This window comes from Nymphaea colorata, chromosome 1 (assembly GCF_008831285.2).
Source record: "Nymphaea colorata isolate Beijing-Zhang1983 chromosome 1, ASM883128v2, whole genome shotgun sequence".
Lineage (NCBI taxonomy): Eukaryota > Viridiplantae > Streptophyta > Magnoliopsida > Nymphaeales > Nymphaeaceae > Nymphaea > Nymphaea colorata.
In genome coordinates, this window is record NC_045138.2 from 32,270,977 (window position 1) to 32,343,065 (window position 72,089).

The 72,089-nt window shown below is 38.5% G+C and overlaps 2 protein-coding genes across 6 annotated transcripts; both read right to left on the reverse strand.

Moving 5' to 3' along the window:
* Positions 1 to 7,260: 7,260 nt before the first annotated feature.
* Positions 7,261 to 49,041, reverse strand: LOC116246362 (protein GIGANTEA-like). 4 transcript variants are annotated; one of them, XM_031618215.2, is made up of 15 exons: positions 48,514 to 49,041; positions 47,311 to 47,707; positions 44,875 to 44,946; positions 44,694 to 44,788; positions 44,420 to 44,562; positions 43,997 to 44,265; positions 41,309 to 41,367; positions 28,560 to 28,800; positions 28,332 to 28,482; positions 19,579 to 19,788; positions 17,890 to 19,425; positions 8,592 to 8,660; positions 8,238 to 8,456; positions 7,900 to 7,992; positions 7,261 to 7,695 (listed from the first exon to the last, which is right to left on the reverse strand). In XM_031618215.2, exons 2-15 carry the CDS (start codon positions 47,367 to 47,369, stop codon positions 7,516 to 7,518), a joined length of 3,396 nt encoding a protein of 1,131 aa, XP_031474075.1. In that variant the 5' UTR covers positions 47,370 to 47,707; positions 48,514 to 49,041; the 3' UTR covers positions 7,261 to 7,515. The 4 variants fall into 4 exon arrangements, with proteins under 4 accessions (XP_031474075.1, XP_031474073.1, XP_031474074.1 ...); XM_031618213.2 differs by having other exon boundaries at positions 7,261 to 7,815; positions 48,514 to 49,037; XM_031618214.2 differs by having other exon boundaries at positions 7,261 to 7,815; positions 44,694 to 44,748; positions 48,514 to 49,033.
* A 14,808-nt stretch (positions 49,042 to 63,849) lies between these two features.
* LOC116250465 (probable WRKY transcription factor 56) lies at positions 63,850 to 68,701 on the reverse strand. 2 transcript variants are annotated; one of them, XM_031624094.2, is made up of 3 exons: positions 67,984 to 68,693; positions 67,395 to 67,655; positions 63,850 to 64,208 (listed from the first exon to the last, which is right to left on the reverse strand). In XM_031624094.2, the coding sequence occupies exons 1-3, from the start codon at positions 68,340 to 68,342 to the stop codon at positions 64,040 to 64,042; spliced, it is 789 nt and encodes a 262-aa protein (XP_031479954.1). In that variant the 5' UTR covers positions 68,343 to 68,693; the 3' UTR covers positions 63,850 to 64,039. The 2 variants fall into 2 exon arrangements, with proteins under 2 accessions (XP_031479954.1, XP_031479962.1); XM_031624102.2 differs by having other exon boundaries at positions 64,058 to 64,186; positions 67,984 to 68,701.
* Positions 68,702 to 72,089: the final 3,388 nt, after the last annotated feature.

Below are 72,089 nucleotides of genomic sequence, written 5' to 3' on the forward strand. Positions count from 1 at the left end.
TGATCGTCATTAGATCATCATCCAAACACTCTTTAAACACTATTTTAGAGAAAAAAAAACCTCTAAAATGGTGTTTAAGGGTGTGATTCAAACACGACCCAAGTCTTTTTACAAAGTGAAACTCATTCACTTATCTAGGAAGTTGGACTTAAAAGATTCAAACTAAAAGAGAACTGTCTCTATTGGAAGAAAATTAACCTAAGCTCAGTTCGCATATCTAAAGAAATAGAAAAAAATGTTGTGAATATCAATATCGGGGGTTGATCATATTGACTGACATGCAATATTGGCCAGCATCAGCCAGTCTTGTGATTTGAATAATATTGTATCAATTATGAAAGGAAAGGAAAGGAAAGGAAGGGAAGGGGACCCGCTGGTGCTGCTCCATACTGCCCCATACTGTAGGCATCGTAATTCTATTTAAAGCATGTCTTGTTGAAGAACAGTTTGATGATGAAAAAGTAAAAAGTGAAAATATTTTTCCTCCAACAACAATAGTAAAGGACCGAATTCTTTTGAATGAAGAATGTAAAACGCGAGAAATTTTGTTCATGAAATATTCATTTCCGAAGTCCTTAATTTGAATTGCGGCCATAATATCAACAAGTATCAGATCTGCACCACATTCAGGTTGAACAAATCAAGGAAAATTACATACTTATTGAACTTGGGCAGCTTAAGCAATTTGCAGGAATGAAAAGTGCTTACATTTTTATATATTTACGTGCAATTATTTTTTGAATCCTTTTTATCTATCTTTGCAACCAAAAAAAAAAAAAAACTCTTTAATCAAATTCATATTCAATATTTACAGGTTTCTTTTTTTCTTTTTTCGGGCATTGATCTCTTCACTCTTCTCAACGTAATTTCTCTTAGAACTTTTTTAATGAAGTTTTTATGCTCATATACCAATCATATACCAATCCGTGAAGTTAGAAAATTTTCATGACCTGGACCGAATTATAGTTTTAAAATTTTAACACCGACCAAAATACTAACTTTTCAAAATTTTTCTATAAAATAAATGGAATTTTCTAAAATATATATGTGAATTTTAAAACTTTTTTTCCTGGAGTTGGGGTTGGGGGCAGGGCCCTTGGCTCTCTCTCTCTCTCTCTCTCTCTCTCTCTCTCTCTATATATATATATATATATATATATATATATATATATATATATATATATATATATATATTGCAAATAAACATAAAGTAGTCTCTCATATCTTGACTATAATAGTTGCAATATGAAACGGACCAAGGATTTGGAAAAGAAAGAGAAAAGTTCAAGTGGGTGGTAATGGAATCCAGTTAGGTGCTCTTTAATTTTACAATTATAAGTTGACTGATATAAAAATGCCCTTCGCTATGCATGTGGAAGCCAAGTTTCTACGTTATTCCCGTCTTCACTTTTTGGTTGAAGTGTCACAAACAATTGGTTAATGATGTCACATAAAGGCAAATGACAAAAAACTAAGCACATCCTAAGACATGCCCCAACTCAAGGAGAAGTCCCTTATTATATGCATACTTTTAATGCTAAGCTTATGATAGAAGCAAAACCACTTTGATTTTTAGGAAAATGTCACTGTCTAGGGTGACCCAGATTTGGAAAGCAGCATATATTATATCTACATATGCATATGTTTTGGTAGGTGTATATAAATAATATGATATGATTCTCAACTTGGCGAACTTCATTACTATGTCATATTATATGGCAGCTGCATGTTTTCATGCTACACGTAAAGGCACGACTGAACAATTCCCGGAATTTCCCAAAGCGACTTCTCTGAATAGATTAATATTATTGGAAACAACTTGATAGTGCCCACCAATGCAAGAAACCTTCTGATCCTTATAATAAATAATGGAGTATAAGCTTATAAGAGTAAGAATCTTTTTTTTTTCTCTCTCTCTCTCTATCTCTTTTGCTTGTTGGTGAGGTTCCCTGTACACCCACATTTGACCAAGTCAGCTGCTTTTCTCTCACTAAATGGGCCCAAAAGATGTGTTTGATTAGGAATCACACACGCGGCATATTTTTTCTCCCTTCCAAGAAGATTTATACTTTTCTTAGTTAATAAGTTTGGGTTCTTGTTGGTTGTTGGGGTTTTAAATCGCTCGAAAATCTCCCCCGTGTCACACCAATGGAACAACTCGTGACGTGTGCTCCACTTGTAAAAGTTTAATAATTCATCATCTTTGAAGGCACGAAGCTCTTTAAAAAGAGGAACTTGATCAATAAAAATGACTTCTCTAGGTGTTTAATATAACTATTTTTCGTGGAATGCGGAAGTATATATATATATATATATATATATATAAACAAACTGATATCAAGAAATGAGGCTATTAGTTTTATGTGCAAGTGTTCGCCTTGGCGTGTCCGTTCCGTTCCCACGGACACAAGGATCAATAATGCGAGGGCTGAACGTGGCTTGCGTCCGAAAATGCAGTCCGTTTTACCCTTTTTTTTAACTTGAATGCGAGTTCGAATATCAAGATTAAATAACTTCTGACTTTTACCTATGAGAGTAGAAAATATTTGTCAGAGGAAAATGTGATATATATATATATATATATAGTTAAGATCATCAATTTTCACTGTTACTATGTGGTGCACATCATGTATAATTTTTTATTTTTCTTATTAGACCAGGTAAGAGTCCAATTGAAAGATTGATTTTTGTGAACATTACTGTGTGACATTCTAATGGATGGATAGATATATCACTCTTTCACCCAAGTCTAGAAGTTGTCCTGTGGCTAAACAAATCATAAGTTGTTGCTATAAAGTGAAATTTTCCAGCCACTCAAACCTTTGTCATGTGATTGGCTACCAATTGGAAGATTTCTCTCTCTCTCTCTCTCTCTTTCTCTCTCTCTCTCTATATATATATATATATATATAAACGGAAGAATAACACTAGTTATTTAGAGTCATTTAACCAGTTAATTAAAAGTGTTCAATCTATGATGGTTAAGAAAAACCAAGATGACTATATATATATATATATATACGCGGACGAACCAATTTATCGTACATTATATATATCAAAATGATTAATTTTTTAGAAAACAAAGGCTAAAGGGGAGAAAGATACTTAGTTTTGAGGAAACTGGCAGTATGAAATGATGTTACCTTTTCTCTCTCTCTACCCCTTTTCTCCGACGGGTGAGGTTAAAGTTGAAAAGGTTAAAACCCACTGTTTTTTAACTTTAGCCATAAAGGGCACAAGCTGACAGGGTACTGCCCCAAGTACTGGTTTTAGAGAGAGAGAGAGAGGATCTAATGAAAGGTCACGGGTGGGGTCCACGTGAAATGAGCGGCATGGTTTCTCCACCCATTTTACAACTTTACCCTTCACCCTCATCCATAAATGCATGGGACCCACAGAACCCGGCGTCCTTCCGAGGCACGAAATGGCTTCGGAGATTTTTTTTTTTTTTTTTTTGTAAACAGAAAAAAAATAAAAAAGGTGCGCAGAAAAAAAAAAATCTAGTGAGGGAAAGGGAAGGCACTGAAAGCTGGAGAGAGGAGAGGGGCGGGACCCACGGCTGAGCCCAACACGTGTTCCCGTCCTTGGTGGTGACGTGGCGCGTTCCTGGACGTTGATGTGGGTGATCGGTACATTCATAAATTTTGACCAATCAGGACCGTCAAGGTTCTGAGCTGTCGCTTTAACAGTGATCTTCTGCCTCCACGCTCGAGTTTACGATTCTACCCTTACGAAACCCCGTAATGACGCCCATGTCCCTCCAGTTAATTAATTTTCATCGTCCTTGATTATTAGCAGCTTAATTATCCACGCATGCCGTTAATATGAGACGGAAAATATCGGCGATATATTTCCCTCCTATATAAAATGTAGCTAATGTCTTCATCCTGAAATTTCACCTTCAAATTTATATTTGCCAAATTCCAACCGTTAATAATGTGTTGCCAATGAGTAGTAGTTTGGAGCCTGAAATGTGAACGGTGAGGGAAGAAATACATAGCAAAGAAAACATATGCTATTGTTGATAAGTTGAGGAACAACATACATTCAACGATATTTGTTATAAACATAGAATGCAACTTATGCGATGTTTTCCAATAACAAACATATAAATTTAGTTACATTATACTTTTGTGACAACACAATTATGAAAGGGCAACAATATATAACTAATTTTCATCAACACAACTAATGCCCCACGCACCAACATTAAGTAATTTTCCATCAAAATCATTTACTACAATTAGCATATGTTTTAAATATTACAATTTGATACTAGGGATCCACTTTGAATTCCTTCAGATCCCCTCCATTATCACAAGGCGTGAACCGTATTGGGTTTAATAAAGCTTGACTGATCCGTTAAAACTTGGATCTGCTAATGCTCTTAGTGCATCCGGCAATTCTCTGTTTTCTGGTCACTTTGAATATAGTGGATCAACTTCAAGGGTCGTAATATAGCTGGTTGGGCAAACAGACACATATAAAAGGTGCATTGCCTGTTCAATTCTCATTTGTGCGACTTTCCTGAACTATTAAAGGTGAAATTGCAACGCTCAAAAATTGAATGGTGCACCATAACATAACCCGAGGCTCCCCGAAGGCAAGGGAAATGAAAAGGTTTCCAAATTTTCTTGGACCCGTGGGTTGTGCAAGCCTCCTGAAATATTGTCCGTCGGATAATTGGGTCAGCCTAACTAGTATTCGGGTCTGGATTGGGTTCAGATACTGTCCAAATCAACCGGTCCGGAATCATGAAAGTCTAGGTCCACAGGCGGGTAAGTGGGCCACAACTCAAAATTATTTGGATCCGGATCCACCGATTTGAACCCGTGATCCGATATGACGTCGTTACAGTAAAAGAGCAAGGGTATAACGGTACACTGATGCAGCCGACAAGAAAGACAAGGGCACGTGCGGCTGCTCCACTTAACAGTGAGTTGCGCACGTGAGTACAATCTATGGCACTCAAGGGGGCCCACCTTTTCAATGCTGTGGGACCCACGCATTTTGGCAGTAGGAGGACAGCTCTTTCGTTTCAATTTTTTCAAAAATCTTCTATTTAATGTAATAATTTTTTCTTTTTGTTTTACCTGTTCAAGGGGCCCCACGATCTTTATGAGAACTGGGCTCCACATTCATTCATGAAAGGCTTGGGGCAGCTGTGACTGCAATATACATTATTATTATGTATATATATACAACCTCTCTCTCTTAACATTTTACTCATGTATTATATCAGGTCGTTAAAAGAAATCCAAATGTTCAACAATTTCACTTCATATATACATATATATATAAAAGGTGAAATATTTTGACCATCGAAGGATGTGCTTTGAAGGGGTGGAGAACCTGAATCCAAGGATCCCATCCGCCTTCCATCCAAAGGCTGGTGAATCTGAACTGAGAAATCCAAGGTGCCTATACAAACACGCACTACATAGAGAATGAGACACAGAGAGGGTCCTCTGATGATGATGTAAGAGTGAAGTTAATTAAAACATTGAATAGGAGGGCCTATTTAATCCATAATATTGACTAAATTCTAGCCATACCCACGCTCTCTCTCTCTCTCGCTCTCTCTCTACACACACACACCTTTATAGTATTTTTTTTTTTTTTTACTATGGTTGCATTTGTACTTATAGTCCCCTAAATAAACATGAATATACGGTAAAAAACGAACACATATAAATCAACCCTTCACTTAGAAGTTAAATGAACAGGTAACAAAATGGGACGGATTTTTCCGGCCTTTTCCCCCTTCCTCTCGCACTTTATCTATGCTTCTTTTTGGTTTTTCATTTTTGCGACGACTGTCAACACCTAAAGATTTCTGAATTCTGGAAGAGAAAGGTTTGAAAATTTAGTCCCGTTTTCAAACTAGTTTTACTCGAAAACTATAAAGATGCGTTTTCACAGAGGCTGGAATCTTGGAAGATAGGAACGTTTGAAACTCTTTTGGAAGACTGTTGCACGAGAGAGAGAGAGAGAGAGAGAGATCCCTCTTCATCAACCTTCATACATACGAATTTTTTCGTGGTCGGCTTCCAATAAATAGACCAAAAACTTGTAATCATAAAAATTGCTGCGGCCTTTTTTATATTTATGTGAAATCAGACATCCAGTTGCCCAGTTACTCATCTTGCTTAAAATAATAAGATGAATGCATCTGTATGGTTTCATAATGAATATGAAAATATAATAATTGTGAACGGTAAGAAGGGAATACTCTTAAAGTGTCCATCGAGGAAGACGCTAAAAGGGGGTCGCAAAAAAAGTAGGCGACTATCAGATGGGCACAGTTATCACAAGTATCCTTCTCAGTAGTGTCATTTCCGGCCCCAAATAATAGGTGGGCCGATATGGTTTTGCAATCAGCTATCATTTTACAGATGCGTTCAATTGTAAAAATTCTTTCAAGGTCCTATGATGTCTATGCCTTTTCTTCACTTGCAAAACTTTCGGAAAATTTGGTTTTTGTTTTTTCGATTGTTGATTTTATTTTTGATGATATAACAGTATTTCCAAGTTTCGTTCAAGATTTGAGGCGCCAGTCGATGTTCTCCATTTGAACTTATGTTACATATATGAAGCAACTCATTATTCTCAAAAACCCCTAGAAATTTATCATAGGAGCAGCAATTCATTATTTCAGAACCCCTATAGCAGCTGCGATTCCATTTGGTCAATGAGAGGAGAAAAACAAATGTGCTTTTGCAGATGGTGGTTCGTTGTGGTTTTTATGTCTAGAATGCGTGGACAATACCAAGATGAATAAATTAAAAAACCACCATTCAAGAGGAAATGGAAACAACAAACGTTCCGAACCATATATTTAGAGAAACTTGAGATTGTAGTTTCTGAATGAACAACCATAAATTGGAGCTCCCCTGCATAATGTAAAGAAGCATAGGCAAGATAGCCGAAGACAGACAATACTACCTATGTAAAGCTTTTTATTGCCATTAGCAAATTAATGGACCATTTTTTAGTTAAGATCAACACAATCCAACATAAACACAAGCCAGAAGAGGCAAGGTATCGCCGAGACCCAATTGCTGGTATTTAACCAATCTGAGATTTCCTTCCCAACTGCCGCATAACTAATCTTTTCCTCCTCCAGCTAAAAATTTCCTACTGCCATTTCATATTTACAAGCAAACAGAACACAAAGCAATTCAGGAGGCCATGCGTATCTGCAATTGCAGCTTCGTATACAGTAGCTGGAATATGAACACAACACACAAATATTACATATACTCGAATGCCTGTCCGTAAATTAATAATGGAGTAAAGTATTTTACTGAAAAGAAATGCTAGCGCTTATTCCTAGGTCATGTAGTCTGTCATCAATATTACATATAACCACCTAATGCAGTCCAACAAGATCAGTACCAACTACCAATAAATGGGCTCCAAAGGCCAAGAAAATAACTTATGTGAAACTTCACACATCTTGATCATGCAAGGTAGATGTAAGCAATAGCAGCTGAGAAAGCGTTTGAGAAGAAGTCAATCTGGGAGAGCACAACCCAGCTCCTTTGCAGCAGCAGAAAGCAAAGCAAGGGTCAATCCAGCTGCACGCCTACTTTGTACCTCCCATGCTATGCATTTCTCTAGATCAGCGTGCCAATTGATGGTACCAATAGCTAATTTACGATATGGAGGAACAGGAATTCCCCTTACATCCTCCTGCGCTGGAAAGGACTTGAGGGAATCAATATGTAAGATGTCCCGGAGAAGTGAAGTGCTCAGTGCACGCACATGTGCACTAGGATGAGACAAGCAGCAAACAGTTGCAGGAAGGCGACACTGCAATATTGTGGTCTCGGCATATAATCCACAAATTTGATTACCACAGCATTACAAGCAGGAAATTAACTATAAATCAATTACCTTTAGCAAATTTGACAGGCCAACACCAATGGCAAATCCTGAATCTCCCAAATCGAAAGCTAGTTCAACTGTTCTAGCTGTTGCTTCCAAAAGCTGCTTTGTGTAGAAAATGGGTCTCAGAAATAAAAACCCAAAAAAAATAGTAAGATATCAAAAGTACTTAATCTATGGAACATAGATGCTTGAACAAACATCATTTCAGTATACGAAAGAAACAGAAGAAACATGTTAAATTCTGAATGACAATACTTTCTAAGAATGACCAGAATCCAGATTATGCAGTTTACTTGCAAGTCACTGTCAGATCAGATACAATTAGAGCTGTAATTGAAGCCCACCTCCAACTGTGGTAATGTACAAGCTTCACCATCAACAAACATTCCATCAGTGGCATGAAGCAGAAGATCTGAGGCACTGGCAACAATCATCAATGCTTCCGGTATATCATGGTTTCTTAAAAGTTCAGCAAGTAAACTAACAATTCTTTGGTTGATTCTCAACATTTTCTGGCTTTGTTGATCATCTTTTGCAATCCAAGGTTGTAAATCCCTGTCCGCCTACAAAAGACAAGGTAACACTAGTCATCCAACTCAATACAAGACAAACAAAACTGCATGACAAATGGAAGCAGCAGTTAGTACATAGTGAAAATAACAAAATAAAGACAAAAAAGGCTTGAAAAAGTTTAGAACCTGAAGAACAATGACTGTTGATGCTTTTACAGGAGAAGCCAACACCACATTGCACAACGCATCAACTACCTAAAGCATGATCAAGTGGTTGGTTCATCCCCCCACCCAATACATAGAGGAAAAAGGCAAAAAAAGGGTAAAGCTGCATTAGTTTATAGCAATGCACATCACAGGAAAATGTAAGTTCATTATTTCTATCAATAACTGTCATGGAAAAAAGTTGTAGGACCGATAGTAAATCAAGTAACGATACTCACGTCCAACCATATGCTAGCCCACAAAATTTGACTTCTAGGTGATTCTTCACCATAGGAACCTTCTTACTTTTGCACCAGACATTATGATATCAATGCATAACTAATGGCCTTCTAAAATCAAAGAATATTCATCATGGATAAGTGTCTTATCAGATCAAGTACTAGCACATACATATGTTGATCAGGAAAACAAGCTGAATGAATGAGAATGTTTATTTGTATCAAATATCTTGAACTAAACTGGTGTCTGTACTGAGGCCAGGTAGACTTACTCAAGCTAGGGTTGCACAATGGGCAAGCCAACCCAGGGGTGATCCAGAACCCAGCCAATGTGATTGAGGCTTGGGTCAGCAATTAGACCTGACCGGGCCTACAACAGGTTTAAATGCATGACCAGACAAATTTTCGGGCATTGGGATGCCTAGCATATCAAATGGTCAGTAAGTGTATATAATATATATATATATAACTCAACAATATGTTGAGAAAACGTGCTGGTTTGAGATTTTCTGTATTTTGGAACTTTATTACTACGTAGTTATTTGAATTTTTAATTATTTACTAGACTCTTTATGTAAGGGGTTAGACATAACCCTAATTAGATCTTTTAATCTAGTCGAGGAGGAGGAGCCGATAGAGATGGCTCCCTTTTCTCTCTTTCTCTCCTCTCTAGCTTCTCTCGCTTATCCCTTCTTCTTTGTTCTTGCTCGTTTAACATTAAGATCAACATGGTATCAGAGCCAACAGTCTTGGATCCTACTGACGCTGTTTTAAGTTGCTGAGCCTTCTTCGTTCTCTTATCCTTCATTAACGCCTGGGTGCTGATAATCTTTCTTTTGGCTGAAAAAGGTTCTTCTCAGCCTGTCGAGGGTTAGGGTACTGATCACAAATAAGTCAACATGATCAGAAACCCTAACACATGTTAACTAAGGTCGTTAGTGGAACTTCAAACATATTTGGATAGTTACTGATCGCTTAATCTCTGCCTGAAACTGTGCCTGTCGTGGAGTTGCTGAGATAAAAAGCTGCAGGTCAGAACATTGTTTGTAATTGGTGTCGTGTTGCTGTAATACAGGCATGATTGCAGTCTGACGTGGGTTAAGTTAATTTATGAGTTGGATTCACTGGGAGTTACTGGATACCTATTGTCTTTCATTCAAGGGTATTTCATAATTACATAAGGATTTGTTCATAGACATCCAGATCTTTCTTTCTTCGAAATTTTATCATGGTTGCTGTTGAAGTATGTATTGATGGGTCTTGGAACCGGGTCAGAACCTGGACCCGGTCCAAGCTGTAGCCCTAATTGGGCTTTACTTAAGTCTTTGTTGCCCTTTTTTGGGCCAGTGAATAAAAATTAAATGAGAGAGAGAGAAACCAGCTGCGAGTGAGCGCTGGATCCTCCTCTAATCATGGTTTTTCCCTCGATTGAGGTTTTCCACATTACGATTTGTGAGTTCATCATTATTCAACATGGTATCAGAGCCAAATCTCTAAAGAAAAAAAAATCGGTCGGTGTGATGTTTCGGTGGAGCTGGTGAAGCTCCCGTGGGCACCTGTGTGAAATTCCGGCGCCTCGCCCGCCATTGCAGTTGTTCGTTTTCATATTGAGGTCGTCCACTGTCGCCTGACTCCACCACGGAGGTTTGGTGCGTTCCCTGTAAAACTCTGCCGTGTCGACCGTGAAGCAATGTTTGATAAGCGATACGTGTCCGTATCGTACGCGTATCGTCCGTATTGTCCGATACGGGGCCGTATCGCACGATACGTGCGGTACACCCCCGTATCGTACGATACGGGTTAAAACACATTTTTTTTTTATTTTTGAAAGTTTAAACACTCCTCCCTCTCTCTCTTCTTATATTGAAAGACTCCAAGAGACATAGGAAGGGGCGATTTTGCTCATTTTCATAAAAAATAACCGAGGATTCATTGATTTGAGAGATATTATCATTGAATCATGAAAGATGGTAACTATATGTTTTAAACTGTGATGTAATCTAAGTCTTAAAACCCCAAGTCTTAAGGCTCTAAGTCCTAAGATTCTATAAAATTTTCAAGTTTAAAATTGTGATTGATGCTTATTATGTTATTTTGTATATCTAATTTCTTATTTTTGAATGTGTTGTTGATATACATGAATGTTTCTTATGTATGATGATTTTTTTTTATATTTGAATACCTTTTTCTTGATTTCTATTTGTTTGTTCATTTTTTCAGATTTTTAATGATTTTTTTCTATTTTTTATTTCTAAATATTTTTTAAAATTATAAAATTAATTTTACGATACGCTACGCTATGTTTGCGATACGTTACGATATGGTGTATAGGTCGGCCCGACCGATACACGATACGCTACGCCTTTTATAACATTGCCGTGAAGCCTTGCGAAGTTCTGCTGTTTTTTTTTTCTCGTCTCTGCCAGATGCCAGACACCGTTGTTCGTTGTCTGCCGTCTCTCCCTGCTAGAGCAACTCTGTGCCACCGCTGCTCACTGGTGTGACTCTGCATATCGTCGTGGACGAGCCTGCGCCACTACACCGTTGCTGCTGCCCTCTGCATCACTGCCTGTGCTTCACAGTGTCAACTGGTTGGTTTCCTTTCTCACGTCCACTGCTCAGGTACACAGGTCCTCCAGTGTTCCTTTTCTCCTCGACGCCATCGCCTGAACTGCCGGATCTGTCTGTTACTGTTGTATGCCATTGTCTGTTTTATCCCTCTGCTGTTGTTTGGAGTTGTTGCTCGAGCCATCTCACCTGCTGTTTGAGAGATGCCTCATGAGCTCCATGGTGAGTCCAAAAACCTGTGTGAAGCTTCTGCCCTGCGTGTGAGGCTTCTGCCGTGCATGTGAAACTTCCGCCCTTGTTACCTGTTTCTACTGTTATCTGTGTACAGTCGGCATCCCCAGTAGCCTACGCAGCTGTCGTCGCTATCTCCAGCCTTGTCTCCGTTGGGCAACAACTGTTGCTGCTGCCTGTTGGCGCTCCGTGTGTCTTCTTCTAGTGGTTTCTTATTTCTCATCTCTTGGTTGTTAAAGTTGTTGTGTTGTGATGGCTGAATCAGATGCATTGGCTGTGAGTACTGACTAGGCAGATGTCGGAGTCTACAAAACTGAAAATGTTCCCGTCCAAGTTACTACTTTACGTCTCACTAAGGATAATTATCTTCGTTGGTTCACTGCTATCACTATGGGGATAGCTGGTCAGGGCCAGATTGCCTATGTCAATGGGAAGAAGGGTGAACCACCTGAGAGTAGCCCAGCATGGGATACATGGTTTCTTGAGGACAACCAAGTAAAAACTTGGATTGTCAATTTTGTATCCTTCGATATTCAGCCTCTCATCCTTCGTAAGAGGACTGCGAGAGATATGTGAGTTATTTTAGAACAAATGTATGGCCAGAAGAAGAAGACAGTTCGAGTGTATCAACTGATGAAGGATGTCTATGCTCTACGGCAAAGGGATCTCTCCGTCGCAGACTTTTATGCAGCTTTAAAATCCAAATGGGAGGAACTCGACTACTATTCTGATGATACTTGGAAGACTAGATACGCTATGTAGCCAAAGAATGAGAGAATAGAATATTCTTATTCTTAGCCGGACTGAACGATGACTTTGAAGGTATAAGGAGTCAAATTCTTAATTCAGAAGAATTGTTTAGTGTTGAAGATGTCTACTCCCGTGTTGAAGCTGAAGAACAAAGGCGTCTCGTTATAACGGGAAGAAAGGGAGATCATACCTCATATAATGAAAGGTCTGCTCTGGTTAGCCGTGCCCCTATGGGAGCCACCCGACCTCCTCGAAAATGTACGCATTGCAAGAAAAACGATCATACCATGGAGTTTTGTTGGGACCTGCCTGAAAAGAAGAATAGTAGAGGGAGGTCTTCTGGTGGGAAGAAGCCTGTTTCTGATGCTACTAACCCTAATGGTGGGAAAACTCCTATCTCAGCTGAACAAATTCATGAGCTTCATGCATACTTAAGTCAGTTGATATCAGTCAGCTCGAGGCATCAGATGATGTGAACATTAACTGTGCCCTTGCTATTTCAAATGAAAAAGGTAATTCTTGTATGAGAGAATGGATTATTGACAGCGGAGCTACCCACCACATGACTGACAATCCTAAGTTTTTTCACGAATATAAGTTTTGTTCAAGAAAGGAACGTGTTTCTCTTGCCGATGGTTCTTCTATTTCTGTAGCTGGGAAAGGGAGTCTCATTTTTAAACAAATTCCTTGTTCACAATGCTCTACATGTTCTGCATCTTCCCTTGAATCTATTATCTGTCAGCAAGATTACGAAAGAATTAAACTGCGAACTTATTTTTTGTACTGATCATTGTGTTTTGCTGCTATAGGACTTGGTGACAGGGAAGAAGATTGAGATTGGTTTGACTTCTGAAGGACTATATTGTTTACCTGTGCGTGTTGCCACAGCTCTCATGACGGCGGTTAAAAAAACTAAGAAGAATAGAGAAGATTTCCTTCAGCTGTTTTTGTTTTGGCATGGACGCCTTGGGCATCTTTCGTTTGGAATTTTGAGACAATTAATTCCTAATTTGTGTTTTAATTTAGACATTAATATGATATCTTGTGATGTATGCCAGTTTGCCAAACATGTAAGGGCTTCATACCCTATATCACTCATTCTAATAAAGTTTTTCCCTTGATTCATTCTGATGTGTGGGGGTCCTCGGGCATTCCTTCTCGTCTTGGCTTTCAACACTTCGTGACCTTTATAGATGATTGTTCTCGCAATATTTTTGTTTACTTACTGAAAGACCATAGTGAAAGTTCTCCTTTTATAGAGACCTGCATTACTCTTGTGGAGACCCAATTTGAAAGTTCTGTTAAGATTTTTTGGTCTGACAATGCCCAAGAGTATATGTGTCAGTCTGTTGCTATGTCACATGGATAGGGGTACGGGTATCTTATGGGTACGGGTACACGGATACGGCAATTTTCAAAATTTTAGGATACGCGAATACAGTGTTTTATATTCTAAAAAAATAAAAAGGATAATAAAATAAAAAATCACTCTTACAATCTCATAAGTCATAAGAAAGAAAGTCTCAGATTATCAAACAAAACATTGTTCATGACCAATCTCATAAGTCATAAGAAAGAAAGTCTCAAACAAAACAAAGAATGTCGGGTTAGTAAAGTGGTTTGGATTGGGTCTGACCCAGACCCAATCCAAAACGCATCCTGCCGTGTCCAAGTGTCTGTATCCAGGTGTCGGAGTGTCGACACCGGTACGTGGCCCATTTTGCCGTGTCCGTGTGACATAGGTCTGTTGTTAATTTCTTTCGAAAGAGGGGAATTGTTCATGAGACAACTTATAGTTATACTCCCCCCCAAAATGTGAAGAGAGTCAAGTCACTGTTACAGATGTTCCGGAACATGAGAATGATGAAGACTGTGGTCTAGGATTGTGGAGGAACGTAACCATTTATTTGGGCAGGTTTACTCTCGCCAAAGATTACCTATAGGTGGAAAGAATTCTACTCTCAGTCCCAATGTTACATCTTCCCTAGATGACCCAAGTCATTACCTAGAGGAGTCAGTTGAAAAGGAGTTTCAGATAGAAGTTGCTATTGAAGAGCTACCTATTGCCCCAAGGAAGGGTGTCAGGTCATACTCAACACCCTATTGGTAACTTCATCTCATATTCTAAACTGAGCAAGGATTACAAAGGCTTTATATCATCTCTTTCTTTGGCTGACTGAGAGTGATTCTAAGTGGACCCATGCAATGTGAGAAGAAATGGAAGCTTTGAATAGGAACGAAACATGGGAAGTGGTAAAGATCCCCAAAGCAGCTCTTCTGGTCAGATCCAAATGGGTTTACACCATTAAGTATAAGCTAGACGGGAGTGTGGATAGGTACAAAGCTCGCCTCGTTGCCAAAGGATTCAGTAAAACATATATAATCGACTATTTGGAGACTTTTGCTCCTGTTGCTAAGATGAAGACCGTCAGAGTTATTATCTCTTTAGTTGTGATAAGAGAATGGAAGATGTATCAACTTGATGTCAAGAATGCTTTTCTGAATGGCGACCTTGAAGAAGAGGTGTATATGTGTATGCCCTCAGGATATGAGGAACCAAAGAAGATGCTGCAAACTGAGGAAGGCTTTGTATGGACTTAAACAATCTCATCGAGCATTGTTTGAACGCCTTAGGCAAGTTATGAGACGACATGGGTATAATGAAGGAAATGAAGATCATATCATCATACGCTCTTTGTGAAGAGAAAAGAACATAGAGTTACTCTATAGTTAGTCAATGTTGATGATATAATTGTTACAGGTGACAATGAAGACAAAAAAGCAAGACTAAAGAAGCTATTGGCCGTTGAGTTTGATCTCAAGGACCTTGGCAAACTGAGATATTTTTTTGGTATTGAGATTGCTAGATCAGGTACGAGCCTTGTGTTAAATCAACGAAAGTACACTTTAGACTTACTGAAGGAGACTAGAAAACTGGGATGTAGACCGGCTTCTACTCCTCTAGATACTGGGCACAAGCTTAGTATTAAAGTTGGAGAACCTCTTAGTGAAGTGGCCAAGGGGAGGTATCAACGTCTGGTAGGAAAGTTGATCTATCTCACTCTTACTAGACATGATATCACCTCTGTTGTGAACGTTATAAGTTAGTTCATGGCTCCTACCGATGCTCACCTGAAGGCAGTTGACAGGATCTTATGTTACTTGAAGAGGAGCCCTGGCAAGGGACTCCTATATGTGAAACAAGGGCCTCTCGAGATTGAAGGGTACTCTGATGCTGACTGGGCAGGCTGTGTTGAGACTAGGAGATCAACCTCAGGGTGTATTTACTTGGGAGGGAATCTCATAGTATGGCGAAGTAAGAGACAAGATGTTTGTTCTCGTTCTAGTGCAGAGGCTGAATACAGAACTATGGCTATGGGAGTGTCTGAACTATTGTGGCTGAAAGTGTTGTTGACTAATATTGGTATAGAGATTGAAGGGTCAATGAAGATGTATTGTGATAACAAGTCAGCGATCAACTTGGCCAACAACCTTGTGTTACATGACCGAACAAAGCATGTTGAAATTGACCGTCATTTCATCTGAGAGAGAATTGATGTTAAAAAGTTTTGTCATACATGAAGTCTGAAGACCAAACTGTTGATGTTTTAACTAAAGCTTTACCTTCGACTCTGTTTGAGAAAAATGTATCCAAGTTGGGCATGTTTGATATGTATGCCCAACTTGAGGGGGAGTGTTGAAGTATGTATTGACGGGTCTTGGAATCGGGTATGGACTGGGACCCGGTCCAAGTTGTAGCCCTAATTGGGCTTTACTTAAGTCTTTGTTACCCTTTTTTGGGTCAGTGAATAAAAATTAAAAGAGAGAGAGAGAGAAACCAGCTGCGAGTGAGCGTTGGATCCTCCTCTAATCGTGGTTTTTCCCTCGATTGAGGGTTTCCACGTTACGATTTGTGAGTTCATCATTATTCAACAGTTGCCAATAAATCTCTACAACAAGATATGACTGAATCTGGAAATAAGCAGACTAATGCTAGTGCAGAGTACAAAGCTTTCTCAAATCCATTTTCCTTTGGATCTACTATCAAACTCGATGGATCCAAGTTTCCAACTATGATGTATAGGCTAGAACCTTCATGTTGTCAGTTGTTGGACAAATAAAGAAATATATTCTGGAAGAAGATGAGCCAATAGAGAAAATCAGCAAGTATGCATGGTGGGAGGAAGAAAACAACATAATTACTGCTTGGCTTATGAATAGCACTCAGCCTCAAATTGTTGTTGGCTCTGCTACTATAGTACAACTAAAGCTATGTAGAATGCTCTCCGGCAGCCGTACTCCCAAGACAAGAACATCAGCAAAATTCTACAAGCTCAGCAAGAATTGTTGCAAATACAGCAAGATGACATGAATTTAACTGAATATTTACGAAACTGAAGTTTGCTTATGAAGAGACGAATTTCGTAAAACAGAATTTAACTGAATATTTTACGAAATTGAAGTTTGCTTATGAAAAGATGAATTTCTTAAAACCTCCCTAAAGCATTGTCTCAAATCTCACATGGAGCAAATGATTGTTGTTAAATTTCTAGCAAGATTGTCATCAGATTACTCTGCAGCCAAGGCTCAAATGCTTATAGGATCAGAATTTCCCAATCTAGATGAGGCCTTCAAGGCTTCAACATTCTAAATAGATGGCTCTATGCAACTCTCTCACTATGCCAAGAGCTATGCTGGCAATGCTAATGCATATCTTGTCCCCATGGTATAGCAGGAGGAAGAACTATGTTGCAAGTGGCCAATAGAGATGGAGATAGATTTCAACAGGTTTGAACAGGTACATCAACCTCATATCCCAGACTGATCGAGCTTTGCTGCTGCACCCAAGGGCCGAATCTGACACAAATTCTGGCCAAGGTTTCCCTTCAACTCACCCCAGGTTCTTAACTGTTTATCACATGCATAAAAGAATTTTCTATCTTCATCTGCAGAAGTTTTTTATCGTCCTTTGTAGGCTCCTTCTCGATCTTATTCAATTTTCTTCACTTTCCAGAACAACCTTCTTAATGATTGAAAGGGAATCACCCCAGAAGATGCAGTTTTCAATTGTTTTTGTGCTCATTACTTTCGCACAAGTGTAAATAACATTTTGCAACTGAATAGAAGCATAAAAAACTGAAATTAACACTTAAATAGTCTACCATCCAACGTGAAAAAAAAAGGAACTATAAATCTTACAAATAGCATACTCGATTTTAGCCAGGCAAGATCAAGAAGACTGATGCCTGTGATAAAATGTAGCATGAACGGAGAGGGATATAAGTGAAAATAAATGAACCACGTTACAGAAAAATAATGACAAACTCAGTACTAAAGTACAATAGAATGCAGAGAAAGCAAAAACAGAGTCAGAAGGAAATAGTAGAAAGTGGACCTACATAGGGATCAAGGATATGCAATATAGATGAAAAAGCAGTCACAAGTACAAAATCCATGATGTGAAAGGCATGCAGCGCAAAAAAGGGAGCTACCTGCCTCCACCCTTGCTGGCCAGATGTACCTTCTACTTTCATTGGCATTTCAGGAGCACCAATCAACTTGTTCCAGAGTAAAGATACAACAGAAAAGCATAACTCCTGCTTCTCCGCAAGGACAGATCTTAAAAGAATTTGTGCTTTACAGCTGAATCCAGCATATCCATCCATAGTTAAAAAATTAGCAAGATCTAATGCATCAACTGGAAGATTTGTCACAGTTTTTCTAGATTCATTTAGGATGACATTAGTCAGGAGTCTCGCCTTCCCAGATTTTAAGGATCCCTCCGTTGCAGTAACTTCTTTCCTCTTGGAGGAGGAAGATGCTGCGTTTTCTTTAGAAGTATCAGCATTTGGCCATTTCAACTGTCTTTGCACTTTGTAGAAAACATTGGACACCTTCCTGTCTGGCACATGCAGCATGTGTGCCTCCAGTGATTCTGCCTTATCAACAATTGATGCAACAGTTTTCCCATGAATGTCAATAAGGTGATAAAGTGAAGACGCTTTGTTGAATATCTCTTTATCCCATTTGCATCTCATTAGAATGGATAATGAATGCATACAAGGCTTGGATCTTCTAAACAACTCGGAAACATGGGCAGCAACCATAGCAGCAGGGACTATCTCATTTGAACCATAACTCCATGAGGCGCCAATTGACGATGGCTTCAGTGAAAAGAGGTCCTCTAAAATTCCTAAAAACCTACGGGTATGACAAACTGCTGGATACACATCATTTCTTAAATCAGAATCTGTTTCATTAATGTTTGCCATATTAAGTGTGCCTCTAGAACTAGACTGTATGTTATTTTGTGAAATAAGTGGAAACAACTGAAGCTCACACGCAAGAGCACAAGCTGCTGCAAGCACATAAGAGTCGAATGCAGCTACTGGTCCTTTCTTTTTGTTAGCATGACCTGGCTGTCCTCCATTAGAAGCTGTGTCAAGTGATGGACTTTCAACACTCTGACCATTAGATGTACTTTTTGTTCCTTTTGGCAGAGCTTCATGACCAATACAACCTGCCAACACTACAAACAACAGACGGGAGGCAAGATCTGGTGAAGCATTTGACTCAACAAATAAAGAGTGGACCATCATGCGAAACTCCGCCAGAGCAAGATTTTTATGGTTTGACCCTTTTCTGTAATTAGCCTTCCTTGACTTTTCTGTGCTTTCCCATGAAGGATGCAGAGGAAATGTTCTTCTTAGAATTGCTTCAACCGTAGCAAAAAATATCCTCATTAGACATGCTTCAGCAGGACCACCTCTAGGCAGATATTCCAAGATTTTGAGAAGTGGAAGGTAAAGATTCCATGACAGAACTGGTGGCTGCAATGGGGTGGCAACCACAATTTCTGGCAAATCAATACTCGATGAACTAAGTGAAATTAAGCCATATGCAGCTTCCCAAATCGTACAAATTCTCCATTCAACCTCAGGACCATGGGCACAAAACAGTGATGCAATTCCTTGAGCTGTAGCTTCAATGGTAGCTTCCAATGCTTGAGATTCAGTCTGGTCGGATTGCTGAAGTGAAAGGGTTGGAAACAATTGATGAGTAACTCATTAACAATGCACTATCTTATATTTGTATCAACTAATATACAAAGAAATCTAGTCTGCACTTAATGAAACTAAGAAGACAAATAAGGGGAAAAAAACTGTCTGAACCTTGACTACCTGCTTTCTGTAGCATGATGACAAGCTTCCAAGAGTTCCATGCTGGATGTCAACACCTATACCATGCCGAAGAAGAGGAAAAAGTAATGAAGGCAGAGAAAGTATTCGGAAAAGCAAAGCTGCCGCTGCATCTGCAGCGATTCCTGCTCGCATGGACATTGCTGTTCCAATAGCACGAAGAAAATGCAAATACATCCAGTTTCTTGGAAGCTACACCATAGGATCAAGGGAAAATCAGGAGGAACACAGTATTACTAGCTGATTCTAAAAGTAAAATATTTCTGGAAAATAAATTGCAAATATTATGTTCCATCCATCATATAATTTCAAAAGATTCGAGAAAAAAAAAATACAAAAGAAAGGAAGGAAAAAGTTAAAAGAGAATCTAGAAGGAAGACATGGCTCAAGTTACCTAGAATGCTCAACCATATGAGCTTAATGCAGCATAGCAGTTTTATGCACAAATACTAAACTAGACACTCAAAATGCATCTAGAAGCTAAACACAGAAATTTGTTTTCACTTGTTCCAACAAAAGGCCCAGGAAATAAAATGCTTCCAGTACACAGTTCCTATTGCAACTCAAGAAGAATTATTAGTGAAATTACTGTATATATATGTGTGTGTGTGTGTGCATTTACTTTCAAGGAGAAGGTTGCCGTAGCTACACTGTTAGCCACTGCTAACATGAACACCTCCTTACAAGAGGCACCCGATAACACACACACACCTTACCCTAATCCCCGATTAGGGTCTTCGCATCCCAGAAGGTAAAACACTCAATATTCTTCATTCTCTCAACTAAGGTCCTTCGACCTTGTTTACAAGCACTATTCGATCAGCCTCCTGAGGATCTGATCCATTTTATACCTGGTGCCTAACAATACTCCCCTCTTGAAAAACACCTCGTCCTCAAGGTGTGCTTAGCTTGTTGAATTAGAAGAGTTTATGTTTCTAGGTGGTTCTTTGCAATATTTAATAGTTAGGAGGTCTCTTTAAACATTCCTCTATTTTCTGTTGATGTACTTTGTAAACCTCTCTTCAACCCTAATCTCTTTATTATGGAGATTAGGGTTAGTGAACGGATTAACGATTCTCTCTTTAAGGCTGCCGGCTGTAACATGGTATCAGAGCCGGCGATCTCCACCCTTCTCCGCCGGCGGCTGTCTTGATTTTCCGGCGACCCCTTCTCCTCTTCCTCTCCCATCTCTTCCCACTTCTTCTCTTCCTCTATCCTTCCTTTCTCTCTTCTCTTTGCTGATCAAAAGATAGTGAAGCAGCGTGGAAGGGGAACCTAATCACATGTGAGAGGTATGTGTGATTAGGTCCCTAACGTGGATGTAGTGGAGCATAAGCAACTGCGTGGAAGTTGCAGTGGAAAGTTGTAAGTCAGATCTAGCTTCGTGGATGAATAGCAGCACATGGACTCCATTATTATTCAGATCTAGGCTCGTGGAAAAGTAGCTGCATGTGGATTCTTGTTCAGATCTGGGCTCGTGTTAGATTAACTGCACGTGGACCATATTCTTATCATTTTTTTTTGCTGACTATGGAAAAGTGGCTGCAAGTGGAGTAGTTGCACGCTGGGTATATTTTTTTCAGATTGAATGTCTGTTTTATAATCTGGCAGACTGATTTGAACAACAAAGTTTTTTTACATAGAAGCCTGGTGGACTGTTTTGAACGGCAAGTTCATATATTCTTGTTCATTTATTGATTGTTGTGATTGGTGGACTGATTTACTGAGCAGCATGTTCATACAAATTTTTTTAAGGACTGCTTTTGGTGCGAAATATATATATATATATATATATATATATATATATATATATATTCTGCTGCCTAAGTTTTCTCAAGTTGATTGCTACATGCTATACTCTTGATTGTATCATAGTGCAACCAGATTAAGACAGAGATGCAATATGAGCATAAAAACACAAGCAATCTCTTTTCTTATAGCTCTACTGTAAACTTAGATGGATCTAACTATGAGATTTGGTCCCGTGTATTTATGATGTCTGTGATTGGACATCGGAAGGAACATGTTATAGAAAAAGATGAGCCTGTGATGAATAGTGGAAGATATAGTTCATGGAAGGAAGATAACAACATTGTCCTGTCATGGATCATGAATAGTGTGCAACCACAGATTACCTCTATTATTGCATATTATACCTCTGCCAAACAAATGTGGGATTTTTTGAAGCAAACGTACTCAAATGAAAAGAATGTTAGCAAAATCTTGCAGGTGGAGGAAGAATTACTTAATTTGCGACAGGGTGACCAAAGTCTTGCTCAGTACTTCGCTTCCATCAAGTCAATCTATGAAAGACTTAAAGCTTTGCGTCCTCCATGTCCTACATGCCACAAGACTCATGGTGAACAGTCTATAGTGGCAAAGTTTCTACAGGGTCTCTCTCTCGAGTATGCAGTAGCAAAGACACAGATGTTAACTGGAGCAGAAATTCCTGACCTAGCTGAGGCTTATAACAGACTCAACCGTCTTGCTGTGACTCTTTCTCTGCCTTCCACCACTGTTACTCCCTCTGCTTTGGTAGCTTCAGGAGGCCGTTGACGTAATTTCTTCAGGGGGAGGGGCATAGGTCGAGGGTCAGGAGGAGGTCATGAGAGATTTCAGTGCGCCTTTTGTGAGAAAATATGGCATTTGGAAAACAGATGTTGGGATAAACATGGTCCTCCTTCCGCTATACCCTTAGGAAGAGGTGTTGCATCTAAGCAAGGCAAAAATTCATTACAGTCTCCTATTGGGTCTATCCAGGCAGCTTCATCAGTAGTAGAGGGGTCTTTATCTTCTTCCAATCCTGAGACTGTGACTGTGAATATCAACAAGTCAGAGTATGAGGAGTTCTTAGCACACAGATCTACTCAACCGTCGGCCTCTACAGTTATGATAGACAGTGCTATGTTCGTTGATACTGCTCCACATGATACATGTACTACTTGGATTATTGGTTCAGGAGCATCGATGCACTTTTGTAGTAGACCTTCTATGTTTAGCGTGCTACACTCATTACCTCAGACACGACATGTGAGACTTGCAGATGGTAGATGGTCTCCTATTATGGGTTATGGAGATATTAAAATTTCTTAGTCTATGACAATTCCTAATGTGTTATATGCTCCTAAGTTTCCTACTAATCTTTTATCAGTTAGACAATTGATTAATGATTTACATTGTCGTGTTACATTTGACTCTGGTGTATGTTCATTTCAGGATTTGCAAACTGGGAAGACGATTGGTGAAAGCTATGAGAAAGGGGGTATCTACTTCCTGTCTGATTCTGTAGGTATTGCAGTCATCTCGACTTCTTCATTGTCTTCCTCCTTCCAGTGGCATCTTAGACTTGGTCATCCATCTGTATCCAAGCTCCATCACCTACTTCCTCATCTATCAGTACTAGAGTCGTTCCAGTGTGAGGCTTGTCAACTTGGCAAACAGACCCGTAGCAGTTATTCATCGAGTCTTAGTCCGTCCAGTTGTGGACTATTTGATCTTCTTCATTTTGATGTGTGGGGTCCTAGCAGAGTTGCTAGTAGGTCTAGATTTCGTTATTTCCTTGTCATTGTTGATGATTATTCTCGAGTCACTTGGGTTTTTCTTTTGAAAGAAAGGTCTGAAGTCATGTGTACTCTCAAGAACCTTATTATTGAAATAAAGATCCAGTTTGGTATTCTTGTTAAAAGCATTCACACTGATAATGTTCTTGAGTTCAAGACATCTACCTTAATGAAATTTTATTCTGATAATGGCATTTCTCCTTAGTTTACTCGTCCCCATACCTCCCAGCAAAATGGAGTAGCTGAGCGGAAACATCGCCAACTTTTAAATGTGGCACGCTCCCTAATGCTTTATACTAATCTACCTGCATATTTTTTGGGAGATGCCATCCTCACTGTCTGTTACTTGACCAACCATTTACCCTCATCCTCCATTGACAACAAGGTTCCCATTAAACTTGTGCACCCACAACAACCCTTGTTTCCAGTGGCTCCCAAAGTATTTGGTTGCACATGCTTCGTTCACATACTTGGACCCACACGTGATAAATTGGGTGCCCAAGCCATTAAGTGTATCTTTATTGGCTACTCCAGGAATTATAAAGGTTACAAATGCTTTGACTTCTTGACTCAAAAGGAGTATATCAATGCGGATGTGACATTCTTTGAGTCTCAGGCTTATTATAGTTCTTCACCTACCTCTACTGAGATGCCACTGTCATCTGACCCACTACCTATTCCTCCTATTCCTTTGGAGTCATTCCCTTACGAGTCTCCTTCTGGGGATTCTCCTGCTGTAGTGTCCAAGTTTCGTGATCCTCCGCTGGTCTACACACGTCGACATGACCCTTCTCATGATATTTCCCCAACCGCTTCTCAGGAGGTAAGTACATCTGAAGTGAATACCTAGTCAATCTGATCCCTGTCAGGACTTACCTATTGCTCTTCGCAAAGGTAAGCGATAATGTACTCTACATCCTATATCTCATTTTGTTTCTACTGACGGTGTTGGTAAAAGTATGCAATAGTTTATTCAAGCTCTAGCGGCTCATGCAGTTCCTACTTGTCACCAACATGCCTTATTAGATACCCAATGGAGACAGACTATGCAAGATGAGATGGATGCATTAGTTCAGCGAGACACTTGGGAACTTGTTGATCCTCCTCCTGATTGTGACATTGTTGGCTCCACGTGGGTATTTACAGTAAAATATAATTCTGATGGTTCTATGGAAAGACACAAAACTCGATTGGTTGTTAAGGGCTACACGCAAACTTACGGGATTGATTTCTTCGAGACTTTCTCTCCTGTTGCTCGGTTGGGGACCATTCGTCTTATCATCTCTGTGGCTGTAACACCATGACTGGCACATGTATCAGCTTAATGTCAAAAATGCATTTTTATGTGGTGATCTCGATGAGACTGTCTATATGCAACAACCACCAGGGTTTGAATGACAGAAGGAGTGTGGAAAAGTATGCAAACTGAAGAAAGCTATTTATGGACTCAAGCAGAGTCCTCGTGCGTGGTTTCACAAGTTCTTTAAGGTAGTCTCAAAGTGTGGCTTTGCAAGATCCCCTCTTGATCATTCTCTGTTTATCAAGAAGAATTCCAGGGGTATGACCGTTCTAGTGGTTTATGTTGATGATATTATCCTGACAGGTAACTCCGATCAAGAAATTTCTAATACAAAGTTGTTTCTTCAAAAACACTTTGTGACGAAAGATCTTGGTCAACTATGATATTTCTTGGGAATAGAGGTGGCTCGCAACAGGGAAGGTATAGTTCTCTCTCAATGAAAGTACGTTCTTGATTTATTGAAGGACACCGGGATACTAGGAGCTAAACCGGCCAATCTACCTATGAATCCACATGTACATCTTAATGATGACCAATCAGAATTAGTGGATTTTCGATCATACAAGTCTCTTATTGGAAAGCTCCTCTATGTTACTTTGACCAGACCAAACATTAGCTTTGCAGTTGAGAAACTAAGTCAATTTATGGAAAGACCCAGGAAAGTTATGGTGGTCAAATATCTGAAATCATCTCCTAGCAAAGGACTTTTGTTCACAAAAGGCAAGACCCTGGAAGTGGAAGCCTATAGTGATGCAGACTATGCTGACTCAGTCGAAGACAAAAAATCTACCACAGGATTTTGTGTATTTGTGGGAGGCAACCTTATATCCTGGAGAACAAAAAAACAAGGTGTGGTGTCAAGATCTAGTGAAGAATCTGAATATAGAGCTATGACTCAAACTGCCGCTGAAATGACTTGGGCTAAATCCATGCTATCTAGCCTAAGTGTGTGGATTCCGCTTCACATGAAGATGTATTGTGACAATCGAGCAGCCACATACATTGCAAACAATCCAATTTTCCATGAGAGAACTAAACATATTGAAGTGGATTGCCATTACATTCGGGATCTCGTTCAAGGAGGAACCATAACCACCATTCATGTATCATCAGAAGATCAAGATGCAGATGTCTTCACTAAAGCTCTTCCTATTGGTGATTTCTCTAGATGTTGTGACAAGTTGAGCATGATTAATATGTATGCTCCAGCTTGAGGGGGAGTGTTGAATTAGAAGAGTTCATGTTTCTAGGTGGTTCTTTGCAATATTTAATAGTTAGGAGGTCTCTTTAAACATTCCTCTATTTTCTGTTGATGTACTTTGTAAACCTCTCTTCAACCCTAATCTCTTTATTATGGAGATTAGGGTTAGTGAATGGATTAATGATTCTCTCTCTACGGCTGCCGGCTGTAACATAGCTGAAAAGAAATATCTGCTGGATGAGAATTCTTCTATTGATGATGGATAGCTCTTTTGATCCACGAGATTTGGACTCAACCTTTTCCATCTGATCTGGCACATGTGCCCTGTAATAAGCTTGATGCTTAATCCTTCCCTCAATAGCCTTTACACTCATACACAAGTTGGCCTCCTTGGCACATGAGGGATGAAAGGTACTATTGCAGTCACCAAAACTACACTTTATGCATACATCCTGTTTACTTCGGCAAAAACAACAGGTATGCAAATCTCTTTGATTGCTCCATCCGCTACTGCCAATCTCTCCACGACTAAGGATTTGGCTGTAGAAACCCACACCCTTAGGGCATCCCTGGACTGTAGCCAAGGGGGTTTTCCTGACTGTAATACGTGCCTTCTCCTCTTTCATCATTGCCCGAACCTTACAGAAACTTCACTGGACTCAAGCATACCTAGATTTGTAGGTGCTACTGATATGAAGATGGCGTAGTCCTTGGGTGATCGAACCAACACGCCAATGTCGCTGATCTTAACGACGATTGCTCTGCTCACCTGAGAGATGGCATTGTGGAAGGCTTTCTTGCTCACTCCCTTGACTGTAATTTCTTTTGCAAGGTGGGTTAACACTAAGAGTGGCTCGGTGGCAGAAATAGAGCCATTCTCCTCATTATTGGAGATTCCAGTAGTCTCTTGGAACATAGACATTTTGTCGCCACTAACCTGAACTGTGGTTGGTGGTGGCAGCAGGCTTGACCATACGGCAATGAATGAACCCATCTGCTGGTGGTTGCATCTCTGCCCTGTCATTGTGGTGTTTTTCTTGGCCTTGTTGCTGCCAAGTTGTGAAGACATTTTCAGGACATTAGAGTGCTCATGTGGTGAAGCCTTTCTTCAAGCAAAACACTCATCTGCCGTTGTCTTAGCAGTATCACGTTGTAAGCATTATTGGATCAGCCCCGTGAGGATCCAATCCATTTTATACCCGGTTCCTAACATACACCATCACAAAACAACAAAGAGAATAACTCTATCAACACATTTATTAACGCCAATTTGGGGAGCTGCAACTTTAAGTCTTTAACTACATCCGCACCCAATCTCCCAATGTGTACTATTGGCTGTTAATAGGTGTTTCCTCTTATGATTCCAAATGGGTCCATTTTATGTAAACATCAATGTCAATTTTAATAGTATAATACATTTCAACTGCAGATGAATATTCTTTAGAAATAAAATCCATTGACAATTTTGGGAAATACTCTGACAATGACAAAAATATATATGTCATAAATGTTAGATTTATACCAAAATTAAGTATCAACTTGCTTTATATATCTCAGATCTCAGATGATGGCTCTAATGTGATCATGTCAACAAATAAATATCAAGTTGAGGGTCTGAGAAGTGGTCTAGGAATAAACTAGAAAAGGAGATCTTTATTACATGTTAAGAATTTCCAAAAGCTTCTCTTGCCAGGATTTCCCCACAAATAGATGTCAAGGTTTGACATCAAAGAGTTGGAAGTTCCCAAGACGTTCACTTATTCTTTTTTTCATCCAAGGGAATAGAGAATTTGATCCAACACAGAAATTAGAGCTGAATAAGGGACAACAAAAACATAATGGATACTGTAGAAAAAAAAGGAATCAAAGAAGAAGGAAACAGAAAAATTCACAAAGAATTGATAGACCTCCTGGGAGGCTGGGGCACTTTCTGGGGAAGCAGCCAGTCCTGAGGTCAGATTGGCTCTCATACCATGTAAAGACACAGAAATAACAGATACTTCAGGAGCAGAATAAGGATTGAAGATAAAGGGAACAGAAAAATTCAGAAAGCAGATCACCTAGGACACACCTTTTCAAAAAGCATGTCCTAGGATCAGATGGGTTCTTAGACCATGTAAAAGATATCCAAGGTATGTTCAGTAAGGAAAAGAAAAAAGGAGAGAGAAAGGGTCAAGCATATCACACATCCTCAATGAAACAGGTGGTGATTTATTTCATTACTTGTAAAGGGCATCACGCTAATTTATAATGTACAATATTACCTTAATGAAGAAAGGGTACTTACATAATGCATACACATGCAAATATATGGATTGGATTCATATCTAGTTCCAAAATAATGAAACAAGTAATATACAAGTCTTAACAATGCCCAATGGGCTGTATCCAAGGCCAATTTCTATTTCATATTTTTATGCTACCCGAGTGCAAATGGAAACAACTAAACAGGATGCTACGACACCACAAGTAATTGTGAATGCTTTCAAGTTCATCACAAATGAATTTTCTTTTTCATCCACTTTCATGCCAGGCAGTAAAGCAGATGGTTCAAGAGCAAATAGAATTCTATATTCGCATCAATAGTAAAGAATTATCATCAAAATGTAAAATTTTTATGTAAATTCAGCACTGAATTAGCATAATAATAGACATGAAACATGCATCAACCAACCCTCATTCCAGTTGCATGATCTTCAGCTGCTCTGAGGAGCTCAACAAGCTGCACAGCAGCATCAAGTGCATCTGGTGACCAAGAAGGTGGTGCTTCCAAAAGACCAAGCAGAAGGTGCTGCGTGGCACTAGGAGTAGCTATTGCATAGTACCTAAACAAGATTATAACTTATTTAGCAGCAATTGCAGGATAAATGCCAAGTGCAAATGAAAGCAGAGCAATGTTTACCTGTGGAATAGGCGAGCATATGGCTCAAGGGCAGGCAACCCTGCAATTAGATGTTCATCTAAATCTGTTGTTGGAGGGGGGAGCAAGAGGGCTGGAACAGCTGCAGCGGTTAAATTTGGGGTTTCATACCTGGCAACCTCCTCATCGCAAACGCTTAAAATGACACCAGCCCCATTTGCAACAGCCCATCTAGGAGTTGATGGCATAAGTTGGGGATGTTTCCCAGATTGACTACTGACAGCTAAGAGGAAAAAAATGGTTTTTCAGATATTCATGTAAATCAGGACCAAAACTTGATGAAACAAATGCTTCAAGAGATATACTCTTAAAGATTCCAGCAGCTTCAATAAGTAACATAAAACAAACCCCAAACTTGAGGAGAAGGAAACATATATAAATCTCCAAATGGATACACAAGAATAGGCCTGAAAGCCCTTGACCAAACAAGAGAGTTGCTGCCCTATTTATAGAAGAGAGAACTCAAGGAAGAAGGAGTTCTAGTCGTTGGACTAGTTCCAATGGCTAGAAATCTAGCCGTTGGGACTAGTCCTCCTTTAGACAATATAGAAAAAGAAAAAGGTAAAAATGGAAACAGAAAGTACAGAAAAAGGAAAAATACATAAAGAAAGGAAAAATTACATAAGTACCTAAGTACCCATATATATATAGTAGTTGACTAATATATATAATATACATATATATAGATATATATATATAGATCAGAATACATACATTCTAACACCCCCCTTCAAACTTACGGTGTGATAGCCGAAAGTTTGCCAAGAAGAAATTGAAACTTGGCAACAACAAAAGCCTTGGTAAAGAAATCGCCTAATTGATATTTAGATGGAACATAGGAGAGATCAATGTTTTTCTGAAGAAATTCTTCACGAACATAATGACAATCCATCTTGATATGCTTTGTTCTTTCGTGAAACGTGTCATTGCTAGCAATATAAATTGCACTCTTGTTGTCACAACAAAGCTTGATGAATTCCCATATCTTTCAATAAGCTTTTGAACCACACAATTTTCATTGTTGTAGATGCCCTTTCTTGATATCAGCTTCTGTTGATGATAGAGACACCTTATTTTGTTTCTTGCATCGTCAGGAAATTAACGAATTATCTAAAAACACAAAAAAACCAGTGGTGGATTGCCTATTATTGGGATCTCCACCCTAATCAGCATCTGTATAAGCAACTAATTCTAATGTAGAAGAGGAAGACAAAAAAAAGTCCTTTGTTGATTGTGTTTTTCACATAACGCACAATTCGCATGGCCGATCCTATGTGTACTGAAGTATGTCTTTGTTGGAATTAACCTATAACATGAACAACATGAGCAATATCTGGTCTGGTGATAGAGAGATAAGAGAGAGCACCAACAACTTGTCGAAAAAGAGTACGATTCTCTAATATCTCTCCATCATCAATCTTCATTTTTACTTCTAGAGCTTCTGGAGTGTCTACAATTTTGTTGTCTGAAATACCTGTTCTGTCAATTAACTCACTAGCAAACTTCATTTGTGAGAGAACATAGTCTTTTTTGCTATAGGCAACTTCAATTCCAAGAAAATATATTAGTCTTCCCCAATCAGTCATTTGAAAGCAATTCTTAAGAAATTGTTTTATCTCTATGACTCCTTTATCATTGCTAATTACCATATCATCAACATACAACAACAAAACAGTTATGCCTACAAAAGTGTTCTTCACAAACATGACAGTATCTGAATAGCAAGATTGAAAACCTTGATCAAACATAACACTGCTAAAACATAACACTGCTAAATTTATCAAACCAAGCCTTGGAAGCTTGTTTTAAACTATAAAGAGCTTTCTTAAGTCGTAACACTTTGTCCTGAGGTAGATTAAGTCTAGAAGGGGCACTCATGAAGACTTCTTCATTTAGCTTACCATTTAGAAAAACATTTTTAACATCCATTTGAAAAATAGACCATTGTTTAGTTGAAGCGACAACAATAAGAGCTCTAATAGAGGTCATACAAGCAACTGGAGCAAAAGTTTTTTCATAATCAATCTCATATTCTTGGGCATATCCTTTAGCAACAAGTCTAGCCTTATACCTTTTTAATGTCCCATCACTTCTAGTTTTGACTTTATAAATCTATTGACATCCTATGGTATTTTTCCCTATTGGTAGATAAATAATATCCTAAGTCTCATAGCTTTCGAGGGTTTTAAGCTTATGATTCATGGCTTCAATCCAATTTGAATTTTCTTTAGCCTCAAGGTAAGATGACGACTCATAAAAGGAATGATGCGCCATAAGACAAACTTGATATTTAGGAGAGAAAGACTCATATGAAATAAATCTTTGAGGATGCCTAATTTGTCTTTGGGACCTTGATTGGATTGATTAATTTCTTGTGTTGCATGACCTCTTCTCCTATAAGCAATAATATCTTTTGGAGGATTGATATTAGTAGGACTATCTTCTTTAACTTCTTCAACTTGTTCATCATCATCAGAATCATCATTATCAGCCTATAGAAAAACATAATCTTCTGGTTGCTTGGGCTCATTTTTAAAATCATCCTCATTTTCTAAAAAGATCACATTTCTAGTAACATGTCCTTTATCTCTTTCAATATCATAACATCTATAACCCTTTTGTGTTTCCGAGTACCCAATGAACACACAAGTTAATAGCTTTGGAGGAAAGTTTATAATCTTTGTTACTTAAAACAAAACATTTGCAGCCATAGAACTTAAGTGTTGTAATTAGGTCTAATATTGTGTAATTTTTCAAATGGAGAAATATGTTTCAACAGTTTGGTAGACATTCTATTAATCAAATAGGTTGATGTCAAAACAGCCTTAACCCAAAAGTTTTTAGGAATATTTTTGGATAAAAGAAGTTCTCTTGTGGTTTCAATAATGTGCCTATGTTTTCATTTAACCAATCTATTTTGTTGTGGAGTGTTTGGGCAGGATTTTTGATGTACAATGCCTTTATCTTTTAGAAATTGTTGAAATTCATTTGAAATAAATTCTCCTCCCGAATCACTTCTAAAAATTTTAATGTTGGAACCAAATTGAGTTTTGACCATGTTATAGAAACTTTTGAAGTTTGCAGCTTTTCAGTCTGAATTTTCTGAGCATGACTTGGGTCATCTAGGGAAGGAATAACATTGGGATTGGGAGTAGAGTTCTCACCACCAGTCACCTCATCTGTACGCACCCTTCGCCTAGAGTAAACCTGCCCAAACAAGTGATTACGTTCCTCTTCAGTCCCAGTAGAACACCCTTCATCCTTTTCATGCTCAAGCATCTCTACAACTGTTTGATTTCCTTCCTGCTTGTAATAAAAAAAATCTATGAATTGAATCTCTTGATTCTGAGAGTACTTTTCCCTTGACATAGACTTCTCCCCCTGAAGAGAATTCTCACAAAAGTAAGGAACATGTTCCAAGAAGGTGACATCCTTGGTAACATAAACTCGGCCAGTGGTAGGATCAAGGCACTTATACCCCTTTTGAGTAGGAGAATACTCAACAAAAACACCCTTAATCGACCTTGGATCAAGTATTTTAACATGAGGACTGTGATCATGAATAAAACAAACACATCCAAAGACACGAGGTGGAAGAAGAAAGGGTTGACGACTCCCTGGAAGCATAGAGTGGGGAGTCCGCCCATTTAGCACATGACTAGGCATAGGATTGATCAAATATGCACTAGTGAGAACAACATCACCCCAATATTGTTTTGGAAGATTCCTTTGAAACAAGAGGGCCCTGGGGACATTGAGTAACTGACGATTTTTCCTCTCAGCGACCCCATTTTGTGGAGGGGTATAGCTACAGGACGTCTCATGAACAATCCCCCTTTTCCGAAAGAAATCTTCAACAGATTGACACACATACTCACGAGCATTATCAGACCGAAAAGTCTTAACAGATCCGCCATATTGGGTTTACACAAGAACAAAGAAGGTCTCTATGACATGAGGCACTTCACTACGGTCTTTTAACAAGTATACAAAGGTGCTCCTAGAGAAATCATCAATAAAGGTTATAAAGTATTGAAAACCTTGACGGGTATAAATTCCAGAAGGACCCCACACATCAGAATGAATCAAAGAGGAAACTTCATTGGCATGACTGGTGGAATTAGGGTATGAAGCCCTAACATGTTTAGCAAATTGGCATACATCACAAGATATCATAGACATGTCTAAATTGGAACATAAATCAGGAAATAACTGTTTCAAAATTCCAAAAGGAAACAATTCCAAAATGAAGATGCCCAAGGCATTCATGCCAATACAAAAACAACTGACGACAATCCTTTCTTCTCTCCTCTGTTCTGCTGACAGCTGTCATGAGAGTGGTGGCCACATGGATGGGTAAACGATATAAACCTTCAGACACCAAACCAATCCCAATCCTCTTCCCTGTCACCAACTCCTGCAAGACACAGCGATTTGCATAAAATATGAGTTCACAATTCAGCTCTTTTGTAATTTTGCTAACAGACAAAAGGTTCAAGGGAAGATGAGGAACATGTAAGGCACCATGCACTAAGAATTTGTTTAACAAAGAAAGATTCACTTTCTTGCCACAGAGGTAAAGGAGCCATCGACAAGAGAAACACGTTTCTTCCCTGATGAGAGCTTATATTCGTGGAAGAGCTTAGGATTGCAAGTCATATGGTGGGTGGCACCACTGTCAACAATTCATTCTCCTATACAAGAATTACCTTTTTCTCCAGAGATGGCAAGAGCATGGTTAACCTTCACATCATCTGACGCTTCGGCCTAACCAACATCAATCCGACTTAAATAAGCCCGGAGCTCACGAATCTATTCAGCAGAGATAGAAGCTTTTCCTCCACTAGAGTTGGTAGTATCAGAAACAGACTTCTTCCCACTACAAGACCTCCCTTTACTATTCTTCTTTTCAGGATGCAGGTCCCAACAAAACTCCATGGTATGACCTGTTTTCTTGCAATGCGTACAGTATCGAGGAGGTCAGGCTGCTCCCATAGGGGCATGCTAACCAGAGCAGACCTTTCATTATATGAAGTATGATCCCCCTTTCTTCCACTTATAACAAGATGCCTTTGTTCTTCAGCTTCAACACGGGAGTAAACATCTTCAATACTACACAATTCTTTTGAGTTAAGAATTTGACTCCTTATACCTTCAAAGTCATCATTAAGTCTGGCTAAGAATAGGAAGACCCTATTCTCCTATTCTTTGGCTACATGACATACCTGGTCTTGAGGGCAGTTCCAAGCATCATCAGAATAATAGTCAAGTTCCTCCCATTTGGATTTCAAAGCTGCATAAAAGTCTGCCACAGAGAGATCCCCTTGCCGTAGTGCGTAGGGATCTTTCATCAGTTGATAAATTCGAACAATCTTCTTCTTCTGGCCATACATTTGTTCTAAGATAACCCACATATCTCTTGCGGTCCTCTTACGAAGGATGAGGGGTTGAATATCAGAGGATACAGAATTGACAATCCAAGTTTTTACTTGGTTGTCCTCAAGGAACCAAGTGTCCCAAGCAACACTAGGCCGGTTCAACTTTCCTCCCATTAACATAAGTAACTCGGCCTCGACCAGCAATCCCCATAGTGATAGCAACAGACCATTGAAGGTAGTTTTCTTTGGTAAGACGAATAGTAGTAACTTGAACTGGAATATTTTCAGTTCGAGAGGCCCCAACATCAGCGTGGTCAATATTGACCGTAGTCGAGGAAGATTCTGCCATAATCAAGAATCAGCGCTACAAAAAAAAAATCCCTGGTTACGCTGAGAGAGACTGGCGACGCTGGCGGTGCTGAAGGCAGCAGGTGCTGGGCAGAGCAGACAGATACACTGGCGGTGCTGACCAGTGCGGGAATGCTGGAAAGACGGTAACAGATCGTCTGGCAGCAAGAAGCAACGGCAGCAGGGCATTTGGCAAAATCACAACAGGAAGCACGGGAGGCCCTGGGCGATGCTCAACAAGGGGTCAATAGTGACTCATGAACGCTATCCAGCAGGACGAACGAAGGCAGAGCTCGAGCAAGAGGAGCACAACCCACACAGCAACAGAGAGCTCCGTCAGGCGCTGAGCAGAGGACGAAAAGAAGCTCGTGTCTCGTGAGAAGAAAAGGCGACAGAGCAGTCGGGCGTCAAGCGATGCTCAGGGCGACGGACAAGCAGGCGTCGGGCGACATTGAGAGCGATGGACGAGCAGGCGTCGAACAAGCAGGTGTCGTCCTGGTCAGCGGCAACAACAGTACTGCAGCAGGAGGTGGTCAACGACAACAACTCACTAGAACTTCATGGTGGCAAAGAGGGGCGACGGAGGATCTTCCCCAAATAGTGACGATACAATCCTTCCTCCAACTCGAGCACGGGTAAAAAAATTAGAACCAACTTGACTCTGATACCATGTAGAAACAATAAGAGCGGGAGAGCAATGAACAAACATTCAACTAGAGGAAAAAAAACCACGGGTGAGGAGGACTGGTGCCCACTAGCAACTAAACACTCTCTCTCATAAACTTTCATTCACACCCTGAAAATTAGGGTTACACAGGTTAAGAAGGGCCATAACAGTAACACGGGTTTGGGTCCAGATCCAGACCCGAATAGGAGACCCAAATGCACCATATGTCAACAACAATGATAACAAATAATTCTCCCTCTTCCTCCTTTATTTGTTCGGTTGAAATGTGGAGGTCTACAATGTTAGAATGTATGTATTCCTATCCATACATATATCTACATGCATGTATATTACATATATTAGTGTGCTAATATATGTCTTATATATATATATATATATATATATATATATATATATTAGGGTACCTAGATTGTGTATGTAATTTTCTCTTTCTTTTTTTACTTTTTCCTTTTTGTATTTTCTCTGTTCCACTTTTAACCTTTTGTTTTTAGCTTTTTAACTAGAAGAGGACTAGTCCCAATGGCTAGAATTCTAGCCGTTGGAACCAGTCCAACGACCAGAATTCCCTTCTCTTTATGTTACCTCAGCTATAAATAGTGTTGAGTTCTCTTGTTTAAGTTATGGCTTTTTAGCCTCTTCTTGTGTAACTTGTTGAGATTAATACATGTTTTCTTCTCTTTAAGTTTGAGGTTTATTGTATGTTACTTATTGAAATTGTTGGAAGCTTCAAGAGTATCTCTTGAAGCATTTGTCTTGTCAAGTGTTGGGTCTGATTTACATGGTATCAAAGCCTTGGTTTGGCTCTTCGACTTGGTGTCTTCAAATATTAAAAAATCAGCTCGTACTGCCCCTATGGCGCTGTGTAGCACACCAAATGTTTGAAATATTGCTGGCTGTGGTTTGGCACAAGAAGGTGTTGTTATTCTTGATGGTCCTTGGCAATTATTTCTTGTGGTTTCTTAGTGATCTTCGTGACGTTTTTGAGCTTATCGTATCAAGCTTCCTTGGCTGCTGAGATTGTATTTGTTTTCCTATTTTTGTTGTGATTTTTTCTTCACGTGGCAGCAAGCTTTTCCAAAACTTGTAAGTGGACTTTCCTTGTTGATTGTGTTCAATGGATGACAAAGTCTCTTCTCTTCTATTTTCTAAATTTTCGTCAACAAACTATATCCAATGGCCTAGAACTATGGAACACTTTATTCGTAGTAAAAGCCTTTGGGGACTAGTTGATGGAACAAAAATTGAACCACAACTAGTCTTAACGAAAGTTGTTGATGGAAGGGCTGTAGAATTGGATGGAACGGAGAAAGAAAAAGTTGTGGCTGAGTATAATAAGAAATGAGAAGAATGAAGTATAGGTCATAACAAGATTATCACATGAATATTGACTTGTGTTGACAATCCTACTAGTGGGCAGATTTCTAAATTAAATTCCACCCAAGAGACTTGGGAATATCAAAAGAAAAACCATACCATGAAAGATGTTGCTTATATGCATAATATCCAACTCAAGGTTCACAACCTTCAACAAGGAGATAGATCCATTAAAGATTTATGTGGCTGAAATGGATCAATTGTATGATGAATTAAGCATCTTTGAACCGCATTGAGTTGATGCACATGATCTCATACTTAGGGAAAAGCAAATCCAACGTGACAAATTTTATAAGTTTGTCATAGGCCTAAGACCCAAATTTAATGGTGTTAAAACCTCTTTGCTCCACCATTCTAAAACACCATCCTAGGAAAAGCTCGATATTTAGGAGAAAAAGACTCATATGAAATGAATCTTTGAGGAGGCCTAATGTGTCTTTGGGACCTCCTAAGATTGGATTAATTAGTTTCTTGGGTAGCATGGCCTCTTCTCCTATAACTATAATGTCTCTTGGAGGATTTGATATTAGTAGGACTATCATCTTTAACTGCTTGAATCATCATCATTATAATCCATCCATAGAAAAACATAATCTTCTAGTTGCTTGGGCTCATTCTTAAAACCATCTTCATTTTCCAAAAAGATCACATTTCTAGTAACATATACTTTATTTCTTTCAATATCATAACATCTATAACTCTTTCGTGTTTTTGAATACCCAATGAACACACAATTAATAGCTTTAGAGGAAAGCTTATCATCTTTGTTACTTAACACAAAGTATTTGCAGCCAAAGACCTTAAGTCTATTGTAATTAGGTCTAACATTGTGTAATTTTTCAAACTGAGAAATATGTTTCAAAAGTTTGGTAGGAATGTTTTTGGATAAAAAAAGTGCTCTTGTGGTTTCAATAATGTGCCTATGTTTTCGTTCAGCCACTCCGATTTGTTGTGGAGTGTTTGGGCAAGATTTTTGAGGTACAATGCCTTTATTTTTAGAAATTGTTGAAATTCATTTGAAATAAATTCTCCTCCCGAATCACTTCTAAAGTTTTTAATGTTGGTGCCAAATTGGGTTTTGATCATGTTATAGAAATTCTTGAAGTTTGCTAATACCTCCAATGTTTGAGAAAATAAACCCAAGTATGTCTAGAGAAATCATCAATAAAGATCACATAATACAATAATCCTCCTTTAGACATAATATAAGTGGGCCCAAATACACCCAAATGCACAAATTCAAAAGGCATTTGGGCAACAAGATTTCTATTATCAAAAGGTAAGACTTTCATTTCTGTCGAGTTTCTGAAACACAGTGGTCGTGTGTGGCCGACAGACGGTGCTTTTCTTGGCTGAGCCTTCCATCGTCGCTATTTTCCATCACTCGCCCCATCTTGCCGCCGCCGGTCTGCCGCTGCTACTCTTCGAGAAAGAAAGAGGGAAAGGGAGGGAAGAGCTAGGGCATCTTGCCGCAGCCGGTCTGCCACTGTTACTCTCCAAGAAGGAAAGAGGGAAAGGAAGGGAAGAGCTAGGGCATCTTGCTTCCGCCGGTCTGCTGCTGCTACTCTTTGAAAAAGAAAGAGGGAAAGGGAGGGAAGAGTTAGGGTTTTCAAGAGAGATTGGGGTCTTTTGCCCGCCGCCCCCAAATGGGTCTTTGGATATAAGTAATTAGAACTCAAATTTTAATGGATCGAGTTCTGGATCTAATAAGAGTCGGACTCACAAACACAGAACAGATCAGAGCATGCTATCTAAATGAAGTCATGTTAAGGCAACTTCAGATTTTAGCAATAGATCCAATCTTGGCCTAAAACTCGAGCATCATTGTCTAAAAACCAGATCTCAGATATATTTTTAGATAAGAGCGCCAAACGAGTTGGATCTTATATATATATGTGTGTGAATATGTTATACCGGTCTGAATATATATTTTTTGATATATTTATAAATATATATATATATATGTGTGTGTGTGTGTGTGTGTGTGTGTGTGTGTGTGTGTGTGCACGGCCGTACCCCCGCACCCAAGTTTTTTTAAAGTGATCCGTACCCGTACCCGCACCAGTACCCATGTGACATAGGAGAGTAGCTACTCTGTTTATAGAAGAAAGAACACAAGGAATAAGGAGTTCTAGTCGTTGGACTAGTTCCAACAGCTAGAAATCTGGCCGTTGGGAGTTGGGACTAGTCCTCCTTTATACCATATAGAAAAAGAAAAGGGTAAAAATGAAAAACAGAAAATACAAAAAAAGGAAAAATACATAAAGAAAGGAAAAATTACATAAGTACCTAATATAGAGACAGTGAATAAAGTGTGTCAATACATGCATCAACCACTCAAGAAGCATTGGGAATGAGTGAAGAGAATTCTCCAGTACCTCAATGGAACGTCACACTTCACTCTAAAAATCATTAAAGGAGCTATGTCCTTAATTTACAAGCATTCACCGATGCCGATTGGGCCGGAAGCATAGAAGTCGGAAATCTAATGAGGGGTTCATCACTTGGGAGACAATGCTATTTCATGGGCATCTAAGAAGCAGCGAACTGTGGTGCACTCTAGTACTGAGGCAGAATACAAGACTCTTACTGGAGCTGCTGCTAAATTGTTGTGGTTGCAGCGCTTCTCAAGCAGTTGGATTGTCAGCCGAGAACTGCTCCAACCCTACGGTGTGATAATCTAAGCGTGCTCTGTATCTCGCCTCGAATCCTATGTTTCATGCTTGAAGCCTCGAACCAAACATGTGGAAATAGACTTCCACTTCGTCCGGGATCATGTGAAGAAAGGAGATATTTTGCTTGAGTTTATTAGAACAGCAAACCAAGTTCCCAATGGATATACAAAGCCTCTTGGAACCAGGCAGTTTGAAAAATTTAGATCCAATCTGTGTGTCAGTGAACCGATGCTCAAATTGAGGGGGAATGATAAGATGAACAGCTCAGATGAGTGGTTTAGATAACAAAAAGTGTTCGTTCAGTTCTGTAATAGTTTAACATGTGTTATTTCAGTTCTGTATTAGTTTAGATAAATACATGTGTCACTGCAGTTCTGTAACCAGTTATACACGTGATTATCTCTTGTCTATATTTTGTAACCTGTTATACACGTGGTTATCTCTTGTCTATCAGTTATTGTAACCACAATGTATACCAGTCTTTGTAACTGCAGACGCAAAGATATTAATGGAGATCAGGGGCATGGAGATCAGGGGCTCAAATGAATGATGATTTGCTTGAGCCCATAGCCATTAGTTTCTCAAAAAGTCCATAAAACTTTCAGCCCACCAGCATCATGTCAACAATATAAGTCTATGGCAGCTGCCACTATGGAATTACATGGATTAGACATTTGCTAGTGCAACTAGCAGTCCCCATTTTGAGTTCACCTTTACTTGCAACAATCAAGGTGCTATACAAATTGCCTTCAATCTAATCTAGCACTGATGGACCCAACATATTGAGATTGATCAACATTTTATCATATAAACGTTTGAAGACAATAAGATTAACCCTCATTAAGTGCATATTAATAACTAAGTAGCTGATTTGTTCGCTAAAGGCTTTTTGAAAAAATAAGTTCCCCATAGTTGAAATCCAAATAAAATTTGAGGAGGGTTGTTAATATTAAGACGTATTGACATAATAGTCCCTTGTAAAATAACTCATTTGATTTATACTGAAACAAGATGAGGTCATGACCCTTGAGTTAGGTTTTTGTGGCTGCTGCAGCCTCTATATCTTCTCTCCCAACTTTTTATCTTTGTTTTCTGTTCAAGGTGGATTCTGTATGATCTTTCAGATGTCTAACATAAATAAAGCTTTCATTTCTAATATTTTGAGTTATCCTTGGTGAGTTTGTTGAGAACCTCTGTTTTTATATAAGCATCATCCTCCTCTTGATCTGTATAATCTTTCAGATGTCATAAATAAAGCTTTCATTTCTAATATTTTGAGTTATCCTTGGTGAGTTTGTTGAGAACCTCTGTTTTTATATAAGCATCCTCCTCCTCTTGAAGAATATTTTTTGAGCATGACTCAAACTCAACTGCTTTACATGGTATCGGAGGTCTGATGCCCATTATTCCAGATTTCTCTTAAGCTCATGACACATGTCCATGTGTTCATGGAATGTGGCGTATTAGTCTTCCTCTCAAACAAGTTCAAATTACAAAAGTCTTTACTCTTAGTATTGAGAGATCATCCCACCAGAAAATAGTAGTGGTCAAAGATACTTGAACTTGTCTATCCTTCAAGTGCAATGGCATTAATTACAGAGTCAAGATCAAAGCTTGAAGACAAACTTCAAGGTCAAGGCTTTTGGCGCATTGCTCAAATTACTACACCAGTACACCCAGTCTCTAGCCTAAACTGCATAAGCTAAATTTGATTTTCCTAAAAGAACTTGAAGGAAAAGAAGAACAAGAAAAAAAGGCAACTGAAAATTACTGTAAAATATTATAAGATTGAAATACAAATGAAAAAATTAAATTTGGGTTCTTAGTAGCATAGAAATGGACAGCTATGCAAATGTTACTACATAGCAAGGCTTGTGAAGTTCGGGAATTTTTTAGAGGAATATACCATGAAAGTGATTATGTTCACATATATTTACAGCTGACAACTATCTTATCGTTGGTACTTTAAAGAGCTTCATAGCCAAAATCTAAATCCGCAGATTTCAATGGTTAAATATCTATCAGGTAGAACACATCTAAATAACACTACCTTGTTTCCAGCGAACTTAAGCATATCCAAAGCTGAATTAAACCAGAGTAGCCTTGGTTAGATAAACAAAGACCATAATTATGACAACTGCAATGGGAGTACAAGATAAGCTCAAATTGCAATTAGAAGACAAAACAAGAAGTTAAACCCATTTTCATGAGAAAATCTATAATGCATTAGCATGCAAGATAAAGGATGAAAAGTATAAGTGCACTAACCAGTTGTTGGTGGCTTGAGTTCTCCACCAGCAGCATACTTACCCATAACCCCACCACACCTAATCATTTCAGGAGGAAAAAGGGAGAAAGAAAAAGAAATTGATTGAGTTCTAGAACGTATACAAAATAAGGAACACACTCAACATCTACAAAAGTAAGAAAACTCTCACAATCTCATAATAGTTGAAAAAACTGCCAGCAAGTTAGATATCCAAAGTACATTCAACAAATACAATTTTCCAACAAAGTTTTAATGATTTCCAAATAAGTCACAAATTTGAAATTACAGATGCAGACATCCTAATTAAACCAAATGTTTCCAGATGAAGCTAATTAGGATATGCAAGCTAACCATAGAGGCCAATGTAGTGGATCTATGTGCAACTTTTCTTATGTTTCTTCACAGGAAATATTTTTCATCTTGTGCAAAGCGGCCCTTTCTATGCATAATGGCATAAAACCTGAAAGAACATATCACCTGCTATGGGCTTTGAGTTTATGGTAGAGGTACTGCTGCGGTACCTGAACTAAAGCTTATCAAGATAGTAGATGAAGCTGAAAATCCTTGACTAAGAAAAAAGGAAGAAAGCCTGAAATCAATGTTATCCATATCAGGTATCGTATAGGTTTAAAGACTCCAAGAAACGTGGGAGGGAGAGATTTTGCCCATTTTCATAAAAAATAACTGAGGATTCATCGATTTGGAAGATAGTATCGTTGAATCATGAAAGATGATAACTATATGTTTTGGACTTATGAAATTGTGATGTAATCTACATCCCAAGACTCCAAGTCCTAAGACTCTAAGTCCTAAGGTTCTATAAAAATTTCAAGTTTAAAATTGTGATGGATGTTTATTATGTTATTTGGAATATCTGATTTCTTATTTTTGAATGTGTTGTTGATACACATGAATGTTCCTTATGTATGATGGTCTTTTTTATATTCGAATACATTTTTCTTTATTTCTGATTTTTTGTTTATTTTTTCGGATCTTTTATGATTTTTCTCTATTTTTTCTGATTTTTTAATATTTTTTAGATTAAAAATTAATTTTATGATACACTACACTACATTTGCGATACGTTATGATATGGCATATAGGTCGGCCCGACCAATATGCGTTACGCTACACCTTTTACAACATTGCCTGAAATACTAAATCAAGGAGCATGGTATATCAGAGCCTAAAATTATTAGAATTCTTCCATAGATCATTGTTACTATAGAGAAAAGGGCCACTGCCCTTATCTTGAAATTTCACAAAACCAAGCATACACCTCAACAGGTATGTCTCATAAGTTCTATCTCTAAAATGAAGCCCAGTCTTTAACAAGGAGATATGTCCGAGATATGTCCATAAGGGAGGGGATTTTCAAATTACAATCCATTTGGGCTGAGTTGGCGATTCTTGGCCTAAATGCCACGGATTGAAATTGAGCAAAAGCAACAGAAAGAAAAACTCTTCAGTTTCCTCAACAGGCATAAACCCAAACTGAGAAGACAAGGTCTGCCGACCCCACCTACTTATCTTCCTTTATTGCTCCACTTGAAGACATCCTGACGAAACAAAATGAAGAATAGACGGGGTTTGGAATGAGGAAAGGAGGTTATGTGTCTTCACCATGTCAACATCTTCAGGAAAATCAAATTTGAAGAAGGAGGTCTTGCAGGATCACTACCAAGAAGCAACATCAATGCTTACGAACCTCCACATTTCAACAATACTTAAAGCTCAAAGCAAACGAGGAAAATAAAATTATTTATCATTTTTACAAAGAACTAGAACATATCAAACTCATTACCCAAATGGAAGATGTCGGAATTTCAACTACCCTTCAGCCCAACAAGAAGGAAGAATCATCTACAGGCTACAGCCTTTGGAGCTATCGTTAATTATGTTGGTGACTGACGCCATTCCTTGGAGTTGACAAAGACCGAAAAGGAAATTCATAATAGGTTGGCGACTAGTGATGGTGATTTGTATGATGATGCCACTCGATATTGCACTTTGGATGACATGTTGCAACATCTAATCCTTATTCATCTTCACATTGTTCAGCGAATCTTACACCAAACAGATTTCAGTTTCTTCTTGACAAACTTTTAGTGACAATACTGTAAGTTTGAAGATGTAAGCTTTTATGTAAATACTCATAACTGTCATATATTTCTGTTTCTATGTAGTAAGTACATATTTCTATGTGTTTAGTACTGATCAAATATATGATTTTCACATGCACACACACACACACATATATATATAAAATTTTGTACATAGGGTTTTCTTATAATTTTGTATTCATTTTCTCTTCTTTTTTACTTTTTTTTGGTAATTTTTCCTGTTTCATTTTTACACAGGATTGATCAGCTGTAAGAGCCATTGTGCTCTTCAACAGCTAGAAATCTAGCATTGGAGACCCCAACAGCTCCTTGATTGACCTTTTCAAGGGCCACTTTGACCCTCACATGTGCTTCTTTTGAAGCTTTTTCCAGGTACTTTCATGCAGTTTTAGTGCCTTAATGCACTTTCTTTGAGTGTTTCTTCTTGTGTTATCACAAGAGGGTGGCATGCTGTATTGAAGAACCAACAAAGTAACTGATAGATTGGCTGAGAAAGCAGAATGTGGAAACACGTGATCAGTAGTAGCAGATGAGAACATGTTGAAGAATTAGAAATCTGCTTACCATCGAAAATAGTCACTTTGTATACCAAGTGGTGCAGCAAGCAAGATATCAGTAATCCATGGAGTTAACGGCCTCAATGGCTTCCTCTCATGCTCAAGGGGATGAACGTCCTCTTTTTTATGCCTATTACTGGTTGATGCTTGATAACCACTGCTGCTCCGTTCACTTTCACCACTTTGTTTTTCAACCTTATAAATTGGGCGATTATAATGGCTCAATACCCTTAAGATTTCTCCACATGCCAGAGCCCATCGCTCCAAGTAATCATTCTAAAGATAGGAAAAGTAGTTAGTAATTAACATAATTATCTCCAGGGATACTACACAATCAGAGCAACATAAAGGATGTATCTGAAAAAGAGCTGAAATATCCATAATAAAGTGAGATCATTCACATTTTTGTATCAGCAAGTAGAGCTCATACCTCACATTTTGGGCTGAATAATGAAATGAAAGAACTAAAAGGTGGGTCATTCTTATCATACAGCAGCGTGCCATCAATAATACAAGAAAGTATTGGGTGAATAACAGTGTGCCCATGCTCTGGATGGTGCAGTACAAAAGTTGCTGAAAAGGAAATACAAGAATTAGTCCACAGGGCAGTTGAAATTAAATATAAGACAACCTTCCTGAAATCTACTACATATAAATTTAAAATATAGTGAAAACATCATGGTGATATTTTTTCATTGCATTACCCAACACATTATCTAAGAGGCAAACTTCTTTGCTAGGGTAGCGCTTCCGAATCATCTGGTTCATGGCCCACAAAAACAGGTCAACAGTAAACAAGCTGTCGAAAAATGTGGCAAAACATGAACACTCTAAGGAAATTATGCCACACTTTCTGATGCAAAGTAGAGAAAAAATTAATCATACCTCATCAACCTCATCAGGAAACCTCTCCGAAGTAAACTGACCAAAATACTCAACATAAGCCATAATTTGTGCCTGAAGTGTGAAACCATGTTATGTTTAAAAGAAGAACTTAAATGATAAAAGTCCAATTAAGAATATAAGTAACCTACCAAGTTATCAATGTTTGTGTAGCCTTGTCATGCTCCTAGTTATTTAAATGAGAAGTATCTAAGTACAATTTTCTAATGGATGCGCTATAACCATCTAAACAGAGCCATAACTGTAGATTGACTAATATAATATAGACCCACACACACACACACACACAGACATTAAGTCACATGGACTTGCCAAATCAGGCACTGCTGTCTGCTTGGGTGTGGATGCAACTATGGGTTGGGTGTGGGTGTGGTGATAGTGCAGCTCCCATCTCGGCCAATGAAAATCCGGTGCAGTCAACAACACCAGACCAGACAAGTTTCATTCAAGACTTTGTGCTCACCGGACTCAAGTCAACAGCAAGTTGGGTGTGGTCTGACTGTGTGGAGTCTAAGTCTGACCCCATTTCATTCTAAAAAACGAAAGACACCCTACCAGCCTAGGGTTTGAAGGCATCATCCCCAATTCTTCTCCCCCTCCTGCCATATCATTTCCTCCCTCTCTTTCTCAGCTCTTCTTCCCATCTCTGTTCAGCAACAGTGACAGATCGACAAGGTGGATACACTCAGCTTCTCTCTCTTCTGTCTCCAAACTTTCCTTTCCACTAGCAGAGACCAAAGTAAAAAACGCAAGACAATGACAAAGAACCATACACTTCCTGTGATCGGCAGCTCAGAAATCAATCTGTTTCTGCCATTTCGCAAGTCACAAATGGCATTTAGCACCCTCGGGTGCCCATCTTAGGTGCTCACTTTCTCACACGGGCATCAACCTCTCTCTCCAACTGTCAAGCAGCATCTCATGGTTTCACACTTCAGGCAAAAGTTATGGCATCTCTCACAGGCATCAACCCTCTCCCAAGTCCCACCGCAACTTCATGCCTGCAATCTTAATAGTCTTCTTAGGGTCTTGAAGGACCTATTTTTGCTTTCCAATTTCAACAACGTAGCCTGCAACCCTCCATGCATCTCTTTCCAACCAACATCTCTCTCCACCAACCTCCCTCTCCCATTGCAACCTCACTGTAGGGAAGTTGAATGCCAAATGGTTTAAGCCTTTACTTTGCTTGCCGTGGTATACATATTTAATGTGTTTTACATAATGTGAATATGAGTTAGTACATAACCGTCCTTGTAATCTGTCTTACAAATATTCTTAATATAACCTGTTTATCTAGTATGTCTTATTTTAGGTTTTTTAGCTTTAATTTGTTTGCCAGTGAACCTTCCCTACAATTTATGTACACTGTTTCACAAAGATATATTGTTCATATATAATCTGTCTTCATATCTAGTCTGTCTTTATATATTCTTCTTTATAGAATGTTTTTACCTTTTATGTACACTGTCTTATATAATGTGCTTCATTAATATAAACATCTTGTAATCTGGTATTCTAGCTTTAATTTGCTAATTGCCATGCACCTGTTTTAGCTTTTAGTATATATACCTTTATTATATAATATGTTCCACGTGTGTGCATGTGTGTGTTTTAACTGCTTTTTGGTACTGATTGATTGTTTACTATTAATCTTTTAGATAACTGATTTAATTCTTATTGTTTTTTATGTTTAATCTGTTTGTCAGTGAACCTTCTTTATAATTTACGTAAACTGTTTTACAAAGATACATTTTATATATAAGCCGTCCTCATATCTAGTCTGTCTTTATATAATATTCATTATAGAATGTTTTATCTTGTATGTACACTTTCTTATATAATGTTCTTTGTTAACATAATCTTCTTGTAATCTGGTATTCTAGCTTTTATTTGCTAATTTCCATGAACCTGTTGTAGCTTTTATTATATATGATTTTATTATATATTACTTTTTCATATGTGTGTGTGTGTGTGTGTGTTAACTGCTTTTTTTATATAATTTTTTTTAATAGTTGATTTAATTTTTATTGTTACGAGTCTATGTTTCTAATTTCCTCATTTGAATGTCTTATTTATAATATTATGAAGTATGAAGGTACAAATTGCAACATGGCAGAAAAAGGAAAAGAAAAGCAGGTTGCATCAGACTCTGTTTCAGGAACCTCTTATAGTGTCAAAACATTAGCATTTCAAAGTTTGCCTCCCAGGCTGATGCAATAGAAAGTAAAAAGTGTAGTTTCAAAGGATGCATTTAATGGTGGTGGAAATGTGCACTTTGTCTGTATTTTCTGAAATGCTTCTTATCTTGGAGCTGAATGCACATATACACATGCCAAATCTGAATTGCAGAAGAAGAACAAAAGGAAGAAGAGGATAACTATCCCATTAACATAAGGTCAGAAGAGTAAGCAAGCAAACCTGGTGTTGTTGCTCATCCGAGGGAGGAGGCCAGAAGAGGGATGAGTATTGAAGGCCATCTATCCACCTTTTATGTACACTGGACATTGCACCCTCCTAAAACCAAAATCGTCTCAAAGAGAAAATCAAACAATGAAGCAACACTGAACCGTGGCTTTGTGTTCTAGATCACCCATTGTCACAATAAATGACTCCAAATTTCAACATTTTCAATCAGGCTCTCTCACATCTTCAAGAGAACAACTCATAAAGCAAATAACTCTCTATGGCATTCCTCCACTACTTATCACTTAATAATATTTAAGCTTCGAACACCTTTTCTGCTTCACTATAGCAACCTTCAAGTCAAATTTTGGTCTTCAAGGCTTCCCAAATTTGCCTTTGACTGACTTCAGAACTATCACGATCACAAAAGAAGATACAGTGAGGAAAAAAAATAGAACGGAACGACTCAGCGTCAGCAGATATATTACAAAGAAATATCTAAATGTTATGCTCAAGACCTGCAAGGCATCCTCCATTTGACATTAAAACCCATCTATATGATCACAAGAAAACAAAAAGCCATCTTCGAGTCAACAACACTTAAGGGCTTATAATTTCCGAAAGTTGGCAAGAGAAAGGATCGTATTTAGATGAAAGTAACAAACAGAACTAATTTCTGGAAAAGGAAACCAAGTAAATCTAGGAGAACCACGAAAAGATAAGAAAATAGTGTTTGCAAAGAAACGCGGTCCTCTTTCTTCCGTGTAAACTTCAAGATTTTGATGTTTTGGATTTAAGTAAAATCGTGAAAAGGTGAATCACAACTCACCTTCAAAACTGCAACCTCATTTCAAGTCGCCCACTTTTACATTGTCTTCTTCAAGCAGAAAAAGGAGATAAAGAAACCGACGGAAAATATACAATGAAGAGTAATAAAGGGATGAAATAAGCTAAGGGAAATTTATAAAACACTTAGAGAGAGAGAGAGAGAGAGAGAGAGAGAGCTGGTCCTTAATCAACTGAGGGACTGGCAGATATTTCTGAACAACAATGACGAAAGGCATCTAAATCTCATTTTCTATCTCTTTAACAGTAACCAATAAACACGAACACATAACTCGTGATTCTCCACACTAGCACCAATTACATCAAACAAAAAAGAAACAGAATTCAATCAGAAAAAAATCGCAAAGAAAGAAGAGAAAAATTCACTCCTACCTCTGAAAAGGCTCGCTTCTTGCTCTCCTCCTTCCTTTCTCCCTCCGGAACAAATCGCACTAGGGTTTCAACTTTCAGAGCTTCCTCTCTTTCCCCATCGCTCGCTCACGGATATAGGTAACGTTACCAAATAAGAAAAAGCCATGAAGAGAAATGAGAAGGTTTTGTCAGCGTCCTAGACTCCCATTCCGTAGCTCATTCTCGTTATCGCCGGCATTTATTTACCGAGCTTTGCACTTTTCCCCTTACAGATACACATACACACACACGCCACTCTCTCTCTGTTTCTTTTGCTGTAACTCGCGCTCTTTTCATCGCCCCTGTTTTGATTCGGTAGGGATGGAAATCATTCGGGAGCGTGGCATTCACCCAAGCTGGCGATCTCTGCGGCTGACGTGGCGTAGATATTTCGGGGTGCCATGAGGGGGGCCACCCGCCCCCCATCATCATGCATCCCATGGCGGAATGTGCCCCATGATGCCATGCAGGAGGTGCATGCACTTGCTTGGACGCCCGCGTGGCTTCGGATAAGGGCCGTTTCCGCGCCCCCCCCCCCCCGACTCTGTCCACCCACCGTTTGCAAATCCCGGCGCTCGCGACGCAATTGGACATAAATAGTTATCCGACTCCGGCGAATGCTTGTTTCCGTTGGATCTAAAATTTTGTGACGTCTTTTTGTTTATTTATGCAAAATTTTGCCACAAAGGATGTTAACTAAAATAATCAAGCACTTAAAAGACAATTTTTCACACGAGACTGAATTTCTTCATACAAAGCGTTATAATTCGTCTTCCTTAATAAAGCAATATATCAGCATGGTAAACAGCTCACCCCACTCCCGCATGCTCGGAATCTTAGACTGGGCATTGGCCCAACACTTGCAACAACGATCTTATAATCCCCCTTGTGATCATTTAGATCACCATTTTGATATTGCTAAGTAATACCACTTTTTTCATGAAATTTGTCAAATAAGGGTTCAGCGAACCGGATTTATGCATGAAATTTGTCAAATAAGGGTTCAGCGAACCGGATTTATGTAAACATGAAGGAACAGCACAACCAACAAAATTAAGGGGTTTTGCTTTCATTTGGAAACATGTTTTCTTAGGAAAGGAAGGGATTTCGGTATCCCCTTAGCTAAAGGAATCTTATTCAGAAGGAGAACGGTTTGTTTCACTTGTAACGATGCTGTGCGTTTGACATGTTCCGTGTCTACTCATGCAAGGAACTGTGTTAGTCCATTTTCACAAACGTGATCACTTAGACTAAGTTACGTATATTAGTTCTGTATCTTGCATATTAATTTTAAAGTTTTGAATATTATTTTTGTAATGACCCGACGTCCTCTGAGCTCAGACTCTCAATCCGACAGATCCCAATCCCCATTTTCTTAACAGTTTTTGTTTCAGCTCAAAAAAATGGATACGAACTATAACAACTAACAATTTTAATAACCTATTTTATAAGCTGAACAAAACTTTTGGGTATTACAATTTACCCCCTTAATATACACGCGTTTGCGCGTTTAAGACCCTAGGTCCAAGTGTTGAACTGTATTTTGATACTACTATAATGACTTGACCCCACTCTTGAGCTCGGGCCTCTGGTATGAAAAATTTCAATTTCGATGGACAATTAACCACTTTAACAACCCTTTTTATAAACCCTTAAAAATCATTTCACAAGCTTTAATATGAAACTAAATTTTTGGAGTGTTACAATTTTTACATATAAATTCTCCAAAATATATTTTTCACCTTCTTTGCATTTTCCTCATTTTTATAGTAATTATGTATTTTTAATGAAATTATGCACACACATATATTTGAGTGTATTTATAACTTGTTGTATCTTTATATCCACAATTTTTAAAATTGTTGTGTGCCCCCATACCTATATCCACACTTGTACCACTATTAAGTGTGACTTGAGCATTCAAAAATAAAATCCTCGAAGACTATGCTAATTAATGTTACGAACTTGGTTTAGGCAACAACGGAACAAGTCATGGCAAAACATTTTTAGGCTATATATGCTAAAGTTGAAGTGGCAGATTAAATGCTCGAAGCCTATGAATGCTTTGATGGTAGAACCCTCTCAAACCACCAAACCAAAAGAATGAGTGTTCAGTTCACCAATTTATTGAAAGAATTGCTAGATTTTAGCGTGAAGCATGTGTTATGACTCGTGCACCACGTACATAATGAAGAGGTCGACAGGCATGGCATATATCTTAACAATTTTTTACCAATACAAGGAGATTCTTGTTATCATCTCAAAAGTGTCCAATGGCCTACATGAAAGTGAACTCCAGAGAAAGCATTTTATAATGAGACGGGGGAAAGGACTGCAACCGATATGTACTAAAAAAAAATGGGAGTTAGAGTATTTTGGGGATTTTTAATAATATATATATATATATATATATATATATATTTAGACTTTTAACTTTTTCACTATCTATTTTCATCCATGTAGAGGAAATCTCCTTTTTATTAATCAAGGGGATTCTAGTTATTATATACTTTGGTGCACAATTTTTTGAGCACGGAGTATTGCATGTAACTAGCTTCACGACGAAGGCGCTTATTTTTTCCTTGTATATGACCAAGCTGCCTAATTAAACAAGCCTACAAGAAACTGTCTGGCCTAATTTTGGCAAGTCCAGATAAGTTGATGTAGTGTTTCAGTGTGGTGCTCATTCTTTGAAGCCTTAATTCACTGTTGAAACTTGAGGGAACTTATGTCTAGCATATGAGGTAGTTCCATTATGTCTAGTTACATGAGGATGCTGCCTCATGGATCAATTAAAAATTTGTTAACCATATATTGAATAGTCCATGAAAAAAAAAAAGTTCTGTGATGTCAACATACAATCATCAATGGCTAATCTCTTTCTTCATGTATAGCAAAACTTGAACTCTTACAGCTCATTGACAATTGATAATTGAACACCACAAAACATCAACACCGAGAAACAATAATCATGAAACGAGTAATGATTTGAAAGCATTCATTGAATGTGCGCTTCATGAAGGCATGCCATGGAAGTTAGTTGATGTCAAATATCCCACAAAAAATGAAGGAAATACTTTAGGATATTTGCCCTGCATAAACAGAGACCAAGGAGTACCAATGCAGTTTGAACCCTTGGGGGCCGTTTGATGGCCTGAAAATCACATCTGTAGGTATTTTAGAGCAACTAAACCAAAGGGAAGGATTTGATATGAGTGTTTTAATAACTTATAAACTGCTAGGAGGTGGATTGAGATTCATCAAACTAGTAGCTCAAGTCTGGTGTGAAAGTGGGTTGAGTTGTTACAGTGGTATCAAAGCGCGATTCAACACTCAACTTGGAGCCCCACACAAGTAGACATGTGTGCGTTAAGAGAGGTTGATTGTTACATCCAAAAAGTTTAGTCTTGTATATAAGATTGTGAGGAATTTTAAGAACTTATAAAGAGGTTTGTTAAAGTGGTTAGTTGTTTCCTAACATTTTTCGAATTAGAACTAAAACTACTAAGAGGTGGGTTGGTATCCGTCGGACCAAAGGCCTGAGCACTAGAGTAGGTCGGGTGAATACATTTCATATTACCACCTATAAGAGAGGGGAAGCTTCCACCAAACTCTTTGTTTCTCAAGAATACAGGGTCTACTTTTGGTGCCTTTGGGATGTCGCTGTCGCTAAACTTCAACTTGCATGCTAGTGGTCCCTTTTTACACACAAAAGGTTGTTGTTATGCTCTAAGGATTCAAAAAGAGAACTCATCACCTACTGGCCCTGGCCCCCACCATCACGGTTGCACCAACTCCCTCAAAAACAAGCATTAGAACAACTGACCATCACTAGAACATGCATTAGAGACCATATCCATTAAAGAGCTCACCAACACATATCCGGGTCTCCCCCTCTTCAAAGGAATGTGCAGAGTTAACCTGTGGACCACTTCTTAAGAAAGTGGAGAACAAATTAAGTGGCTAGAAAAAGAGCTTATTATACTATTCAAAAAGAATTTGCTTGCCTAAAAAGTGTGCTCCTCCATATTATCAACTACTATACTAGAGCGTGTAGACTTCCACCAAGCATTGACCAAAGGTTGGATCAAGTTCTAGATAATTTCATATGGGTTGACACTGAAGATCATAGGCACCTCCACCAATTGGTTTGGAAAGGTTTATGCAATCCAATTGCTGAAGGAGGCATTGACAAGCGGTCAGGGGCGGAGGGATGGGGGCCCGGCAGCATCCTTGGCCTCTCAGATTTTAAAAAATTTAAAAATTTATATGCAAATCTAAAAAAAATAGTTTTTTATATATAAAAGATTTGAAAATTTTTATTTCAGCTCCTGTTAAAATTTTGAAACTATAGTTTAGCCCATACAACAAAAAATTCCTGGCTCCGCCCATAAATGCATTGACTATGATATCTACCTTCTCAACAAGGCTATGATGATTCATTGGAAATTCAAAGCCTATTGTGGGGGACTCTGCTGTCTGATTTGGTACTGAAAAAAAAAAAAAAACCTCAGACGGAATAGCTTATGGATACACGTTAGGTTTGCTAATAGCAACCCATTTTTGTCAACCGGTTGCTATTCTTGAAATCCTGCCCTATGGGGTCAAAACTGTGCTGGGATACATTGCCCATATAGTTCTAGTGAAGGTTGCATGCACCGTTATGCTATGCGTGCATAGGTTACATACCCAGTAAAAGAAAAGGATGTTTTTGTAATTAAAAAAAGCATGTCCTTTGTAGTTATTTCATTTTTTTATTTTCATTTTTATCTTACCAAAAAGCTTTTCTTTTTTTTATGAACAAGAGATACTTTTGTCATTAAATTTCTTGTACGCACTAATATGCCGATAAAATGGAAATATATAGCAAAATTTGGAAACAAGAAGTCCCCTAAGTACATAAGCAAACCACATAAACGAAATATAAGAAGAGAATACACAAGTTAGTATCACAATAAAACGTAATAAGAGAGGTGGAGAGAGAGTGGACAGAAGGAACAGTAGAGTCACCCAGCAGTAGACGAATATTGTACGCACTAATATGGCGCATATAACCAACTTTATATAATTCGGGATGTTTTCCCTTTACCTTTTTGTTCTTTGGACACATATTCATCAGACATTGCATTCTACGTCTCATTACCATCACAAGTGTTACGACCAAAGATAGTGACTCTAAAAGGGCCAAGCGTCTACACCCTTTTTTCTGTTTTGTTCTTAAGAGGTCAAATTTTCCACACCGAGTTCTCAAATTCTAGCGCTTGACCGGAGCCCACCGTGAAAGGAACCACCGTCGTCGTGTCTTCCTTGTTTCTATCTCAATCTCCAATGTCATGGCTCGAAGGGAATGAGCAGAGTTCTTCTTATCCTCAACAGAGAGTATAGCAGCAGCATCATCATATAAAAGACTACGGCATATAAAACGCAAACCTGTTAACGAGCAAAGCTTACGATATAATCCTAGCACATATAAAGTGTTATTACGTCTTAATTAAATTAGGCTGTTAAACTTCCATCAAATTATCGTTTAACTATGACGGGTCAGAACATCTAGATCATTTAATACTCCAGGAAAATGAAGCCAGATGATTCATCTGACCCAAAAAAAGAAGGTAATTTGCACACATAGATGCATCCTATTATTGAATAAATATATCTCTAGTGACACTCAATAGTCAATACAATAATGTAAAGTTAGTTATGATACAAGTGAGAAGGGTGCATGGGAAACCTAGAGGACATTTTACCCCTGTCCTTCGTGTGAGTGTCTGTGTGTAAGATTCCTGTATGCAATGCATCGGGCTGCATGCCACGAAAGACAGAGGCACAGTCAGGCTAGAGCTTGCAAAGTTATGACCCCACCTCAAAAAAAAAAAAAATTACATGTAAATTTTAAAAAATTTCATTGTCCTATATAAAAATTTTGAAAAAATGATATTTTGGTACATGTCAAAATTTAGAAACTTTAATTTGGTCAACCTCATGAAAAATTTCTGAATCACTACATTGAGCTCTAAGTGTGAGCTGTGAGATTTTTATGGACACACTTGGTTGTAGAACATTAACAACGGTTTATGATATAGTGACAATTTATTATGTTTTTTCACCGATTGTTTAAGAAGTATTTAGTCATTTTTCGACAACATTAGGCAACTAGTGGTTTCCAATTTTCATATATATATATATATATATATATATATATATATATATATATATATATATATAAAATAAATCTCACATAGAAATCCATCCATGGTAACGTTTGGACCCAACCCTAGATTTTGTTATGGCAAATTTTGGGTGGGCAAGTGACCATTTGCGTGTGTCTCTGCTTGGAAATAACAAGGGCAGGGCACCATGTTGCTGGGTCACCAAATCATCGAAATAGTTATAAATTGGTCAAAAATATTATCATATGTACTTTAAAAACATAATACAAACCCAAAAATAATTACTTTATAATATTGTATAAAATAATATTCAAAATAAATGACGCATAGCACATGACACCCTTGAATAATGAAATTAACGTATGTCGGCTAACGAATGGAACCAGTTTGTGATCGATTCCATTGAAAGGGACTCTCATTGGAGGCCTTTAAGTTTTACACCGCAAATCCGAAATCCCGTTGGTAACGTGATTGAGGGTGGAGGAAGTAGGGGCGGAGTCCACACAGAGCATGTGGTGGGCGGCGCACCGCCACCCCATCCGCTCTCTCCTCCTCCCAATCGGGATGCAGATATTTCACACCTCCACGCGTCCGTCGGCTCTGCCACCTTCCGTCTCCGGTGGCCGGAAAAGTGCACTCCTGGACGTCGACCTCCCGCCCAATCAGCGCCCAGCTTCAGATCTACGATCCGGAGCTCGCCTTCCCCTGCCGCGTGGACCTTTCTTCTGCGTGAAATTGACACTCTCCGGCCATGGACCCGGCTTGTGGGGGCGCCGATGTGACGATGGATGATAATGATGTGCGGACGGACGGACGATAATGGATGAACGATAAAGATGTTATGACGATGGATGATGATGTTATGATGATGGATGATAAACGATGATGATGCTGGGATGCCCGTGTGCTTTTTTTTCCCGTATATTTGGCCTTTGACCTTTGACCATCCATGTTTTATGGAGTTTTGAGGTTGGATGGGAAGTGGATAGCTGTTAATTAAAATATTGTTCATTTGTGTATAGTTTTGAGAAATAGTGCTCGAGTCACAGCCAGTTCAACCAAGTACACTAACCAACTTCACTAGAGTTTACCATCTAGTAGAATTCATAAAGTACCATTTAAAAGTTTAAGATATCTATAAAGAATTGTTAAATGTTTGGCAAATTACTAAAAGTGCTCGAGTTTGTAAAACAATTTACAAATGAAAGATTCAGTTTTAAATAGCTAACTGAAAACATTAAATGGAATCATTTACCTTTGTGAAAAAATTATGAAGAAAAATTTTTATTTAGTTTGTAGCTTAGAAACCACTGCACTTTCTTTCTTAGTCCTCCTTCTCTATTTATGTAGCTTATATCTCTCCACCACAAAAGCAAGGCCGTGGACATGTATGAATGATGAACTTGAACAACTAAGGTTGAAAAATAGAGTATTTTTTTAATTATATAGGTGTTTTAACTTTTAATTAGATGTGACTGAATGTTTTCGCAAATAACAAGTTTTCCGTGGTTGTTTGTGAACAATTGATTTCCCCATGGATGTTACTTTTCGAGACCATAAGAGGTGGGGCGCAACATGGAACCGGTAATTTGTGAACCCAATGTATATTCTATGAGGTCAAAAAATAAAAAATAAAAAATAAAAATAAAAAAGTTTTATATGCAAATTTTAAAAAATTTCACTTGTTCTATTTCAAAATATTGATAAATGATATTTTGGCCTTAATCAAAATTTAAGAACTTTAGTTTAGTCCCCCCTCATAAAACTGGCTTGAACTGATATTTCAATACTTATTCAAGTCCCTGATCCTGTTAATTCAAAACAACCCAATTTTTCTTTTTCTTTCAATTTTGATGTAGAGTTGTTTGTGCACGTCATGTTTTTCTTTGAATGGGAGCTTGTTAAGAAAAATATTATGCTTTTCAAAGATACATTGTCGAAGTAAGTACATGTTTAAATAAGAATAACTAAAAATTAAAATTGTTGAATGTTCAAGAATAATTCTCACAGGAGCAAAGATACATTCTCGAAGTACATGTGGCACTGGTACTTTTCTCTCTAATCAATGGCTTAGAGTGTGAAATACCAAATGTTATTGGATAGCCAAAAATTAAAAGTATTGAATGTTTAATGTTGTTGGATGGTTAAAAATTAGAAATATATTGTTAAAAAATAATTGTCACCAGAGCATTACTAAAGGTCTATGGTGCAACAACGGTTGATGCATATCATATTAATGATCGGGCAGGTGATATATATACCAAACTTATTGATAGACCATATATATTGTTTTCCTTTTATGCACAATAACAGTTGAAGAAGCTGACTTGATGCTGTTCTTGATGGGAGGGCTCTTTAAGCTAAATTCTTTTCCTGTCATGATTTATTTTGGCAGTTTAAGAGTAAGTTATTGTATTCCATCTACTGTTTATAGTAGTTTGCTTGCGTCTCCATAGTTTTTGTCAAAGGAAAGAGTTCGGCCTGGCTCTATTTGAGGTGTGGGATATTCTTATTAAATATTTTCATATAGTATTGTATATCCTGACTCTATAGAGGAGTAATTTTTAAGGATGTCAATGGATTGGATTCGAATAGAATAATACCCATTAAATTCCACATCCATTAATTTATTAGGTGTTCACGTATATGAATATATTATATATTTGAATCTCATTTTCAAGTTTACCATATGAATCCAAACCAAACCTGACTTTTATTTTTACATCCAAACTTGAATCCTACTTTTAAATTCACAATTTAATTTAAACTGCATTATACCATGTTAAGAACCAACTTTTAAAATGTACAAATATTAGAGATGCATAAGATGCTTATTTTAAACTACATTCAAATCTGAATTTGAATGCTAACACAATTTGGATATTTATTTAAAGACGACTTTGATCCATTCGGGTGTCCTTTTTAAAATATGTTGTTGTTTCTCAATTGGACATCATTTTTTTTTATATAACAACTTTTTTTAAGGCAGTTTGGTTGGATATCCAATTCAAATTCAATCTAATATTGACATCCCTAGGAGTTTCTTTGCCTATTTGTTGATTTAATTGGATAAAAAGGATACTGGCTGTTCCGTTGGATCTAGGTTGTTGATTCAAGAGTCTGAAATATCCTTCAAATGAGGAAATAGAGAAAAAAAGAGGGAAAGAAATGAGTTTTCTCAGTTGAAAACTCATGCCTTCGTTGAAGAACATTTTGGACTTTTGAAAAACTAACTTAGATTCTTTATTTGTAACTTAATTCTCCAACATTTGATATCTTTCAAATCTATAACTTATATTATTCCTATCAAAGTTTGGTACATCAGGGTCTAGCTAGTAGCTGTTTGTCTCTCTCTCTCTCTCTCTCTCTCTATATATATATATATACTAGTAGCTGTTTGTCTCTCTTTCTCTTTCTCTCTCTCTCTCTCTCTCTCTCTCTATATATATATATATATATATATATATATATATATATATATATATATATATATATACACACACATGCATATCTTAGGGAGAAGTGTGAGGAATGAGAGTTGTTGAAACTAGCTAGTAGCACATTTGAAGATCAATTGACCAAAATAACCACGAGCAGCTACCATATTATAGGTTTCTTCCTCTTCTTCCAATTTGTAACCTTCATTCTAGTTTCTTTTTAAACAGTTTTCCTGATCAAATTATAGGTCATCAAGGAACCATGCACAACGCCGAACAGAGAGCCACCAATTGCACCAACCACACCTAACTTGTGGAATGGATGCATATGGATGTTGTGTTTAGCCTGAAGTACTATCATGGAGTTGAAAGTACCAGATATTCTTAGAGGCATACAATCAGGAAAGCTTTCCTTGCCAATAGGATAGATCAAGAAAATAGCGGTAGTGGCTGCAGGAGCTGAATGCATAATAGCAAGGGTGCATCCCAAACGCAAGTAAGCTTCCATTCATGACTCATGTAGCAAGTTACACCAAGTGAGATAAAAGCCGGCCCTTCTTGGAAAAAATAACCCTACAAATAGGATTAACATTGAATGTGCGGAAACCTTAATAATCTCTAGTAGTTCTTCGTTCAACATTGGTTAAATTTGCTATGCGATCAGTGGGGGGGCCAGAAAAATTTTTGGAGGTGCACTCATTCGCAGATTTCATATCTGAAGGAGCGTGGCTTACATATATATATATATATAGAGAGAGAGAGAGAGAGAGAGAGATAGAGAGAGAGAGAGAGAGAGCCGATAAAATGGGAATATATAAGAAACATTAAAGAGTTCCCATATATAGCACCACTACTGCATGAGATCACTTTTCCTCTAATGAAATACTATATGTAGCCCTCATAAACGTGCCCGGCCGGTTGAGTGAAAATCAGTGAATTCAAATGACAAAAAACTAATTTTCTATAAGGCTATATATAGCAAATAAGTAAATGTTCGTTACAATAAAAAAAAGTATAGCACTTTAAAACAAAAAATCTTAGAAAAGATTGATTTGTTAAACAGTCAAAACTGTGGCAAGAATGAATGCAAGGAAAATAATTTTACTTCTTATTTTTTGATCTAGCCAATAGTCGATCAGGTCCCCGCGAGCATCTTTCGGCAGTAGAATGAAGTGAAAAAGAAAAGCTGCCGGCCATTGTTGTGAGAGTAGAGGAAATGCGCCTTTGTCCACTTGAGCCGGTTGAACCCCAGTGGTGGATTAATCGTCTGTTCAAATATCCCCCAGATCGTTTCTAGCTGTTAGGCCAGTGAGAGCCTTCTCACTTATTTGATTCCCATCTACATAGATGCTACTATTTTAGACTGCGAAAAGTAAGAGACACTACTCTCAAGTTGAACGGATGCTACTATTTTAGACTCGAAAAGCAAGAGACACTACTCTCAAGTTGAACGGATTAGTTCCAACATAGTTCTGAACCCCCATGACAGGGAGAAAGTGAAGGAGCTTCAGCCTCTTACTAGGTGGTGGGGTTCCCTCCCCTTCACTCGAAATATCCCAACATTTATGACCATTATGTCCTAATGAGTGTCCTTGCATGACAATAAAAACTGGCCTCTTGTCAATATGGCGATGATCTCAACGAATAATGCATATGTATCTCAAGGTCCCTAAAGCCAATCTCCTTGTAATTTAATGACCTGAGAGAGAGAGAGAGAGAGATTTAATTTCAATTGGGCATATAATATTTACAATCTGTAAGCATAGATCATTTTTCTTTCCAGAAGTTCCCAGTCCCATGCTTTGTGAAAACGAAATCTAATACTCCAACAAAATAAGTTCAATCGCGTACTTGTTCTTAACGAAGACACGGTCTAGTTTGTAATTTGATGGAACCCGTTCGAACATTTTAATTTATTGTTATTGGAGGAAGATGCCAATCAAATGGGAAAGTATTAAAACAAGAAAATCGGGTGACAAATTTTAATTTACGGGAAAAATTACCAAAAAAAGTGAACAAGTGAAAGAGAGAGTTAGAGAGGGGTAAGTGAACAGCCATTCATCGATAGAGAAAGCAAAGCAGGCTAGCTCTCCCATGAGATAGATTTGCACAAAAAAAGAAGCAGGGCTGAGAGTATTTTAGAACTTTTTATAATGAAGTGTATAACTTTTAGTCTTTTTATTGTTTACAATCTCTTCTTTATCCTTTTCAAAATCCTTCTTCTTCGCTTGAAGGGCATTTTGGTCATTACACACTCATGTGCATGCAAAAATGTTTGTGCATACAGCCAACTTCACTCTTTGGCAGGTAACACATGGAATCTACTAACGCAATGACGACAAGCTAATTACATTTTTTCCACCGAAGTCGGCCTCCAGCACCTTGGTTGTATTAGAAGTTGGGGTGAAGAGGAGAACCACCGGCAAGGAGAGAGGTTGGTGCATGATAAGAGGAAAGTTAGCAAGGCTGTTGCATATGAGAAGTTGTGAAATAAAGAGAAGAGACAAACAGAAGCTGGTTATATGCACTGGCCTATACGCCCTATACGTGTCTGCCTGTGCACCATACAGGCCTGCACAGGCCCTTATGCATGACATGTCCGCCTGCACAGGCCCTTATGCATGACATGTCCTCGTAAGTGGGCTAAAGGAGGATGTGTCATGCATCAGAGGTTGTGCATGGTTCACTCTAATGCACATAACCACGTATCAAAATAAACACTTTCGGACTACTAAGATGAGAGTAGTCTAACTTTCACCTCCATGCTCCCTCAGGAGAAGGAAGAACCAAAGTGCAAGGCAGATTCAATTCTAATGTCCTTGGGATCGAGATTCTAATAAAATTTTCCTTTTTAGAAGCGACCATGAGTTTCTTAACACAGACCATCTTTGAAGTGGACTGCCTTGCAGTTGCTGCATGCAGCTCTTGGGGCTCCATATGATTCAAGTTGATAAGCAGGAGAAAAAGAAGCCCCCAACGAGGACAAAAATGATAAAATAACCAATCTTTTCAAAAGACAGAAGCACCTAAATGAGGGCCGCGTGGTACCTTCCAAGACATCGATGACCACGAACACTAAAGATGGATTAGAGTTGAGCTGTTAGGGTTCAAACTCATATTAGGGTTTAAGGGGGCATTGCTCAGTAAGTGGGGAATGGGGTCCCCTTTCTGATGAAAGCCGCGTCCCCGGCTGACACCATCTGCTTCATAACGCAGATAAGATGTGGCAGGATGTACAGAAAGGGATTGGAATGCATAGTATGTGTTCGTACTCCTGCTGTCATCTGTTTCCGCAATATATCAGGTCAATTTCATAGTACAACAAATACCAAGTTTTTGAAATCTTTTCACTTGAATAATTTTTACACGACTAAGTTAACGATGTGTTTGACACTGATTTTACTAAAGTTTTCCTAGTATAGGTTACACAAAATCGTGATCCGCTCTTCATAACTTTTCGAAACGTTTAGAGGCCTTTCAAAGCGTTTTTCCTGCATGAGACAAATTTCCTCCATAAAAGAAATCAGCACATCACTATTACCCTTTAATGCTCAATGGGCAAATCAAATTCTCTTCATGATATATATATATATATTGCGACCATATTAGTAGTAATAGGCTAGCTGTATCGAATCTGACCCACTCGGCACATTTAACATAAACAACAGATTGCGACCGAATTAGTAGTAATAGGTCAAATGTAAGGGTGGAGCCAGAAAATTTTGGTTAAGGCGCACTAGTTATAAAAGTTGTTAAGTTTTATGCAGCACCAACAATTGAAAAATTACCTTGAAGTGTCAATATGAAAAGACACATTTTCAAACGCACACGGCACTTAGATGAGTTGTCTTTCTCAACCATACAGGGTTTTGAGACCGTGACCAAGGATCACCGCCAATCACAGCCCGTGCATGATTCTTGAGCTTGTAGTTTCTCAACCCCCATTTACAATAAAAGTGCAAGGTTGTCTAGAGTCCTCGCTTAAACACATTTTTAAATTTGTCAGCTACCGGATGTTGCCAAATGACTAAATATTTAAAAGCTATGACCAGATGCAACGTAAACTATCTTTAAAAGTACCATAAACTATCACTATACTGTAATTTAACCATTGCTAGTGGAGCGGTGCATTTAAAATAATTTTGTCATCCGGCGCTGGTTGATTTTAATTTCTCTAAGCAAATATACAGACATGTGTATGTAACTCTTATGAACCTAAATAATGAAATAGTCTTAGCTCTATCACTATCTTATCGGAAATTAAATCAAATCCAGATGCAGATCCAGTTATATCTCTAGCTAGAGCCTAGAGGCGGTGTTTGCATCTTAGTTACTAGTAAATGAGGAGGAAGTGCCTTGTAACAGGGAGCAGTGAAACGAACTTTAGAAATGAAGAAGAAACTGGTTTCTAAGTGAGTGGATGCCGTTTGATGTAGCCATGCAAAAGTACAGTGAGAGGCTCCCAAGCAATAACCGGTAACATCATGGAAGTGAACAGTCGTACCGGTGTCAGGCCGTGCAGGGTCGCGTCGTCTCCGGCCCTGCAACACTTTCTGCTTGTGCGGACAAATTAAAAGGCTTACATAGAATCCAAAGATTCCTCTTTTATATATATATATATATATATATACATATATATATATATATATATATGTGTGTGTGTGTGAATCTGTATTCGTGGGGATCATGCAATATGAATATCAAGGTTAATTCTATTCTTGAACATGATCGTAAGCTAGCTTAACTACATGCTTATTTTCAAGGAAAATAAATTTTACAAATGAGTTTTAAGTCATTGATGCAATTGGAAGAAATTTGTCAAGATTAGTTTGTTCATTCAGGATGTTTTATATTGCTAATAAAATCAAAATAATAAATGTTACCGTTTCAAAAAATCGAAAGAATATCTTGTTGTAAACATTTTGTTTGCTATTAACAAACATTAATGACCAAACTACATAATGACGAATGAAGGTACACATTGCCTTTTAAGATACGTACATACATGCATAGGTACGAGTGTCTTTACATAATTAGCTGATTATGATGACACAAGTTTCTTGGAAAAGATGTCCTGAATTTTCCATAAAACATTCTGGCCTTCAGGAATAGGAACGGGCAAGTGTTTTTAATGAAAAATAAAAGTGTTTGGTACCTATTATGTAATGAGCATCATAAGGGCAGAAGTACCTGAGTAAGGCTAGTGAAAACCAAAATAAGTTTCCTTGAACAAATTTCTAAACGACATGACTAAATTCTGATAGAAATTTATAATTTTCACTCGCATTGGATTAAAAGTTATCATGGTATGGACATTGAATTACTCAGAGTACAAAACAGATGCAATAGGCATATTTTATGTTAAACTTTCGCCTTTGGGCCTTCAAACATCTCTAAGATTGAGCATTGTTTAAAGGAATATATCAGGTAAAAGGAAGTCAGTAAGAAATTTGAATTTGTCCTCTAAAATAGAAGTACGCGGCAAAGGAGAAAGCAAGGGACAAACAATTACATTTCTCTAGACCAAGGTTCTGCGACAGCTGGAAAAACGAAACAGGAAACGGATGGAGATGTCTAGATCTTCCAAACAGAACAGAAGGCTATTTTTTGGATCATGTGAAACATGACCAAGTTCATGAACTTCTTATTTTATCATTTCAAAAAGAGTTCATGAGATTGGTCATGCCGCGAGTGATCCCAAACACTCGTCAGGACCTTAAGTACCCTTGATGATCTCCATTCTCAATAAAAGGATAAAACAGGAAGGAGTTTAGATTCTAAAACAAGTATGTCAATACAGATCGGCAATGGCTGCTTTATTTATTTCCACGCCATGAGGAACTAATATCAGTTCAAATCCATGTGAGGAACTGAATCATCTTGAAGCGAACGAATAAGCTTCTACCACAGGAAGTTTACTTGAGATGACGTCGGGGAGTTGTCTTCGTCATGTGATGGCGAATGACAGTGTCGACCCTCATAGGTTGTAATCACCATCCGAGGGTCCTCTGCCAGTCGCTCGACGCGCTTCTTTACATGGCAATTATCCTGCGTGCAACGATAATAGCTCCTGCAGATTAACAGTAATACAAGATCATAACTCGCATCTTCAAAGAATCTCTCTCTTTCTCTCTGAGCTCATCGATTTGATTGTTCACTAAAAACATTCCTGAAAAACACAAAGATATCCTGGTTTGTTTCCTGAGCTTCTCGAGTAACTCTACCTTGACTAATAGATTTTGAAAGTATTGCAGTTTAATTTCCAGAACATCATATTCATGACCTTGCAGAGAAACATTCCCATCAACGATACACAGTAACCAACTAGTTATAGAATATATTACGTGCTTTCATTGTTGGCAGCGCATTGGCGGACTCCGATGAAAGCACAGTACTCAGCTTTGCCTTGAATCCAAGGAATGCCTGATCACGAGAACATAGAATCGGTATCGGTCTTTCAAGTCCTGTGAACTTGGTGACTTTCACAATTAGCCATGAATTGTGCTAGACGCTCTCTCTCTCTCTCTCTCTCTCTCTTAGTTGACCATCTTTTTCCAGCTGGATGATGGAAGACACCCTCGAAAGAACTGCGCATGCATTGTTATCTGACATCTACGTAGATCCTCATTTTCCCTCTAATCTCAGGAGTTGTGTTTCTTTACTTTGTGCGTTCTGTGGGACTGGTCTAACTGCTATTTATTTACTTTCTTTCAGAACAAAAAAGTAAACTATCTACCAATGATTTGTTCATGAGGATCCGGCAAACTTGTGATTTCCGATTCACGAGGCACCTGTAGCAGATCAAAAGCGCTAACGAACTGCAGATTGTTTTCATAATTTAGGCAAACACAAATGCAAAATGGTGCATCGTACCACCCAAAGTTTTGATGTCTATTTCAAGATTAAAGTTGATAATCTTTCACCTATAAGTGCTAGAAATTCTACATGACAGTGTGTATCTAGCACGCTCCAATTTTGCTACTGCAAGATATAGTTTCCAAACTAGCACAAATTCACACAACATGAAAATGGTAAGACAAAAGAAACCCATGTTGAAGATCCCTTCCTCACTTCTTTTCCTTTGAATGAGAACTTGTACACAACTTTCAGCATATGCCCTTAAAAAACCATAGGAAGAAAAAGTATCTACTACCAATGATAACTAAAAGACATTCTAGCTAGGAAGCCCACAAGGCTCTGATCATCCGATGTAAGTGACTTGAAGATCAGCCGTTGGCCGTCTATCACAAGTTGGAGACCAATATAAGCGTCTACGTACAAATGCAAGTCAAAGCTGCGTGTAATATTTAGATAAAGGTCTTCGAATTCACCAAACTTAAGAGCACCAAGTTCCACATGCGTAAATTCATTGAGGAAGGTAAATAAGGCAATCTGAGATAAAACTGTGGCTTTATTCTTTCCTTTAATTGGTTTATGTAGGTTAGGCAGTCCGCAGAGATTAAGAAACAACTAGAACTGCAGGAATCTATGCTACGATACTCGTCACTGATAGCAGTTTAAATACTCAGTCAATAAATTGAATCTACCTAATTACAGATTAAAACATCTTCGACAGAAAAAGGAAGGAAGCGCCGACAAGAGTAACCAACCTCGAGGTGCTAAAAAACCATATCGACTTCGAGGCACTATTTGTTTCAAACACTGTAAATCTTCATTTCCTAAACTCCAGAAAATTCATATTTTCATTATAATTATAGTTAGATCTTAGATTGTCTATCTAGTTCTGCTTTATCTCACTTAGTCTAATATTATCACACGAAGGAAAGGCGCCTAAAATATATACCATTATTGGAACACCATAATGTTCCAACCTATATCACTTTTTGTAGACAAAAGAGCACCCTATCGAGCACCTCTACTCTGCTGAAAACCACAACATTGTTCTTTTTCTTCTTCTTTATCTTCATTCAAACAGTGCAGGCAGAAGAAAAAGAGAACCGAAGTGAGAAAAAGGAAAATGATGGATTTTGCACGTTGGTGCGCTTCATGGACCAAGAGAAAAAAAGTCATGGAAAGGAATATCTTGTCCATGGAAATACATATTTGGATGGAGCATGCAGAAACACTAGATAGTCCCAATCATAGAACTAGATGCAGCCACATGATCTGGCACGCGGTATCTGCAGGCACACATAAACATGCACACGGCAGACACGCCTAAAAGGATATAAGATGCCAACTTTGTGAAAACCTCAGCACAGGAATTCCAGGGAAACTCGGTCCCAGCTAGAACAAGGAGCAAGTGAAGAACGATCATGCTTTACAAGCATGGAAATGATCCTATTCTCTTTATCTGTGTAATATTATTTTATTTCTCTTCTTTTCTCAATGACTTTCCAACTTCTTTCTTACTGCTTCCTAGTGCAGTTGGTACTAAAATTAATGCCCGCCGTTAAGAGACAAATGAAGAAGATTATAAAATGCTGTAATCTGCCCATGTTATTGAATCAGTACCCTGTACATCTTGTTTTCACATTCAAGGGGAGTTGCGAAGAATCTACCGGTTCCCGACGATGATCTTCTGTTACAATAAAGCTGACAGGACAGCAGCTACATAAAAAGAAAGAAAGGAAAACATTGGCCGTCCGCCCTCATGTAGGACTCGTTTCGATCTGTGATCAGCATTTTGAACCAGCCAACTAGCCAAAATTACTGTGCATAAGTTCCCTTCCAAATGCATGATACAAGCCGGTGCCATAATTAAATCAGAAAACATTGAAAGCAATACAATAGGGTGCACCTTCGAATAGCCCTAGTCTCTGTGAAGACTTGCCTCTAGGGATTTGGAAGAATCCACAGAATAATAGTACGGTAAAGTAAGTACTTGAAAAGTTTATACAGAAGGACTAACCATGAAAGAGTGAACATGCCCTTCTTGGTAGGCAAGTCCTCTTCTTACCTAAAATAAGATTGAGTTGGTGATTCTTTGTCATGCTAATGAAAGTTTCCATTTACTAGAAAACGGGTATAAATCAAATCATGCCTTAGAAGGACTGTAGATGCCTAGAGATGGTCAAATAATTCAGTAACTCGTGAAGGCCCCTTGCTGAAACAGTTAATGCAAGAAGCAATCCGATGACAGATCACTTCTTAAAATCTTATGTAGAGAAACTGTATACATATACGCTCTGCCAATAAATTGTAGACATACCCATGACTTTTAAATGATTATATGGAGGGTGAAATAAATGTATAAAGTTGAGGTTGGACGAGAAAGAAGGTGATTGATGTATACCTGGGGTGCTGCGTGTTCTTCACAATCTTTTGCCCATACTTTCGCCACTTGTACCCGTCGTCCAAGATGTCAATGTCACTCATGGTCTTGAAGCAGAACCTTGGTTCCCTCACCTTCCTCCTTGCCTTCACCTTTTTCATCTTCAGAGGCATGGGTGCTAGACCAGAACGTTGGTCATGATCTTTATCATCAGCATCCATGGCGGTCACCCGTCTAGGACCGCCTGCTGCCGCTTGATCCCCCACTTCCCCTCCCCAAGACCTGCAAGTCAGAATAGAGCTCTTTTTTCGATGAATTGATCAAGACCTTAATTTCTTCCGTATCCACACAAATTCCACGCATGGGGTTGGTACAGGTTCCTTCTGTGAGGAGATGTATTGGTTTGTTTCTCTCACAACGAGAGAGAGAGAGTGGTGCGCACAACAATAAAATATTGCAAGTGCAGACATTCTTCTTGTATATTCTTGGTTGCAGTTATTTTAGCTCTGATGATGGTTGCTTAATTTCCATTGTCATCATTACTGCGTGCACCTGTGAAGAACTCTAGTGTTCTGTGTGTGTGTATGTATGTGTGTGAGAGAGAGATTACCATTTCTGCACATTAGAGGCAACAGAAAGAACTTTAGCTGCCATGGGAATGGTAGTAGTGCAACCAGCAGCAGAAGCACCGCCGTTTCCAACTTTATGGAGACCCAAATGGCCGATTGGACTAGACTCACGAGTTTGGTGGTGATGATTCATTGCCATACCTCCAGCTACAAAGCAAGCAGCAGCTGCAGCACAAGAAGGAGATAAAGAAGAATGGTGATCTCCTCCTCCTCCTCCTCCTCTGACGAAGATGCCGGTACCGTTACCCATCAAAGGCCCGCTAAGTGCCCTCAGAAACTGGTACCCATCGGAGGACGAAGGATCGGATCCCTCGTAGTACTCCTCTTGTCCCTCGAACATCTCTCTCTCTCTCCCCCTCTCAACGACGATCTGATGAACAAAACCAAATTAGAAACACTACCTCCTTTTTTCTCTGGCTCAATTGTATTGTGGAGGAAGACCACAACTCTCGCTCTCTCTCTCTCTTTAGCTCTCTCTTTCTCTGGTTTGCCAAAGTCTACCTAGATTTCTCCTTCTTTCTTTTTGTGAAGGGACTCATGGTTATGGCTTTCTATTGCCAGATACAGACCTCTCTCTCTCTCTCTCTCTCTCTCTCTCTCTCTCTCTCTCTAATCATTCTGAATTATGGTAAAAAGGAAGGAATATGGGGAGGGAGGGGGAAAGAGAGACGGCGATCATTGCTGGAGTTCAGATGAGTACATAATAATAGAACAAAACCGGTCGTATCCCTCCTCTTAGATTTCCCTTTTCCTGTTCTTCTTTCTGCTTCCGTAACACCGTTCTTTCATTTTTCTCATTTTCTTCTTTAAGCAAACAAAAATGTGCCCATCAATCATGATGATGAATGTGGTGCAGTCTCCCTCTTCTTTCTGGCGGTGTAAGGCCATCATTGACCAGAGCCACCCAAAAAAAAAAAAAACTGACCCTTCGCCAAAAAGATTGCTACCTTTCTCCACTTCCTTCTTCCTTTTTTTTTTTAATTTTAGTTTCTGCTGTAAATTTCTTGTAATTGGTATTTTGCCTCTCAAGCATGCTCTGCCGAACATATAATGATGTATGTATGTACGCTTTGTCCTTGAACGTCCTAAGATCCTTTTCCTTTCTTCTTTTTGTTTTTCATTCCCTGCATTTGAGTTGCCTTGGCTTTTAGTCCTTCCCAGCATCTTTTACTTTCACCGAGTCACTGGAGTGGAAGTTCCTGCGCTTCCACCGGGCGTGGGCTCTACGTTTTTCCACGTACTTTTATTTAAAGCGAAGATATAGTCTTCAATTATTTTCCGGCGAGCCGGAGCACAATTCAAAAGTTCCACATTCCTCCTGCCTCCAAGTTCTTCGCCTGCATGGAAGCTTGAGTGAGCAGCGAGCCGCTTTCAAATTGACTGAATATCTCTGCCTTCTGTAAACCAAGAGAGTAACACCCACGGCCGGGCCAACTATACTACGTCCAATTAGTTTCTAATTACTTTTAATGAAGGATTCTGGGAGATAGGTTCCCCACCATTTCTTAAGAATGAATCATACGTACATGACAAAAAGATGCACAAAACCAGGAGTGACGAGGATGCCATGCATCATTTATATATGTAAGTAGAAAGCCAAAAAACTAAAGTTGCTAATACAACAACTCCTCACAAGTAATAAAAAAAACTAGGCCAAGAAAACTAGTTTTCAATTACTTAAAACATAAAAATAACAAAAAAAATCTAATTACATCTTTAGGCTTGTCCTTCTCTCTCTGTTGCCGAGGAGAATTTGAGTAATTGTTAATTTGCGACTTTTTTTTCATCTCAATAATCTGCGTCTGCTTTCATCCTTTGATTTGTTTCAGGGAATTTTGTATCCCAGTGGATAAACAAAATTTCATTTGCGTGGTAGCTAGCAACCGTAGACCGTTAATGATAGCGGTTCTAGGAACATAGACGGATGACAGGTGCTTTTTTGACGTCTTTCGTCCATAACTATTGTTAGCATCAGATTTTATGACCTAAAAGCGCAAGATATCGACTTTTATGTTGAAATGTCATTTTTTCGTTTGTGGGTTTTGTGCTAATCTCATGTTTATGAGGATGCAGTTTTGCTTTGTACTCATTAATTCTTATGTGATAATGAAAACTGCTTTATGTGGCAGCCATGAATGTAGGAAAACATTGTTTTCAAACAACTTAAATCTTTATGTTTCTTTCTCTTTTCTCTTTTTCTTCGGTTTCCTTCTCTCTTGGTGTGTCAAGAGAGTGTGAGAGAGCTTAGTTGCTAACATTTTCAATCCTTGAATCAATTTCTGCATGGACTAAACTCTTGCAAAGGTTGGCATAAGATTACCAACAAATTTAGCCTGCCTATTAATCTGAACAAGGACTTTTGAAGTTCCATTTTGTTCACATACTAAACTCAACAAGGCTGGAGCTGAAAACAATAATGCCAAGGAAATTTTTTCGTAAGAAAGAATTACGTTTTCAACTTTTGAAGGGAAAGAAGGTCGTGACTGTTAACGGTTAGCCCAAACTCAAGCAAGTACAGCTCTAAACAACAAGGTACATTGTCAAACAGTTCTATTAGAGATCGTACTATTAAATATTTCCGAAAGTTGTGAGTAATAAGACTTATAGTTTCATTTCAAGTCAAACATCAAGGCTGGGCGCCCTGTCGCGGTGTCTCATTAGTGCAGAGACTCTGATTGCAGGTGGCAGACGAGGCCTGATATATATATATATATATATATATATAAATATATACTGTCAGGCCAAATCCGACCTGACATTTTATCACATTCTTACACTCAAACCAGAGACCAGGACCTTGGTCTTAAACCCCATAAGCATGTCGGACCATAGTGCTCCTGCCCGCATCAAGGTCAGGTATGTACGACCCTTTTGCTAACATATTTTTAGAGAGAGAGATATAGAGTGAGATTAACTTTAGAGCTCTTTCCGGTGAATGGAATGAGCGAGACGTTACCCACTCAATTGGAGTGATCCCCAAGACTCCTCCACTATTAGGCCCTGGCAGGTCGGGTTAGCCCACTTAAAATTAAAAAATATATATTTTAATATAAAAAAATATTATATACTTAATTGTAATAAAAATATTATAATTATATATAAAAATCAATAAAAATAATATTTCAAATATTTTATTGAACCAACATAACTTAATGGAGCCCACTCCATCTCGGTTCCTTTTTTGGCATCCAAATCAGGCTGAGTATCGGGCACTAGGTATCGAGTAAGGCTTATGCATTCTCCAAACTCCAGGATCCTAGGCTGTGCTGGGGCTACGGTGACCAATAGGAAAAAATAAAATAAATATGTGTTATATTTTCTATGAACATCAATTCATATGTGGTTGCACTTGTAGTCTCTTAAGACTTAAAAATTTTGTTAAGTATATATATTAGTTTCTTCATGCTGCAATCAGCTAAAATGAAAGCAGTTATGTTTTTTTGCATGAGCATGGTAGATCAAACTAGCATGAGAGTTTATATTGGTATGGACAATCAATTGCATTCTCTCAACTCCCACACACCCTTCTTATTAAATCAACTAAAACAAAGGAGATGAAAAGGAAAAGAGAGATCAAGAAAGCAAGCTTGTTAAGAATGTTTACAGTTTTGCATGAGTAAAAAGAGCATTTCATCCTATTGTTTAGTAAGTCGAAAGCATTTTTCCCTTCTCCACGCCTCAAATTACGTCGTAGTAGTAGGTCGCTTCCAACTATTAACATAATAAAGTTTAATGGGATTACTATTTAAACCAGCGACCGACTGCCTACCAGATCAGAGTCTAGGACGCCAAACACTCTCAAGAATGTTTGTAGTCAAAACTTGCGAGAGAAACAGGGACTCATTTTTTGCTTTTCGTTTTAAATCAAATGCTTCATGACATCGTCGCAAGGCGAACTGCAGGGCCCACGCGTCCGTGCGAACGCAAGGCATTGGCCTCCCGCCCGGAGACAAAGCGGGCGGGGTGGGTGCGACCGGAATCTCACCGCCGGTTATTCTCCCGGAAAACTGTGGGCCCCGCCCCTTGCGTCGGCCTTACGTCATCATGACGCGGCCGGCCCATGTTCTACGGCCATCAAGCGGCGTGG

Coding starts and splice junctions, on each gene's coding strand:
- LOC116246362 (XM_031618213.2), bottom strand. CDS start 47,369: ATGGCCTTCAATACTCATCCCTCTTCTGGCCTCCTCCCTCGGATGAGC. Junction 44,789..44,874: donor TTCCTGATGAGGTTGATGAG/GTATGATTAATT, acceptor ATTTTTCGACAG/CTTGTTTACTGTTGACCTGT. Junction 28,483..28,559: donor TATGCTCGCCTATTCCACAG/GTAAACATTGCT, acceptor AATCTTGTTTAG/GTACTATGCAATAGCTACTC.
- LOC116250465 (XM_031624094.2), bottom strand. CDS start 68,342: ATGTTCGAGGGACAAGAGGAGTACTACGAGGGATCCGATCCTTCGTCC. Junction 67,656..67,983: donor GCCTCTAATGTGCAGAAATG/GTAATCTCTCTC, acceptor TCTGACTTGCAG/GTCTTGGGGAGGGGAAGTGG. Junction 64,209..67,394: donor AAGAACACGCAGCACCCCAG/GTATACATCAAT, acceptor GTTAATCTGCAG/GAGCTATTATCGTTGCACGC.